Genomic DNA, 71,668 nt, shown 5'->3' on the forward strand with positions numbered 1-71,668 from the left:
TACACTCAAGGACACAGCCTGGGTAACATAGTGATGTTCTGGACCAGCATGAGCTTAGACTCTGGATCTTGTTTGTGGTAAGTTACATCTCTCTTGCGGCTCTTCTGACCTTCTCAAGGTACAGATCTACTACTTAACTTAAATTTTAATTCTGGATGAATTTAGCAAACATTCATCAAGTGAATCAGCATCCAGGAGTGCTGGCCCACTTCTAGATGGAGAGTCTAATGTGGGAAGAGATTTTCAAAATTCTGAGGCACTTGTACCATGTTCTCAAATCACATCCCTGCTGATGTGATCTCAGAGTCTGCTATAAACCAAGGGGCAGGGGATGACAACAGGGTGACTGTGTCCCCTCTGCTCTTCCATATGTAACAGAGTGTACTATTATTTATTAGTATTTCCTTTCTATTTGAGCACTGAAAACAAACACACGGGTAAATGAGTGAGGAGAGAGTTCCTAATATTAGTTCCTTGATGTGCAGCCCAGTCTTCCTCCTGGAGATCCAGCCTAGATCTCCTTCCTGTGGCTTACCCAGTGAAGTGTCCCCTATTCTTTCTTAGCAGTGTTCCTCAGCACACCATTTTGTCTATCAGATGAGCATCTCTGCCCTTCTTCCCAGTGTCTTCTGCATCTGGAAATCCTGACTAGTTATTGGCCGCTCAGCTTTTTATTAAACCAGTAACAGTGACACATCTTCACAGTGTACAAAAAGATTATTCCACAACAGAGGAGGGCACCCCAAAACATCCCCAAATGTAGAACCAGGCTTTCCATGTCTACGTCAGTGAGGAGTGATAAGACTTGCAAGGAGAAAGGGAGAACTGGGCTGGTGATGGGGAAGTGTGGGGTCTGTGGGTACAGTAACCCTGCAGTCTATACAGAGAAGAGGAGAAAGGTACTCTGTTGAGAAGATGGGAGGCGACAGCAAACCAGCTGAGGGGAAAGAGAAGGAAGGTGGTGAGGCTGGGGTTGGGGCACTACCAGGGAAGGACAGTTCAGAGGACCAGAGGGCAGTGACCCAACCCAGATTCAGAGCCTGGATGAGCCACAGGCATGGGTGTGTGACTGCAGTGGCTAATTCTGGGAATGATGAGGTCCTACTGTGGGTGGAGAGGACCCTGTGGCTATGAGAAGAAGAGGAAATGGTGAGGCTGGAGCTGGGAGGAGCCTCCCACAAGGAGGGACTCAGTAGGCATGGATGATGATTCAAGAGTGAGGAGAGAGCCCTGGGCTGAGGACCTGAGGCCCCTGAAGACCATCAGCCAAAGAGGGCCAGGGCTGACAGAAGGGGCAGAAGCCACAGAAGATGCCAAATTCAGTTTTCCAGAAACCAGACTGTGTTTGGGGGTAACACTCTCATTACAGTTGCCCACTGCCTCCTGGGCACAGGTTTGCTTCCTTTTTAGAAGGGCTGGAGTCCTCAGTGGTCCCTGAGAGGACCTGCTGGGGGCTGTGGCGCCCAGGCTTTGTACCCTTGTAGCACCACGTGGACAGGCCACTCCACTGTGGCAGCTGCATAGTCAACCTTCATTATGAAGCTACCCTGGACATTCTCAGGTCTCTCCTCCCTGGACCTGGACCGAAGGCTGTGAAAACCAGAAGAGTCTCCAAATATCTCTAAGGGTCCCCTGGATGCCAAACTTCCCCCAGGCCAAGGACCATAGAATCTAGTGAAGACTCCCCCAGGGCAAGCACAACTCAAAGACTGGAGGACCAGTAGAGAGGGTGGATAGGATTGTGTGCTCAGGGACCAGTATGTTACCTGTTCCTGGACCAGGCTAAAGGTGGGTACTTAGGGGGTAAGGTGAGACAGACTCTTTTTGGGGCCACCAGCTCACACACACACAAAAAAATGACACAGAGGCTTATTATTAATTATGAAAGTTCCACCTTAGCCTAGGCTTGTTCCTAGCTAGTTCTTATAACTTAAATCAACCCATATCTTTTAATCTACATTCTTTTTATGTGGCTCAGTTACCTTGACTCTGTACTTCCCATCCTGCTTTCTCTCTATCTGGCTGGTCACTCTGCCTTTCTTCCTCCCAGAGCTCTCTCTGTCAGGAAGTCCTGCCTATACCTCCTGCCTTGCTATTGCTTTTTGCTAAGCTGATCACAGGGACACGTCTTCACGCAGTGTAAAGGAATACTCCACAACAGTGTGGAGCTGGCCCCAGACTGCCCATGGGGCACTGTTGTTGATGCCTGCTTGCTCTCACCACAATAGCCTAACTCCATAAGAATTACTGCTGGTTCTGTCGGGAGGTGGTGGCACACACCTTTAATCCCAGCACCTGGGAGGCAGAGGCAGGCCGATCTCCGTGAGTTCGAGGCCAGCCTGGCCTACAGAGCAAGTGCCAGAGAGGCTCCAAAGCTACACAGAAAAACCCCGTTTTGAACCCCTCCCCACAAAAAAGAAGTACTGCTGGTTCTGTTATCTACAACACACATCTCCAAACCATAGCTACTACCTGTACTAAGCCACTAGTGACCCAAGTGACAGACATGGGTTCTCTATGACCTCTGGGTCCCCTTTACCAAAATGTTTTGTTCTTGTTGCAGCTAGTGTCATCATTCTACAACAGAGAAGGGATCAGTGCATGTGTGTGGCTGAGTTTCCAAGGCCTGCTCTGCATCTGCACACTGAGCCTGCATCCCTCCTGGGGTCCCTGGCCCCCTCACTTCCTCTCCCCTCTCCTTGTCCATGCTGCTCTAGATTCCTCCAAAAGGCCATTGCTCAGGATGCCCCTTCCACCAATGACACTAGGTGTTTGTGTTGCTTGTTCCTTTACTTCATTCACCCTGTGGTTAAATGTCCCTTTGCCATCATGGTCTTCCTAGCCACCCACTGAGATCTAGGTTTCTCCAACTCCTTTTCTGCCAGTCCTGCCTAGTGCTAAGGTCATCTAAGCTACACTGTGTGTCCCTGTGACATTCCCTGACTGTCTGTTTCCTGCACTTGACCCTGCTTCATATGAACAGGGACTGGCACCTAGAGGTACTTACTAAACACTTCTGGAATGAACATAATTGTCTAAGGCTCTCTGCCCTGCTGCACCCCCACTTAGGACTCACCCAGGTCACAGTTGTTCCTGCCAGACTTGAGTCAGTCTGGCCTTCAAGTGACAAGACCCTTCTAGTTCCCAGCCCCATGGGTGGCCACCCAGCCCTCCTGGCATTCCATGTCCTTGTCATCAGTCAGCTTCCTTGGCCTTTGTGTGGACTGTGCCTCTTCCCAGTAGACTGCCCTGGCATCTCCTGGAAGACGATTTCCTCTTTATATTTCCACTTAGATATCCCCTCCACTGGGAATCTTTCCTGACCACCACATCAGATCTGTCATCCTCTATGCTCACACTGCCCAGTCTTGTCATGAACATACCAAACTCTCCTTGCTGGTTTCTTTGACCTCAAGGCACAAGTGGGCAGAGGCCAGCCTCACAGCCCAGCACCCAGAGCTAAGCCAGGGGTTAAGACAGGAGAGTTGCAAGAGTCAGTGGAGGGCTGACTCTTGGGTTCCCTTCTCAGCAGCTTCACTCCTTTCGGACTCCCAAATTGCCCTTCCAGTTTTATCACTATCATTGGAAGAACAGACTCAACAATGGGCACCCCCAGCACCACCCCAAATGGACTCAGCTCAGTGTCTCCTACTTGTGGATGATGGAACTGGATGTTAAAAAGAAAAGAAGGACAAGGAGACAAGGAAGAAGGAAAAACTGGTTTTCTCTGAAGACAAAATAAGCACCTGCTGCACAAGCCTGCTGACGAGAGTCATGCCCAGAACCCTCTGGGGAAGAGGGAGACGGACTCCATACCTGACTCCCACGTCATGCTGTGGTACGTGATCATAACCAAGAAAAATTCATTAAAAACACATTATTTAGCTGGTGTTGGTGGTACACACCTTTAATCCCAGCACTCGGGAGGCAGAGGTAAACCATTCTCTGAGTTCGAGGCCAGTCTGGTCTACATAGTAAGTTCCAGGGCAGTCAGGGCTACACAAAGAAACCGTGTCTCAAAAAAACAAACCCAAACAAAACCCACACCTTTTTATTTAGTATATAAAGCATGTGTATACAGTATGTGCAACACACAAGCAATAACAGCAGAGACTGCATTGAGCACTTACTGTATGCCTGATGCTTCTGTCTTATTTATCATCTCTACAAACCGCTCTAAAAGGCAGATGTTATGATGGACCCATCTCACAGATGAAGAAACTGAGGCACAAAGAATTTAACTTGCCTATGTCACCTATATAAGTAGCAGGGGTTTTGGGCCTGCCATTTGGCTTTCAAGTTGTATCTGCTAGTCATCACACTTTCACTAGACTAGGACAAACCACCAACCTTACCAATGCTAATAGATTTCTCCCCAACAAAGAAACAAGTAATGGTGAAAAGCAGAGAAGGGAGATTCATCTGCGCAGAGGAGGAAGAAATAAAGGAGTGTCTAGTGACCCCGAGTCCATCTTTGTCTTTGGGACGCTGGCTTGAGCTTTATGTTTAAGAAGAAGAAGAGCTGGGGCAGGGCAGGAGGCTTGTGTGATTGATAGTCACCCTGGGCAGGTGGCCTGGGCAGCCATGGTCTTGGTTCTGGTCCTGCAGGATAGTCTTGTAATGAGTATTGCTGTCATCTCCCAAGGGGCACTGTGGTTCCCCTGAGATGCTCACGGCTACGCAGGTGCAGACTCTCACCATAGACAACTCCATCACCTGGGGTGGTTCTGTCTCTCCTTTGGGGTAGTTTCAGTTTCTTGATATGAGTATGTTTATAAGTCCTATTGTTCCTGGGTCCAAGGTGACTCAGGAGAGAGACTTAAGAAGAAAAATGAAGGAGTCAGACACTAAGCCAGAGACAGATGAGCTGGAGTTCCCTAGGCCAGGGACCAGAGCTGTTCTTTAGCCTGTCTCACAGAAGGTCAAGCAAGCCCCCTGCATAGACAGAACATATCTGACAGGCATCACGTGCCAGTTTTCATGTGAACATTTCCCCTGCTTGCTCATATATATATCCCCAGAGGCCACAGACATGGATCCCTACATAGCATGTGTTTCATCATACATGATTAACAGGCCAGCAGAGACACATAGGTTCACATGTCCTCATCCACATGCCTACATAAAAAACTGTAGAACCTGTCGTGACCCAGCATGTCTCAGCCTTAATTCATGAGGTTCGGCCTGAGTAGGGGTGTGTGGACCTGGAAGCTCCTAGCAACCCAGCAGTGATAAAGACCAAACACAGGCATCCTGTCATCTTCAGAGAGCTCTCAGTTCCATGTTGTAGAACTAGAGTCATTTCTTTATTAGCCATCTTTCTGGTGTTTCTTAACCATCCTGCCAATACCCGAGGGAGGGAACCATCTCTCTTTGTTCTCCCTGCTCTGGTCGCTCGCCCCTAACTCCTATAACCTTCCATCCTCATAAGTTACTCACACACCTCTCTCTCCCTGCCCAGGTGAGGGCCTATTCAGATGCTTAGGTCCACAGAGATGCAAATAAGAGGCATATTACCCTGAGGGCATAGTAAACAATAGTAGCCTTACTGGCATTAACAATACAATAGTGGGCCGGAGCTTTCCGGTGCTCCATGTTTAGTGAAACCCCAGGCTGGATCTCAAAATAGTCCATATCGGAAATATTTTGGTCCCCCACAAGAACCTCCATCCACCCAGCTCACACATGTACTAGAAAGTGGCAATGTGCAGAGGGGCATGTGTGCACATTTTTGCATAAGAACAGATATTTATGAAGCACTTACTGTGTGCCCTCTGCATACAGTGCTAGGAGCTGAGAATAAAGCAGAGGAAGAAATGGAGGTCTAGCTTGCGTCATCTTGCCTAGGAAAGGATGTACAGGCAGTGAGCCCCCACTTCCACATGTTCCCTCCACACTCAGAGCTGACTTTGCTGTGTATCGAGTGACTATGTCAACGACACCCATGTCACATACACACACATGAGAATGCACAGGCCTATCTCAGAAACCATGTAGCACAACTGGGCCCTGGGCAGGAGAGGGTGGTGGCTTGTACTATACAGAGACTAGAACCATTTTGAGCTCCCCATGTGACCCAAGGACCCTGAACCTACATCAATCCCCTAAGAGCCTATGGTGTTCCTAGGGATGAGTGCCAAGTGCATTACAGAGAGATCCATGCCCAAATGTGCACAAGTGTGTGAGCTGCTCAACATCACCCCTCTGTCCCAGGGCCTCCTCCTCTCCCTACACTCTGCCATGGTTCACAGCCACCGGGTCTACTGAGAATGGGTGCCCACAGGGAGGCGGGGATGTGATGACTCTGCTTCCAGGCAGCTGTGGTGAGTTTCGGCAGAGACTCCTTTCCTCACAGAGGCCCTGCTTTACTGAAAGCACTGGCTAACGTGGTTTCCCCACATCAAAAAGGTCAAACTCTCACAAGAATATTTACTGAGAACTGTCAGTCAATCACCAAGCCGTTCCTAATAGCTGTTTAGGGAGCAGGATGAACCAGCCCAGGCCAGGTCCTACAGAAGGTCAGTGCAACAACAGAGCTACCCAGGAGCAGAAAAGTGGCCAGGCAGCAGATGGCATGTCACCAGGAGACTGAAACAACCAAGTTCCTGGTCACAACTGTGATGTGCTGTGAGGTGGTAATTGACAAGAAAGAAGCTGACCCCATGATGTTGTTACTGACTCTTTGTCACAGTTAACATCAAGGGGAGTCAGGGGATGCAAAAGCACATGGTGGCAAAGCCAGAGCTTTGGATCCTAGGTCAGGATGGCACCCAGTTGGATGGGATGGTGGTGTGACTTGCTCTTTTAGCGAGGGAGCACCCAGATTGTGCTGGGCTCCTTCTGGGGCTGATAAAGAAACCCAGGACTCAGAAGAGAGAGCAACAGCTAACCAAGGCCCTGGAGCCTCTTGAAGGTGGTGACATTTGAGCTAAAAGGTGATGAGGTCATTCTCCCAGCCCCAGGAAGAAGCAAGTGCCCCACATGAACCATCTCCGGTTAGCAGAGTGCATGTTTGTGTCCATCCATGGGTCATGGGGCATATGCAGAAGCCAGAGACCAACTTGTGGGAGTTGGTTCTCTTCTTCCACCATGTGGGTCCCCCATTGGCAGGCTGGGCAGCAAGTGCCTTTACCCACTGGGCCACCTCACCAGCCTTAGCCAGCAAAGTTCTTAAAGGAACCCGTGCTGCTCTCAAGACTTTGCAAGCCACTCATGGAAATCCTCAGATGATCTTCTGGAGACATCATAAATACTGTTAGCTCCATGACAAAGTCACCATGCCCGAGATGCCTGCTCTGTTCTGCCTGCCCACTCCTTTGCCTTGAGGTGTCTGAAATAGGCGCAAATGCAGCCTGGGGGTGGTTTTAGTGGGTACCCAGCCATGGCAAGTAACTGTCAGTTTAGTTCTTGGTTTAATGAATTGTTCATGTGGAAAATGGTCAGTTCTGCTAAAGTCCCCTCCACTCCTCCCCGCCACAGCCCTTCATGCAATCCAAATGTTGTCTGGGTTACCAGCAATGTCAGCCAGCTAATCAACAAACATTGGTGAGATTTTTTATGTCTCAGTCTGACCCAGGGATGGGAAGCTGGAGGGGCCCTTGTTTCTATTTTATTTTTGTTTTACTGAACAACTGTGCTAGCCTGGTCCTGGGCTAGTGGCTGGAACAGAAGAAAGAATGAACATCAGCCGTGGGATCAAGGATATTACTAAGAGATGAATAGGAATCATGCTTTCTATTTGTTAAAAAAATTCCATTATTACAAGGATGAATGAGCCCGGTTTGGGGGTGCACATCTGTGAGGCTGAGCTGGGAGACTCAGAGCTCCAGGACTTTGGAGTGAACCTACTACTATTATTTTGCTCAATGGACATAGTATCAAGCTGACCTCTGAATTCATATCTCTACTGGAGCAGCTCATCAGGGACATCTCTTTTGTGTAACAGTGGACAATGGTTAATGCAAAAATTCACAATTGAGCCAAGGGCAGAGATGGTCAGTGGAGGGCTCAGCCAACAGTGGGACATCAAGGACCATTGAGAATGAGGAAGAGGAAAGATCCTAAGAGCCAGAGGCTGGAGAGAACCAGAGTCAACCACATCTTTCTGGCATGACAGGACTGCTGCTCTCATGAATCTACAGCAGCTATGGTTGCCTGCACAAGACTGCACAAGACCAGGCCAGCCAACAATCCAGAATGGAGCCGGAAGGGGTTTATAAGCCCCGTCCCTGGCTGAGGAGCTACTATGGTATCTGTCAGTTTTCTTTAAGGGAGTGGCCTCTGGTAGGTCAGCCATGCTCCAGAGGATGGCCCCACACCCACCAATGTATGGGCAGCCCAACGTGCCCCATGGGTGTGTGTGTATGTGTGTGTGTGTGTGTGTGTGTGTGTGTGTGTGTGAGAGAGAGAGAGAGAGAGAGAGAGAGAGAGAGAGAGAGACATGAAATTGAGTAGGGGTGAGGGTGTAGTACAGAGAGGAGTTAGGAGAAGGAGTTGAGGGTGAATATGATCAAATACACTGTTAGTATGCATGTATGCTAGCCCTCAAAATTAATTTGAATGTTATATTTTTTAAAAGAGCTACAGACCAGGGCTGGAGAGATGGCTCAGAGGTTAAGAGTGCTGACTGCTCTTCCAGAGGTCCTGAGTTCAATTCCCAGCAACCAATGGTGGCTCACAACCAGCCATTATAAGATCTGGTGCCCTCTTCTGGTGTGCAGATATACACGGAAGCAGAATGTTGTATACATAATAAATAAATAAAATCTAAAAAATAAAAAGAGCTACAGACCACCCTAGGCTGCACAGCAAGATCTCTTTTTTTTTTTTAGCCAAGAAGCAAAATGATTAATAAATGATAAAAGAGGGATATGCACTTAGAATATTCAGTTCTGTTTTCAAAGCCTCAGTGGGAGAAATGTTGAAGGCTGAGCCTGAAAAGATGCTTTGATTTGCTGGGTGTGGGTGAATGGTGGCGCTTCTAGCTGTTGATGGTATTGTCCTGGAGTTATACAGTGATGGAAAGTTAATGGCAAATATACTAAAGCCTGCTGGACTACACGTGTGTGCGAGTGTGTGTGTGTGTGTGTGTGTGTGTGTGTGTGTGTGTGTGTGTGTGTGTGTGTGTGAGTTCATGTGTGTTCATTCATGCATGTACGTATGCATGTGTGTTTGTGTGTGTACCTGTATGCATGTGCAAATGAAAACTTAAGGTCAGTGTTGAGTTTCTTCATTATCACTCTCCACGGTATATCTTGAGACAGATTCTCACTGAACCTGGGACTTCCCAGTTCAGCTAAACTGGCTGGCTAATAAGCAGCAGGAAGCTTTCTGTCTCTGCCTCCCCAGAGCTGGGTTTACAGATGCCTGCATGGGTGCTGGGGACAGACAGCTCTTCAGGCTGGCTCCTCCAGCCAGCACTTTACTGACTGAGCCATGTCCCCAGCCCTAGAGTATATATTTTTAATAGTTAAAATGGTACATTTCTGCTACATGCATTTGGTCTTAATGAATGAGACACTGGGTTCCATCCTGTGGTGTTTTTGTTTGTTTGTTTGTTTGTTTGTTTGCTTGTTTTTCATCCATGTGACACAAACTAGAGTTACTGGGTAAGAGGGAACCTCAACTGAGGAATTGCCTCCATCAAACTGTCCTGTGGACATGTGTGTGCAGCATTTTCTTGATTAATGATGGATGTGGGAGGGCCCAGCCTATTGTGGGTGGTACCAGCCCAGGGCAGATGGTCCTAGGTTACAAGAGAAAGCAGGTTAAGCAAGCCACCAGGAGCAAGCCAATAAAAGCATTCCTCCATAGCTTATGCTTCAGTTCCTGTCTCCAGGTTCCTGCCCCAAGCTCCTGCCCTGGCTTCCCTGGTGATGAACAGTGATGTGGAAGTATAAGCCACACAGCCTTTTCCTCTCCAAGTTACTTTTGGCCAATTGTAGGGAGAAACCCTGATAGAGGTACTGCTGACCATGCCTGCTTGGGTTTGGTCACAGGTACCACTGACTTTTTTTTTTTTTTTTTTTTTTTTATAATAACCAGTAGTTTATTGGGGGAAAGCACTCACACAAGGGAGCCAGTGACCAGGTTTGCACCTGAGCAGGACAGACCCAGTCAGCTCAGCCAGATGAAAAAGAACCGCATCTGCACCTCCCTCCTTCTTAAACCCTTGTCACGTAATTCTGACCACACCCAAGCCCAAGCTTGGTCAGTGGTACCTCTAATCAGGGTTTCTCCCTACAGCCCGTATTTTTTTTTTTTTTAATCACAGCTAACTAGCACAGATTCCTGGTACCTCATGAACCCACAAGGTGGCATATGTCCATATTCCCAGCACTCAGGAGATGAAGGCACCAGAACAGAAGTTCAAAGTTATCCTTGGCTACATAGGAAGCTTAAGGCTTCTATGTCCCCACACCCAAGAGGAAGAGAGAGAGAGAGAGGGAGGGTGGGAGAGAGAGGGGGGAGGGAGGGAGGGAGGGAGCCAATCTCTGCTTCAATCAGCGGTCTTGTGGTTGCAAAGAACAGAACTATTTTGTGTATGCATGTAGGTATATGCTGGTGTTCAAGTGTGTGTGACAGGTGCATACGTGTGTGCATATATGTCAGAAAACAGAGATAAATATCACGGGTCCTCCTCAATCACTCTCCACATTATTATTATTATTATTATTATTATTATTATTATTATTATTATTTGGCAGCATCCCTCACCAAACCTGGAGCTCATCCTTTTGGCTAGACTGACTAGCCAGTGAGCCCCAGGGATCTGACTGTCACTGGCCCCCACACCCACACCCACCCCCACGCTGAGGGGTCAGGCATGTGCTGCCATACCTGGATTACATGATTCTAGAAATCTAGGAATCATTCAGTCCTCACACTTGCTAAGCAAACTTCTGACCCGCTGTGCCACTTTCCCAGGCCCAGAACTGGCCTTTCAAGTTGAGTTGTGATGTACACCTAGAATCCTAGGACTTGGGAGGCTGAAGCAAGCGGTTACTTCCAGCAGGATCTAGGTTCCATGGCAAGACCTTGAACCAACCACCAAGATAAAATAAAGTGCATTTACTGGCTCGTTGTTTTAAAAGTTTAAGGCGTGGTTTCACACATGGCTGGGCCAATGATAAATTAATTCCTTCAGAGTGAAAGTCGTGGCTTCTGGGATGTGCTTCATTTGCACAGGTAGTTAAGTTTCATTCCATGGGAACAGAAAGTGGGGGTGGTGGGGTAATCAGAAGACTGGGCTTGTTGCCTGCAAGCCACTGAAGCCCAAACAAAGCACCTAGTTCTAGTACTAGTTCTGGGACAGCTCTCAATGGTCAGCTTTCCCCACGTGACTCTGGTGAAGGGGCTCCCTGATTGGCTGTGCCTGAGTCACATGCTGTGATGGAGGGTTGAGGGTGAGATCGGACCCACAGAAGACTGGTGACTGGGAGTCACAAGCCGATCCCCAAAGAGGCCACTCTGTCATCAAGAGAACAGACTCTGACCTGATACCGTGCGGTCCCGCACAGCCGGAGGGCTTTGGAGAAGTGGGAATGCTGGGAAGAGGGAGGTCCACCAGGGAGGCCCGGAGTCTGAAACTGCAAAATGCGGCAAGGTCACACTAGCTAAGAGTTAACAGGTTATGGAGTGGGAAGCGGTGAGCAGGGAGGCGTGGGTATGGGGAGACCTGGCTGTGGATTGCTTCCTGTGTGCATGGCCACACACTATGTTTGTGTGTCCTTGTATATGCTCACATGTGTGGGTGGGAAGGCCAGAGGTCAACACTGAGTGTCTTTCAGTGGGTCTGCACCAGGCTTTTTGAGACAGGGTCTCTCACTGAACCTGGCGCTCTGACTCTCCTAAACTGTCTGCCAGCGGCCTCAGGATCTTCCCACGGCTGCTTCCCTCCTGGGGTCTCAGGTGTTTTTCACATGGGTCCTGAGGTTCGAACTCAGGTTCTCTGGCTTGTTTAGCAAACACTTCCCACACTGAGCTGTGTCCCAACCCCCAGTTACACTTTTCCTGTTATTAGTCTCTAGATTTTTTTTAATGCTTTATTTAGCTAACTTTATTTTCAAAAGGAACCTTGTCTCCTCAAGGTGGAAAGCAGCCTTTACCATAAGCAGGAGGGAAGTGCAGATACCGAAACAGAAACCCACACTCACTGCTGGGGGTTGCCGTATTGCCCTGGTGGGCGATCAGCAGAGAAGAAAGAGAACTGAGAGAGGGCTCAGGGAGAGAAGGCCAGAGTGCTGTGGCACTGGAGAACATCTACCATACACCCAGCACTGGGTCAAAACAGTTTTGGTGAGCAACTACAATATGTCAGGCTCCGTGATTCTGAACTCAGGATGCAGCAGTATGGCCATAGTTGAAGACCTCAGCAATGCAGCCCACTTAAGGGGGTAGAAGACCCACTGAAAGAGGAAGGGGATCCATAATATGTGGTCATACGTGTGGCATGAGATAACGGCATATGCCAGCTACGCTACTGACATGGCTGAACACTAGCTGCAAAGATGCCCAACAGATGCTGCTGGTGGCTCTGGAACAGACTGGCACTGGAGAGCGGTGGCAGAGGACGTCACCGGCTCCCTTGTTCTCTTACAAGTCACAGGTGCTTTGCTGGTAGCACTGTTTCTACTAGACCAGATTTACAAAAGATTGTAATTCACTTAGTGGGGGAAGAAGGGGCAGAAGAGAAGGGAGAAAGAGGATGAAGGGAGAGGAAGAAGAAAGAAAACAAAAGAAGGAGTAGGAGGAAAAAGGAGGAGGTATGGGGAGGCTGAGATGGACATCAGCCCCCAGTGGCTGAAGGCAGGAAGGAGGCCCCTGGTTTGCCTTTGCAATTTTTATTCTGACTATATTATTCCTTGCCTCCCTGCCAGCAGAAACATGCTCATGGGTTCCAGGAACTAGGGCATGCCTGTCTTAAGTTCCCTGAACTGCTTAACCATTGCAAAAGAGGCTTTGGCTTAAACAAAAGCACACAGCCTAAAAACCGAGAGGCAGGTTTTTGATTCAAGGATGTGTTCAAGGATCTTCCCTTCTCCATTGTGCTGCATTTGCTACCGTCTCCCATCTCTACACTTGTCTCTTCATGATCACAGTATGACTGCAAAGCACCGTACGTCACATACAGAGTGGAAGGAAGGTGGCAAAGCACCGTCTCGTGCTTTCTGGTTAGGAAGAACTGTCAGTGTGACCTGTGGTCCCATGATAGCAAAGGATAACGGTGTAGAGTGACTTGAACTGAGGTGTCCAGCTGGAAATCAAGGCAGGACCATGCCAGGGTAGGCACACAATACACAGGAGTAAGTCAGAGTGGCCAGGACCAGAGTTCATCAAAGGGGACAGGCTCCAGAGACAGTTGCAATGCAGCTGTTTGCAGCCCAGATCACAAATTAACAACATTAGAGAGGGGCGTTCTATGAGGGACTTGGACTGGGTCTGCATGGCACAATCTGGGATGACAGAACTTGACCTTTGAAAAGTTGGTGCTATGCAGTGGTAGAGAGGTGTGGGATGGCTCAGCAGTGGAGTGCTTGCCTGTTGTGAGCCTCCGTGTTCATCATCCTCAGCGCGGCAAAGGAAAAACAGTGAAGAGTCACTCTGCACATACCCTATGGAGAGACAGGACCAGGACATGTGCAGACACAGGGTGGTGACAGTGGGGCACATTTTTTTCTGGACTTGACTTGTTCTGTCCTTGGTCCCAAGGATGTCATTTTCCTTGACCATGATTTACTGCCCTACCTACTCCCACACCATCCAGACACACTCAGTGGGACATCGAGAGTAAGCTTAGCGAATGCTTTATAAAGCATTAAGTGTTCGAGAACCATTCCAAGGGCTCACGAAGTGATGTATTTCCATTCTCACCACAGCCTCATGAGACAGGTACCATTTACAGATGAGGATGTGATCTGAGAGGTGTCAGACTGACCCGGTGCCACACAGCTGGGTTTAGGGTACCCTGAATGCTTGTGCTGTTCCCCAATGCAGGAGAATTTGTGGGAAAAAAAAAAGCAGAAGAAGACGATGTCGACTCAAGTAACCTGGGCTGCAACTACTTGGACTGCACTTGGGGAGCCCTGGCAGGCTGGTGCTGGGACAATGCGGGCCACCAGGGGGCAGCAGGGACCAGGGCACGGCCCTTCCCGTCGCCCTTCTTCTTTGGGCCCTCTGGACACAGGAGCTGCTGGGTGTCATTTGCTCCTTCCCCCATTTTTCTCTCTTTGTACCTCAGAGTGGTGGCCGCACCATGCCCACGGTCCTACGAACACTGACGTCGCCTGAGCTCACGTGTGACGTCATGGCAAGTCCGAGACCGCACGGGCGCTGAGAACCCACAGAGCTCAGCACACCCGTGGTAGGGCAGAAACTTGCCATGATTTGGGGAGGGTTGGCTTTTTTTCTTTCTTTCTTTCTTTCTTTTTTTTTTTCGGTTTTTATTTAATGATCTTTGTGGGAAATCCGTGTCAGAAAGGTTGAACAGGACACGCGCGTTCCGCGGCCGCCCACGAGGCTGGAACCAGAATGAGCCCAAAGCCGCATTGTCTTCCACAGTGTTTAAGGTTCAACGTGGTTCCCAGGGCAGCGGGGGCTGCTGGGAAAATCCCAGCCTACAGTACCGGGCTGGCCACGCCCACCGCCTGCAGGCACCTCCCCCCCCATGTCATACCAACCTTTCTAGCTCTTTCCCTGTCCCCTCTAGGTGGAGGCCGTCGACAAAAACATGCGGACACAAAACTTAGATGCTAGTAAACAACTGTGTTCATTTTTTAAGCGAAAATTTCAGCTCCTCAGTCGAACCAGCCACATGTCAAGGCGCCCGACTAAGCAACGGGAAGCATTTCCTGTGTGGTTTGAATGTGGTGTCGCCCCCCCCCCCCCATCAGGGAAGCTCCGCTGGAGTTGAATGCCTTTGGAGATGGACTAAAAGGGGGAAATGAGTCAGTGTGGCATTTAGAGGAGCCTTTGGTAGGAGATCAGGCTTAAGTAAACTCATTAGAGTAGGCCCTAACTGAATCATAGTGACTGAGCATGCAAACCAGACACATGCTCACGCCACACACGCGCGCGCATGTTCTTTAGCTCTCTCTCTACCTCCCTGTCTCTCTGTTTCGTCCTCCTGTGGGATGCCCTGAATGAGATTCCACCTCTTGACTTCAGAATTGTGAACTGAAATAAACATCTTTTCTTTATAACTCCCTTGGTGTGTGGTACTGGGCGATAGTACAGGAAGCGGTCTCCGTCCCCACCTCAGCACACAGCTGTGGGGTGGAGCCACTGTACACAGCCACTTGTTTACAAAGTCCCCTCTTCAGGTGAAGCCGAGCCAATGTCCTATTATTATTGGATGTAAAATGTCCTCCCACAGGCTTGTGTTTGTTTGAACACTTGGTCCCCAGCTGGTGGCGCTGTTTTGGGAGATGGCAGAGCCTTTTGGATACTGGGCCTTCCTAGCAGAAACGGGCCATCAGTGGACCTTGAAGGCGATAGCCACCTCCAGTTCCTGTCACCAAGGTGCATACAAGCCCACTGCAAGCTTTCTCCACTGCAGACAGAGTCGCTGTGGCCACCATGCCTTCCCCGCCACTGTGGGCTGAACACCCTGAACCAAGAGTCAAGACTGGCCTCTCCTTCTGTGGGCTGCTTTATGGAACTAGCACACATTTTCCTGTGTACATCCTGATTCTCTTCCTGGACACTTAAAGTAAAATTCGGATTTGTGATCATGATCTGAGAAAAATGTAACAACTGCCTGCCGGGGAGAAGTTGCCTGATAATAACAGTATGGATAATGATAGTATAAAGAACCAAGACTGGGGACAGTTGGAACTCACAAAGGGTAGGCCTTAGCTAGTTGGGCATGGGGGAGCCAGGAGGGCACAGACAGGCTGGCACCCTCTATGTTAAATGACTGCAGGTAGGAGGATCTCGTGAGTCCAGGAAACAGCTGTGTGCAGAACCCAAGTGCCAAAAGCACATACCTTCCACTCTGGCACCTAAGTTATCAGAGGACACCCTGGAATGGGAAGAGTGTGCTGATGGAGCCTGTGTAGCCACAGAGATCTGTGCAGCTTCCCAGATTTGCAAATGAGACCTGGTACAGACAGTATGTGGGGGTGGGGGCAAAGGACCAGAGCTTGAAAGCCAAGTGCCAGACCACGAGAGGCTGCTTTGAGACAGGGTCTCACCACAAAGCCTGGGTTAGTTTCAAACACTCTGGCTCCTGACTGCTGGGATTAAAGACATGCACCACCATGCCCAGCTGAAGGTAGTTTTTAAAAGAGTTACTACACAGAGGAAGTTCCAAGGGTGGGCTGGTAACAATTCCCTGGGACAGATAGCTTATCCTCGTGGGAGTCATTTCCCTGCAGGATGCAAATAAGAGCAATGGGATTTTAACATCAGACTTCTGCTATTGCCAGGTGGGAGGGAACCCCACCTGAGGTATACCTTAGGAGGCTCCATTTCCTCTCAGCTCCTGCTTAGGGGTGTGGTAAGATTATTCTGGGGAGCTGTGTATAGTAGTGCTATAATCCCAGCACTCAAGAGACAGTGATGTGAGTCGGAGGCCAGTCTGAGGCACCATGAGACCTTGTCTTTAAAAACATTGTGCCGAGATGTGAAAGACCAGGTTGGCGTCTCCTGGACCACCTCTCAGCAGGCAGAACTACAGTATCCAATTGCACACTGGCCCCCATCATGCCAGGACCCTAATCTCTGATGCTGTGACCAATCTTTTGGACATAAGCTGCCTGCTGCCTAGCATGTTCTGAGTTCTTCCTGACTTTTTGCAGGTACCATGGGCTCACCTCAAATATGGTTTTCTCTAAGCCTCATTCAGTGACCTCTCTTGTCTTTCTGTCTGAGCATCATATTCAAGTTACAGACTATGATAGTTCTCTATTGGCCTGCAAGGTCTCCACCCCACCACTCCTCTGCCTAACTTATGGGGCCTACCAATGACAATGCTATCCTATTTTCAGCAACACACAGCAGCCAGTGTCATGTCCTCTGTGTGCTAAGGAGCATCCAACATATTCTGCACTCTGCCTAAAGGTGAGAAACAGAGGAGGACCCCTGCCCCTGGAAACAGCCCCCACCAAAGACAGTGGGAGCTGGAGAAAGGTGTCTGGCTTCCCCAGCCCCCAGCAGGCACACCTGGGCACAAGCTGTGGCAGCCAGGACTGGAGGGTGAGGGATGAAGCAGCTGCAGCCCTGTCCCATTCCCAAGTCACCCCCTTAAACCAACTGCTAGAACCCTGTCCCATGCTCCCTCAGACTGTACATTTCAGCTGCTTTGCATAGGCGGCCAGGAGGCCTCAATGAGTTGCTGTAAAACTGATGTCAGCCTGGCATATGTGTGTGTGTGTTTGTGTGTGTGTAATAAAGGAGAACTGACAAGATAAAAGAGTCTTTATTGATGTAAAGCTCCATGTGGCCTGGCCTGCCCTCCTTGCAAACATATTGGGTATGCAAAGGCAAAGACATACAGACACTGCTCAACCTGGCCCCATCTTTCCAGAAAGCAGTCAGACTGTAGTCTGTTGTCTGCTACCACCTGGCCACCAACCACAACCAGTCCCATTTCTTTGTGGACTCATCTTGACTGCCAGTAGTGGTGTCCACTGGGACCCTCCACTGGGCAGCTGCGGCTGTTTTTTGGCATCTCCACCTCCACATACCAGGAGCCCTGGCTGCAGGTCACATGTGGGCAGCTGGCAGTGACTGTGGCTACTTTAGACAATCAAAACTTTCTTGTTGCTCTCCACAACTGAGTTGGCTGGGACAGTAGATTCTGCCTCCAGCCTTAACCCACAGTAGCTGTTCAATGAATGGCCACCTTGGGGCCAATAACTGCCCTCTCTGAACCTACTATTTCTACCCATTTTTAGTGCCTCCCAAGCCACTGCCAAGCCAGCTCTGAGTTTATAGGCTTAGCTTCCAGCTCAGTGAGAATGAAGCAGCTATGACAGGACTGCCCATAGCCTTGGGCAACAGATCTATTTGGTGAAAAAAAAAATGGGCCTGAGCAGGTAGGGCACCAACAACTGGGGGAGCAATGGGCTTAGGACCCTCAGCACTGTTGTTGGACACAGAATACTGAGCCCCCGAATCCCTTGTGAGGAGAGCCCAGGCCAGTGGTGGGAAGGCAGCCGAGCTCCAAGCTTCAGGGTCAGACTGAGTTCACATCTTCAATTCAGCCTTCTCTAGATTTCTGGGAAACCTGCCAGCTGGGCTGTCTCCTGGGAGGCATTTCCCTGGCTTGGATGAACTCTGGCCTCATTACTGACCTCAACAACAACAGCAAACTCACTCACCTAAGAAACTGCCACGCCCAGGGTGCCTGCAGACACCTTGCTGGTATGGCTGGAAATAGCATGATCAGCGGTCTTGCCCTCCACTGACAAGTTTGAAGGTGTCCCGTGTGCTGAGGTGAAGCTGGCTTCTGGTGGCATCTCCCCAGGGCATGTTTCCAAGGCCCCTGAGGGGCTCCCTGGGGATGGTGGTATGTCCCCACAACAGCAGCCACAGCAGGGGCTAGCAACTATGTGGATCTGGCCACCTTCCTCCTGGCTGTGGTGCTGCTTCAGGTGGCCACACAGGTGGCAGGTGAGGGAAGAGTAGACAATGCCAAAGCCTAGGTCATCTCCAAAGAGCTTGGTCACTTGATCTGCAGGAGGGACCTTTAGCCTGTCACCTCCTTTGAGTCCTACCTCCAGACCAAGGCATTCTGGGGTGCTGCTGGGTGGGACTGAGTTCAGAGAACTGGATGGCAACTCCATGTCCAGTCCGAAGGTGAATAAGGGCATGGAGCTAGGGGACTGGTTAGGAACAGGGTTCTGGAAGGGCTTGTAGCCTCCATGCCCACTGTCAGTCCCCGGTCCTGCTTGGAAGGGCTTGTAGCCTCCATGCCCACTGTCAGTCCCTGGTCCTGCTTGGAAGGGTTTGTAGCCTCCATGCCCACTGTTAGTCCCCAACCCTGCTGTGTCTGTGCAGATGGCACTGTGATTGAGCAAGCTAGAGAAAGCCTTGTAACCAGCATCTGCACTGGGCCCGAAGCAAGGCACCCTGGGGTCTTGGATGGCACCTTGCTTCACTGCCTGCACAAACTCCCGGTAGTCACTGGTAGGGGCTGAGGCACGGCCAGCTGCCCCATGCTGCAAGATACTCAGGTGAAGGATCTGTTCCCAGCTTTCCACTTGCTGCATAGGTGGGCCTGAAGAGTGAGGGTCAGCTGGGCTTGAAGGGTCCCCTTCTTCCAGGTGTGCAGCCTGCTGCTGTTCTGAGGCTAGTTCTTCAGGATGTGGGGACGGGCTGTCAAAGTCACTAAAACGACGGTAGGCAGGATTGTCTGTGATGACAAGTGGCACCTGCATGCAGGCTGGGTCAGTTGCACCATGGGTTAGGGTGCCTGAAGGAGGGTCTGGGTGTGAAGGCTGCTCTGTGGCCTCGAATGTGGCCTCCTCAGACCCCATGGGGAAGCGGGTCCAGGTCACTGAAGCTTGCCCACTTTCTGAAGGCAGAGGGGAGCACGACTCCCCCAGGCTCGACTGGCCAATGCCCCCATCTTCAGCCTTCAGCAAGTCTGAAAACAGGTTTTCAGTGAGCCGGGCCATGATGTCTGCCTGACCCTCCTGCAAACCACCTGCACTGTTCTCAGGTAACATGCTCAAGTCCCCTTTGACCATCTCCTCTTCTTCCTCCTCACTCTCTACTGGGGCCTCAAACAGCTCCATACAGCGCACCACACTGACACTGACATTCTCTGGCCAGAGGACTGTCCTGTTGACCTCCACGGAACGCCAGGCTGCCTTTTCAGGACTCTGGAGAGGCCCAGTTTTGGCAGCCTTTGGGGACTCTGCCTCCTTCTTCAAACCATGCTCGAGCAAGCAGGGCAGCAGTTTGGTCAGACAAGTCTTCCAGCGTCTGCAGAAACAAGATTTAGGGTTCAGTTTCACCACAATTGAAAAGTTCCTTTTCATCCTCTAGAACCCTGCATGGAATCACCCTGTACTAATTGATATCAGGGTGTCATAGATATGACTTCTGACTTTATTATCAATACCCAGTCTATTCTCACTGTAGAATGGGGACTTAGCCACCCATAATTGCCTCCTGCCCCCCCTTGGGGCCAGGAAGAGAAAAGGCAGCTGTGTGGGGGGCAGAGAGAGGGAATGACCCTGCCATCAGCCGAGTATCTACCACATTCTCACATTTCCCAAATCCTCAAAAGCTACAACCCAAGTTCAAGTTCAGATACATACGGGCACTTGGTTGACTCCTGGCTTCGGGTCTGCTTTTCCCAGAGAGGCACCTAAAACAGTCAATGAGAAAATGGGGTGTTGTCTGCCAGCCCAGCCTAGTTACAGAAGGCTCAGTGTCTTCGTGGACAGCAACTGTGTCTAGACGGCTGAGGTCCATGCAGGCCCCACAGAGCTCTGGGAGCCTTAGCTCTCTATGAATTGAAGTGCATTTGGAGGTGGCAAATGGCTCCAGACACTCTGGCTCCCCTGTCCCATCCTTGACTCTGACCTGGCCATAGGACTCGCTGTGACCAGCAGAATGTGGCAGAAATAATATTGGGCCCAGATGGACAGGGGTGTGGGCTTTGCAACTGTCTACTGTGTGGTTTACCACCCTTGGCTCTGGAGTCCCAGTGGTTTGCTCCTTGCCCCCACCCCACCTGTGGCTGGGAGTCCCACTATGGAACACTTGCATCCTCCTACCTGTGAGTCCTGAATGATGATGGCCACCAGGGGACTTCGTGCTGGGGTGGGAATCTGGTCCCACCACGTCTTCTTAATCCTGAGGGTAAAGGAAGTGGGTTGGTCTCTGAATGTGCAGTGGCCAAGGTGCTCTTGTGAGCATCCTGGCCAGCACTCCTCCCAGGGCACCGAGGCCACACTGACTTCATTTTGGATATGCAAAAAAAATCTTGGTCCTAACCTGCTGAGGACAACTTCATCCATCACCATGGCCATTCTGAATGGGGAGAGGGGCCCAGGGCGCATGTGATGCTGGCAGAGCAGCTTTGCACACTCACACTATGGCAGTCTCTGGGGAGGCTGCTTCTGCCCCAGCAAAGACTCAACTACACAGCAAGGATCCTGCTTCCCCAGCAGACTCTTCTTAGGAGTAGCAGTAGCTTTCTGCCATACTGGCTTTAACAGGCCCGAGCGGCCAGGAACCATGCAGAAGCAGCAGCTCCCTCTCTTCCTGGACTGGCTGGCTCCTGTGGCTGTCATTCCACCAGATTCCCACAGTATTTGCTGAGTGCTTACTATTCATCTAGCACTGTGCCAGGCCAGGGCCACAGGGACCAAGGCAGGCAAAGAGGCAGGCAAAGCCCCTGTGGGTAGTAGCCTTCAAGAGAAACAAGAAGCATAGGCAGACATGGTCACGTGGTGCTCATTCACCATGAGCAAGACCACAGCCAGGCACGGTATCGTCCCAGCCACTCAGAAGTCTGGGCAGGGAAAGTCAAAGTGCAAGGTCTTCCTTCCTGAGCTGAAGTGAGTTAGAGGCCTGCCAGGACAACTTGACAAGACCCTGTCTTGAGGTAGAAGGCTAGGGTGGAGATCGGGGATAGGGTGGGATGTGTGAGGCCATGGCTTCCAAAACAATTACAAAAATAGAAAGACAACAATGTTCAAGTGTGGATAGGAAGGTGGGAGGGAGAAGCAGGGCTGGGGGTAGAAGGGAATAGCCCAGAAAAGGTCAAGGGACAGAACTTTCAGGGTGGGGACATGGCCAAGAACATGCCATGTGGCTTTAGAACTGCAGGATGCCGGGTGCAGGGAGATAGGGTGGGGGAAGGGAAGGGCAACAAAGCACAGAGAAACCGAGGCTCAGGGCAGCAGTGCCTAGTTCAGGGTTACTTGGGCACAAAAGGTAAGCCACAGAGAGGACCTGGCATTCCCAGCAGACTCAGCCAAGTGTGGGCACTACACGGCATCAATCCTCAGTTACTGCTAATCTCATTAAACAAAGACCATGGCCTGTGGTCCAGGTTCCAAGGTAGAACTCAGCAGAAATAGACCTTCCCCATCTACCAGGCCTGCCCAGGCTCCCTGGAGGTCTTGGTCTCACAGTCACTCTGAGCCTACAGAAGAGCTCAGGTTATGGGCAGCTTGCCAGCCACCCACCAGCAAGCACTTCCGATAGGCCTCACTCATATCCTACAATATTCATACCATCTGCTCAAATCCCTCTGCTCCCACCACATAAACAACGCCCAGACCATACCATGGACACTGAGAGGGACACAGGAACAACTCCATTTGCTTTGTGCCAGAGAAAGATCCCTCCCCAGTTCCTTCCCTCCAGAGCACCCACCATCACACCCTCTTCCCACACCCCTGCTCTCTTCTCCTGAGCACAGCCACCGTGGAAAACGCTCCAGCCACTGGCTGTCCTGGCCTGAGAGGCAGACTTTGGACCAGAGACCCTGCCATCCTTGTCTCAGCCAGCACAGTGGCCATTCAGCGACTGTGTATTATGGCAGCCGGGACAGATAAGCAGGGTATCCACACCTAGCACTGCAGAAGGGCCAGCTTGAGGCACCAGCCAAAGCAGAAACTCACTTGACGATGCCGATGTAGCACGACAGGCAAAACAACAGGATGCAGAGGCAGGAGATGCCAACCCCCAGTGGGAGGCGCTGCACCAGGGGCAGCGGGAAGTCTGCAAGGTGAAGGACAGCCATGAGCTGGAAGCCCGCCCTGTGCCATGTGCAGTCTGCCTCCACTCACTCGGGGTTCCCCGGGACCCTTGGTTACTTGGCTGCAGAGAGCTCCCCATTTGTCTCCCTAATTCTCCCTCTCACACACCCAGGCTTTACCACACCCGAATCCTCACTGTCCCTGATCCAAGTCCGGATCACAACAGCTTGAAGCTGTTGCTCCTGTTTCCAGAAGTTCAGAGGTCCAGTGCACTGCCTGAGTTCAAAGCTTCCTCTGTCCAAGTCCTTGCTGAGCAGTCTGGGGCAAGTTGGTAATTCCCTTGGGTTCTCATCTGTTCAGTGGGGTTAGAGACATCTTTCTCACAGGCTGTGAGGACCATGGGATTAAAAAGGTCACACATCCAGCATGAGCACAGACGTCCCTTGTCCACTGATGAAAAGGATTTCTAATACTGTCTTCCCCACCCTCACTCTGCCTCCCCTTCCTTCCCGGCACTTCATCTGGATCGACCTGGGTTTTTTGTTTGTTTGTTTACATTTTTGGTTTTTAATCAATTTTCAATCTTTTGTTCATGATATGTGTTAGGGTCTGAGTGCAGGGGTGCACCCCATGTGTGTCAGTCCTTGCCTTTCACACTGTTTGAGATGGGTGTGTTCTCATCACTGTGTACATAGGCTAGCTGGCCACCAGCTTCTGGAGTCTCCTAATTCCCGTCAGGGTTACAAATGCATGCTCCTGTACCCGTCTTTTACATGGGTTCTAGGGATTTAAACTCAGGTTCCTGCATGGCATGGAACCATCTCCCGAACCCTGCATTTCTGTTTTTGACTACGTCAGCTCCACTGCTCCCAGACTCCCATATGCTTGCCTCACTGCAGGTACCCCAAGGTCATTTAAGCACAGCTTAAATTTGCTGAAAAAAACATGTGCCATATACTGTGCCCATTGTGTACAAGCCCCCCCCCTTCTGCAGCCCCCAGCAATACCACTGAACCAACCACACAACCTTCCCCAGCCCTGACTGTGCAGCTATGCTGTGCTGGATACAAGGACTCAGACTCGGTCTATGACACTCAGACTAACATTGTTTCACAACGGACTGAACACTGACCACCATGCAATTGTGGGCCTGTTTGCTACCACAGCCTCTGACCACTGTATCGCATCCACAGGGATATACAGTGAGAGGCATTCTGGGACTGAAAACCCTAAGGGTCAGCCAGAGGGAATTCCTGACTAGAGAGTACACACAGTTGTAGGGACCCTCACAGCCCAGGGCCCTGATACTCACGGTTGTGTATCATGATGCTGGGACTCCACTCACTCCACGTGCCTTGTAAGCTCTTGGCCAAGCCCCTCACCCGTGCCCTGTAGTGCACCCCCGACTTGAGGGTCTTGGTTGGGAGGAGCAGCTTAGGTTCCATGTAGGTCACATTATATACTATGGACTGTCAGGAGAGAATGTATGAGAGCTCAGCTGGCAGGCATGTGTGCTGGTTCCCAGCCTAGCTGCTGTCCTGAGTGGTCCCTCCATGCTGGGCATGTGGTCATTCCCACAACCCTGCCACTGCTGAGAGAATGACACAGAAGGTGTCAGCCCTCTCCTGACTCCTCCCATGCTTAGGCATGGGATATCAACTATAATCTGGACAAATTGTTTAAACTGGGTTTGAACACACTGTAAACTAAGGCAAAACTGTATGATCTTGGGTAAGTGACTTCATCAGGGAAATCCCTTGGATTCTGGAGGTCATCCCACCACTGGGAACGCTAGGAAGGTGGGGAAGGAGGATATGGATGGCAGGAAATGGCCCCCACTGCAGGGGCCCAAGCAGTTACCACAGACACCTGCCTTTGTCTATCTGATGATACCTCGCTGTGTAGCAATTTTGGGGGATTCTGTTTGTTTGTTGCTGTTGTCTGAAAGGTCTATGTAGCCCAGGCTAGTCTAGAACTTCTCATCCTTTTCCTCTGTCCCGAGGGCTGTGGTTACAGGCATGCACCACCACACCCAGCTCAACTCTACTTTTAGACCTTAATATGTGTTCAGCCAGGAGCTGTGACCCATGCACAGAACACAGGTCACCATGAATGACACACAAAAGCAAAAGTGTCCAGGAGTGTGCCCAGCCTCAAGTGACCACTCTGCCACCCATAACCTCATGCATTCCCTTCTGGGAAGCAGATGTGGCCCAAAACACTTCACTAACAGAGTTAAGACGGCAGGGATACGTCCTCTTCCTGAGGCTACAGTGTGGATCCAGAACATTCTCTAGAGTCCACACCATAGAGGCTTGGTTCCTAGAGTGGAACTGCTGTTGAGTATGAGAAGGGTGGGTCACAAAGGCATGAGGTATTAGGAGGTATTAGGACAGTGGGTGCATGCTTGTGTGTGTCCCTCTCTTTCTGTCTCTGGCCACCATGAGGTTGAGTGGCTCTGCTCTCCACTCCTGCCATGGTGCTGCAACACTAGCCCAGAGTGATGGGGCCACATGACCAAGGACTGGTCTCTAAGAAATCACACACTTAAATAAACCTTGCCTCTTACAGTTGATTATCTCAGTACTTTATCTTAGTGATGGAAAACTGGCTAACACTGCTGCGCACTGCAAATGGAGGACTAGAAAGAGGCAGGACGTGCCTGGGGCAGAGTCTGGTGAGGAGTGAGCTCTCTAGTTCACTGTCCTACCCCACACCACCTCCTAAGCTCCCTACTCCACAGATGGAGCCATCCTTCCCAGCCCTGTTCAACCACAGGGATCCATGGCACCCACTCACTTCCTCAGGGTTGTCCACTCTGGAGATGTTGACCATGTAGATGAGTTCTTTGTACAGGGTGTTCTCTGATGGGTACGGGTTGCTCCATGTCAGCAGCCATGTATTGGAGATATTGGTGTGGACTGTGAGGTTGTCTGGAGCCAGGGGTTTCACTGGGGAGGAAGGGAGCCTGAATGAGGGCCTTGAGCCTTGAAATCTATTTTGTTTTGATGCCCCAATTAACAACTTCATCTCATCTTCTTTATCAGGAGAGGCTGGCTTCGAACTCCTGACCTCCTTCCTGACTCCTGAGTGCTGGGATTACAGGAGTGTGCTACCTCACTCAGCTTCATCACTTCTTACGTAATCATATCCATGAAATCATAACTGTAGCATGTAAGGTAAAGTCAATGTGAAAATGACTTTAAACTCATTCATGGGTTAATTCTGATAACTCGTGGATCCCCAGTAGCCTGAGCAGCAGTTCTAATGATGGACAGAAAACCCTGAGATCCTGGGGAGATGTGGTCTTCAGTTCTGCCTCTGGTACTGAGAAGTTGTGTGACCTAGGGCAAGCTGCCTGCCTTCTCTGATCTACAAAATGAGGGCAAGCTGAGGAACAGATAAGTAATGTGATTTGCCCTGGTCTCCCAGCAACAAATTCTTGCTTTGGATTCCTATTGTAACTACACTGGCATGGAGATGTATAGCTCAGTGGCAGAGCATTTGCCTAGCATCTGTAAAGTCCTGGGTTCTGTCCTCAGCAATACAAATAAACGAACTATGTGGGAGCAAGCTCATGCTAGGGATTGCTGTAGGGACTCTGGGTGAGTAAGGACCTGTGCTGGAGCAAGGCCAGTCTTCCATGGTCAAGGCCACGTGGCAAGCCAGCAGCTGACCTTCAGCTAGTGCGTACCCCACCTCCCTGTGGTGGAGCAACCCACCAACCAGGCCTTACCATTGTCACTGGGCCTGAAGGAGCCCTGCCACAGCAATCGCCCCTTAGCCCTCAGGACCAGTTTGTAGATGTCTGTCTGGACCAGATCATCAGTGTTCATGTGGCACACACACACGGTGCTGGCGCTGTTCTCTGGGATGCATGTGAGGTTTCTGCAGATACAGGCTGGATTAGGAAACTTCCCATGGTCACCCATCAGCTACCCAACTGCCCAACAGGAAGACCAAAGCAGCCAGGACCAGGCAGGCACCTGACTTGGAGTTGGCCATAGCCCTGGACCACCCCATTCTGAACTCTCCTGTGTTGATCTGGTTGTAGACCTCAGTCCCAGGACTTAGCTCAAGAGCATTAAGAAATCCATGGTGCCCTAACATCCCTCAGTTCACAGTGGACTGCAATAGGCCCAGCACACTTCCCACAGGCTCCTGTCTTGTACACACCAGTGTAATCCTGCCAATGGGCCACCTAGACAGGCCAACTAGATCTCACGGGCCAGGGGCCAAAACTCATTTTCTGTAAAAGGCTAGACATGACATTGAAGGCTTTTGAAGACAATATAGTTTCTGTCACAACAACAAACTGCTAATGTAGCCCTAAAGCAGCCACAGACAAGATGCAAATCAATGAGATGGTGCTTGCTACTAAAACTTTATTCATAAAAACAGTGGTCTGCCTGCTGTAGGAGCACATGCCTTTAATTCCAGCACAGGCAGAGGCAGGCAGATCTCTGTGAGTCGGAGCCCAGGATGGTCTACATAGCCAGTTCCAGGACAGCCAGATACATACAGAGATCCTGTCTTAAAAAACAAACAAACAAAAGCCAAAAAACAAGTAGTAGCCAATTGACCCGAGGTCCACAGTTTGCCAGTGTCTGGTCAATGTGCAAAATTACAGTTCGCTTGCCTTAAGGCAATAGGAGGATGGAAGCTCACCCCGAAGGCATTAGAGCCATGTCTCTGTGTGTGTCTGGAGCACTGGGAGTGTGGACTTGGTTTTGTCCTAGGCACAATGCTCACAGAACACTTGGGTACCTGGGAATATCACAGTGTAAGCCCTGGACACCATGCCTGCCACCCATCTACACAACAAACTGCACACAGTCTTGTCCCATGGCTAAGCGTGCTCAGGGGTCCATCAGTCAAACTTCCACTGTTCTCTCCACCTAACATGCAGATCCTGGAGATTAAACTGAGCCATCTTGCCAACCTTATTTGTGATTTTTTTTTTTTTTTTTGAGACAAGATCTAATTCTAGGACTTGCTAACGTTAGGTGCAAGAGAAGTTAGAGAAGTGCTGATCTAGTTGGCTATTCCAGCCACATGAGTACAGTGACAGTGAGTGGGTCCAGAGTCCTACAGTGTCCTCTGTACCTTGTGGGGGTGGGGTGAGGTGCTGACAACTGAACTCAAGGTTATCCGCCAAAAAGTACTCTACCACTGAGCTACATCCTCAGCCCTTTCCCTTGTTTAATTTTGCAACAGGATCTCACTAAGTTGCCCAGGTGGGCCTACCTCAGCTTTCCAAGTTGCTAGGTCTGCACCACCAAGCTCCAGGCTCGGCTCAACTGTAGTATCACACAGGATACCTCACCCCAGACCTGGCTTCACTTCAAACACCACCCAATAAGCTGCCACAGCTACACAGCACAACATATCCTGGTGTCTACTGGGAGCAGCAAAGATTTGGATAGACCTCTGGGCACTGTGTCCCTATCCTACTTACTCATAGAACTCGAAGTCCAGCCAGTAAGACAGGTGGAGCTGAGATCTGCAGTCGACAGTGCCATCCAGGTACCACTCACAAGTGGAACTGCTGATGTAGTCAGAGAAGCACATGGGCTCACCCAGGACCTTAATGCTCCCTGCAGAGACAAGATGACCCGAGCATGGGAATCATGGCAAGAGTCTCCCACCACCAAGGTAAGAGGGAGGCTAGTGCAAACAGGACGAAGAACACACGTATACGAGCACACACACACACACACACACACACACACACACACACACACTCAGAGGTTCCACTCCATCCCGGTAGCACCCACCCTAAAGCACAGGAGAAGAGGTGGAGCCCTGTAGAGTTGCCCACTCCCTACATCTGTTTCCCTCATCCCCTTATCCACTGAGGCAAGAAGCTGACCCTGCTCTGTACTTCTCAGGCTCTTGGTCCTCTAGTGTTCAAGAGGCTTAGCTAACAGAAGAGAGGGAAGGAGGGGAAAAACACTCACATGCCAGCTCCCTGCCAACAATTCAGAGACCAGGCGCTGTGGTACAGCCAGTGACTGTGGGGGTTTGCTAACTGTTGGGTGCTCTGACTACTATTTGGGGCTCTCAGGAGCTTTCTGACACAAGCCCTGCATGGCCACGTTCCAGACAAAGTTACAAAACACATGCCAATGGGTGTGGCCCCCCATGCAGTTAAGTGTTCACACAGCAAACAAAAGTCTGACCTCCTGACCCCACTCCTCCAACACCTGCTCTGGTCTTTCCTGTCACACAGAACAGTCTGCCCTTGTCTGGGCTTGGGGCAGAATTTATGGGTCCATTTTTTTTTTTTTAAACAGTGTCTCCATAGTTAAGTCAGGCTGGCCTTGGACTTTTTATGTAGCCCAAGATGGCCTCAAACTCACAATCCTCCTGCCTCAGTCTCCTGAGTGCTGAGCTGACAGGTATAAGCCACACCTGGCCACATGGATGAGAAACCTTGAAGTCAATTCCCATGTGTCCTCACTATGACCTTCTAGGTTGATCCAGAAACTTCTTTTCTTCCCAGACCTTCACTCCACCCTGGTCTTCACTTGATCGCCAGGTCCTCAGTTCAGACTCTCCAAGGTCCTCTGACTCAGTGGCCCTGTGACATGTGTGTCACACTCTGCCCCCGGATGCCAGGTGGGCTCTGCCTGGGGGCCTCACCGAGAACATACCTTCAGACACTGGCACGCCCTCCCTTGCTTTCCTTCAAGTTGAACCCACTGTCCCTTGAGAGAACATCCTTGAGCACCCACTTTATTTAACCTACAATTCCCCCCTCTCCACACCATCCCTACTCAGCTCTGACCTGAGTTTCCCACCATCTTTTGATAGCTTCTGTATATAACTCAAAGTATTTTCTACTCATTTTTCAGGACAATCTCAATTTTCATTTTGAATTAGTATCAATGCAAATTAACTATTTGGGACATTTGTTATCAGCTGGCCCCTTCCGACACCACACAATCTCTACAAGGGCTTTGTCATGTTCATTGACGAACCTCAGGACTCTGACATGTCATTAACCGTTAATGACATGAGAGGTGGTGACTTACCAGAGCCAGCCACCCACAGCAAAATCAGGAAACTCACAGAGCTCAGGAACTTGGTGCGAAGCCACCCCATTGGGGATGTAAAGGTGCCTGCAAAAGAAAAGAATGGGTGAGTGCTGACCTGGGTGCAGTGGGGCTCATTTCACTTGTGACATGGCCTCTGTCCTTCATGTCTCATGTCCTCTCCACACAGAGCCAGAGACTATGCCACTGTTCAACTGTCCAAGAAGAGCAGTAGCATACTTGGACAAAACTTTCTAAAGTTCAAACCCTGGCTCCCTCCCAAACCAGCTGTGAACCTGAGCAAACTACACTCAGTGCCTCAGCATCCTTATCTGCTAAGTGGCCATCTACAGACAGCCCCATCTTAGGGGCTGCTGGAGGCTGAAAGGGACAGACAAAACCAGCAGGGCCCACACTGCAGCTGGAACAGTCTGGAAGTGCTCCAACTGGCTCAGTGATAAAGACAACTCAGGCTGGAGGGAGGGGGGTCACAGGGAGGAAAAGGACATGAAGATCTCAGGTCCAGGAGTGCTCAGGGGCTAGGGGCAGCTTAGTGCTTGCCTAGCAAGCGCCAGGCCTTGGGTCCCACCTCCAGCATAGTGGGGGTACATTTTGCCCCTGAGCAGCTATGAGCCTGCAGCAGGTTCTTCAGCCTCTGGGTTCTGCCTTCTTCTGCTGCATGGACCTGGCAGGCTGGGCCTGGCAGAGCCATACAGAGGAAGCAAGTCACATGGTAGACACCCAGCCACATACACATCCAGTTCCAGCCACCATAGGCTTATGCCACCAATGACCCAGCCAAGCACTGTCTTGGTGGTGCAATGAACACTCGAGGCACAGATGTCTACACTGTCACCAAGTGTGAATTCCTAACGTCACTGTGCTCAACGTCCTTGCACCAGCAGCACTCAGGATGCGACACTGCCTGCAATCAATGCTACACTGTGACACCATGACAGCTACCATGTCCCTGGGCATAGACTTCTTCAGCTCCACTACAACCCTAGGGACTGTACTCTCACACCAGTCCATCATAACCTAACTTATCATTTGATGGGAGTCTGCAGTTCCACACCGAGGGACCTGGAGCTCCAGAGAGAAATGGACAATTTCAGGAAGGATAACAACAGATGAGCTTAAGGGAGTGGTCAAAGAATGAGTGGACAGGGCAAGACACAGGAAGCCCAGCCTGGAGAACCCAAGATGCCAGCATCGAGCAAGCCGAAGCAGGAGGATCATGTCTTCAAGGCCAACCTGGGCAACCAGGCCTCAGAACCCAAAGGAGACAGATCCAAACCAGAAGCCAGGTCCGTCTGCTTCAAACTCCAAGTATAGCCTGAACCTAACAATGAGCCAAGAAAATTGACCCTCACACTTGTCAGCTTCAAATGTGAGCAGCCTTGGAGGAGGACTGAAGCCTGGCTTAGCTGTGGAAAGGCCAAGGGCTTCACAACTGGACCTAAACAGCAGCTGTTTAGGAACCAAAGTCTTCATGGGTCCCTATTAATAGAGTCTGGCACACAGGGACAAGGTAGATGACAGCATCCAAGTGAGCCTGTGCATGTCTTGGAGAGGAACACTATGATGACCTGATGTCCTGAAGGACCTGCGGAAGGAAGCTCTGCCCTCCTGTAGTCTCTGTACTCACTTAAGCAGCTGTTTGCTCCAGGCTGTTTTCTTCTACACCTCCCCCCTTTTCTCTCCCACTGAAAACAGCCTGATCAAGAAGGTGCTATCAGTTCTCTCATCTTCAGATGAAGGAGCAAAGGCACAGGGAGGTTGAGTGACTTGCCTAAGGTCAAACAGCTGTAGAAGTCCTGGGATTTGAATTTGCCTCTCATGGTGAAGGCACTGCTATTAGCCACTTTCTAGAAGTCCAAGTCCTGGTTTGAGAGGTTACTGACTAATGTGAGCATGGGTGCAAACCATACTCAAGGTACATACGCTTTTCATTCCATTTTAGGGGCTCCTGGAGCCCCAAGTATGGACTCAGTAGCAAAGGCAACACCTCTAGATGATGACATCCATCAAGGGTCTTTGATAGGTGGGGTTTTGAAAACTCATTCTGGAGCTGCAAGATGTCTGGAGCAGTTAGTTGGCTGTTGATGTGGATGGGGTTGCCCTCCACACATTGGCTGGAGTCATTCCTAAATGAGGAACAAGCCAAGGACGGCTACTCCCCTCAACAGCCCAGACCTGCCCAGCTCCATCTGGGTCACAGACCACAGGGTCCTCAGAGCAGCCTGCCTAAGTAAGAGTCAAGTCCAGGAGGGTGACAGGAGACCCGTACACACCACTCTTGAAATTGCATAATTAGGAGTGGGTGCTTGGGCCATAAGGGTTGTTGGCAGGGGGCCCAAAACTACTGGTGAAGGAGTCAATGTGGGCTCCTGTGCTGATTGATGTCCTGGGTCTCCACTGTGGCCCATATGTCTGTGTGATAGTCACACAGCCTAAATGTGAGTAAGTACCTAAGGACATGGTGATGCTAGGAGTAGCTCTAGGAACCAAAGGGGCCAGTGCTCAGGCTATGACTCCGTATGTAGATGTGTAAGAAAGCAACACAGGGAGGAGCTGAGGGGATGGCTCAGGGGGGAAAGGCACTTGCTGCACAGTTATAGGGACCAGGTCTCCAGAACCCATGTAAGATTGATCTAACAGTGTGTCTCTGTAACCCTGGTTCTCAGGGAAAGGAGACAGCTCCTCCCTGGAGCTCACTGGCAACAGTCTAGCTTAATGTGTGAGCTCCAGGCTATTACTATTGATATAAACCCTGTCTCAGAAAAATGATGGGCTGCAAGGGGTGGTGGCACATGCCTTTAGTCCTAGCACTTGGGAGGCAGAGGCAGGCAGATATCTGAGTTCAAGGCCAGTCTGTTCCAGAACAGAGAAACCCTGTCTTGAAAAAGAAAGGAGGGGGTGGGTGCTCTCAGCATCTAAGAGCACAGAGAACTTGGGTGTGCTTCTCAGCATCCACATGTTGTCTTACAACCTTTTGTGACTCTGGTTTCAAGGAACTCAGTGCCCTCATTGGCATCCAAGGACACCAGCATGTGTGACATACACAGACATACAGTCAGGCAATATAACCATACACATAAATAGATCATTAAAAGTAAGATGAAAGTGATACAGGAAGACACTCAACATCAATCTTTTGCCTCCATACACACTTGTGTAAACAACTCAGGCACGCACACACGCACACACTCATGCATTCGTGCTTTCGAGATCAACACGGGGAAATTGAGGGCTTAGGGGCCCTCGGTGTTTCTCTGTTATTTTTAAAACTGCATTAAATCTTCAATTATCTGAAAATAAAGTTTAAATTTAAGAAAGTAGAAAAAACAAACAAACTCCAAGTCTCTCGTGACATGACTTCAAATACTCCACTCACTCTCCCCACAAACCTCTAGGGTCCTCTCTGGGCAGTGACCACAAGCTCCCTTCTCATTGACAGGCCCAGAACCACTCCTGTGAGCCTCATTTGGCCCTTCCCCTGTGCTGAGGGCTCTCCCTGCTCTGTCACCACAGAGCAACCACCCCTGCCTCAGGCAGGCACAACCTCCACCCTGACGAGGAAGGCTAAGCAAAAATGTCTCTGGCCCCAGCACAGGGATGGTGGAGAGATCGGACTGGAAAAAGAAGAAGGGTACTGAGGATGTGGCTTGGTGGTAAAGCTCATGCTGAAGTCCACAGCCATGCAAAAGGAAAAACAAAAACAAGAAAAAGACAAGAGGAAGCAACATACAAAGAGTTAATGACTTTAATATACAAAGATCCTACAAGCAAGTGTGACATTTCGTTGAGAAATCTGGCAAAGCATACAAAAGGTTTACCAAAAAAGCTGGGGCAGTAGGGAGACGTGGAACCCCCTTAGGATGCTCCTGGTTTGAGAAGTATATGGGGCAACCTGTGGCCAGGCATGGCAACAAGTGCCCGTAATCCCAGCATCTGGGAGGCAGAGGGGGATTCTAAATTCAAGGCCAGCCAGTACAACACAGTGAGACTCTCAATCCCTCCTAAAGAAAGGAAACTGGTCATTTAAATCATGTATTTGTCACCAGAGCTACTATGTGCCTGTCTATTAGCTATTAGCATCTCATTCCACAGGCAAGGACGCTAAAACAGATGCCTGTTGTGGTCTCAGAGCCAGAATGGGGCCCAGGCAGACCACCTAGCTGCCTCTTGAAATGCAGTGCAAATGTGGGGCGATGGCACTATGACAAGCTGCACATACAGAGGAAGCAAGCTCAAGGGGCTGCAGTGGCTTCTGAAGCGACTGACCCAAGATTCCAGTCTAAATAGGCCTGTAGCTTCCTCCCGACTTCAAGACGGCTGGGCTGGGCTGGCTGGGAGCCAAGGACACACTGCTCCCAGGCAGCAGCCACTGGGGTTCCCAGAAATGGTGGCCACGTCAGCAGCCCCACCTCAGTCAGGGAGGCAGTACAGGCAAGGGCTTCTATCTGTTCTGGCTCAGTCCAGAGAGGGGCTGGCACAGCCTGCTCCTGCTGTCATTGAATTGAGAAGCAGCTAGAAAGCTCATAGATGCCACCTGCCTCCCTGTGTACCCTTTCTGGTCGCAAGTACTTCAAAGCATCTACTGTGTACCACTTCCTGCAGTTGTAGATATCACTGCTCAACTCCTTTATTGCTCTTTCTTGGTACGGGGGACTGAACCCAAGGTCCAATGCATGCTGAGCTAATGCCCAGGTGTGTGTGTGTGTGTGTGTGTGTGTGTGTGTGTATTATTTTGAGACACGGCCTTACTACATGACTGAATCTGGCTTTCAAGTTTATTCTGTAGCCCGGGAAGGTTTTGAACTTGTGATCCTTGTCTCTGCCTCTTGAGCAGCTGAAGGCATGCACCACCAGCTGGCCTCACTCTTTTCTTCTTTTAACAATACCAGAGTGCCATGAGAAGATACTCAAGAGTTTTAAGCAAACATGAGATTTAGGAATGATCCTGTGGCTGGTGGTGTGCAGGACCTAGGGTGGAGGGCCACTGCATCAGTGCCATCGAGAGGTCCCAAGGCTCTCACCGGGGCGGAAGGGATGATGGCAGAAGGACTGAAGACCTCACCATCATGAATTGCTAACACAAAGGTCAGGTGTGGTGGCACATGCCCTTAATCCCAGCATTGGAAGGCAGAAGCAGGCAGATGTGAGCCAATAGTCAGCTTTCAAAGCTCCCGGTGAGGGCAGAACAATTCCTAAGCCCATTACACAGATTCTGAAGATTCCCAAATTGGCCTGGAGGAAAGGAAGGTGACTAACCCACCCGGTACTAGTGAGGGACTGAACTTCCTGCCTGCAGCCGAGCTCTTGGCTGGAGTGAGTTGCAGGTGTGGTCAGCAATAACGGAGAGGCTGGCAGCACTGTCTACCAGGCCGGAGAGACTAGGACTATCTGGGGGCAATGCCACTGAGGACTCTAAAGAAGTAAGAGAAGCAGGAGCTGGAGAAAGGGCAGGGCTAGTGACACCTGATGACTGGTGCAGAAGGAGTGTGCTTGTGCACTCTGCCGTGGAGAAGCCTACAGGAATAGCATGAACTGTGGACACTGGTCCCACGGGAAGAATGTTGTAGTGGTTTGGAGACAGCTGGAGAATCCCGAGGAGATAGGTGCTAAAGTCCAGGAGGGTACATAATGACTGCAGCCTCCACCAGAAGGGACTGGGGTGGCTGGGCATCCTGGGCTCCCTTTGTGGACCATGGCTGTAATCCCTTGCAAAGGGGAACTATTATATTCATCAAATGCTAAGTGTTATTTGACAGTTGTAAACACACAAGGTCAACAGTGTCCTTGGGGAGGCCTTCAGGCAACTCTACCCAGGATCTCTGAAGCCCATCTTATGGAAAATTCTGGAAGCCCAAGAGAGCACCTGTCCTTTCAACATCCACTCAGGTTGACTCTTCCTGTGCAGCCCTTTCCTCAAGAACTCCGGTGGCAGCTCGGTGCCATGCTGCATGGCAGCTCCACAGCAGCCAGGGCTGCGCTGCATCTCCAATACCCTGTTAGGACATCTGGAGTTGATATGGAGGGCTTCCATGGAGACATGTTGACGCATGATGCCCCTCCTCTGCTAGAATTTTCCATCTCTGGGCTGTGGCCAGCGAGTTGTGATCGAACTCCACTGGGGTCATTACTTACTGCCACAGAAACAGGATGCCCGGCTACTGAACACTAAACTCTGTCTAGTGCAGTCTGGCCTCCACTAGGCTGCTGCCAGAGATCTGCAGAAGCCAGCATCATCGCCCCTGCAGTTTCCCTCCCTCTCAGGGACCCACTGAACCCTCATACCAACTGAGAAGACTGTCAATCCAGGTGTATCAGCCCCATTTAAGAGATGGAGCAACCTGGGCCCAGAGAGGTTTTGAAACTGCCTAAGGTGCATAGTTGGTGACTACTGTGGCCAGGATTTGAACCCAGGCCCCTGACTGTGTAATTCTTGGTCCAGGCTCTGCCATTGTTTTCATAGCCTTCAACAAAAAACTTGGCTAGTGGTGACTGGGACTTTGTGCCCACAGCAGGAGAAATACTGGGCACAGGTAAATCCTCTGTGTGTCAGCTGCAGACAGGTGTGGTGAGGGCAAGGGGCACTTGTCTGCATTCTTCCTGCTGTCTCAACCCTGTCTGTGTTGTTCTGAGCCCTGGCACAGAGGGCCTCCCACATGGGCAGGGACCCCAGAGCACCTATATATAGGTCAAGGCTCTGGAACAAAGTACAACTCCTCCCTGACCGCCCAAGACCTACAGGTTGAGGTCAGAATGCAGTCTCCTCCCCTGGGAAGTAGGAACAGGTTCACTTGCCTTAGTGGGCAGGTTCAAGGAAGCAGAGACGGTGGCCATGGCCTGGGACAGGGTTTACAGGGAAGAGGGAAAGGCTTACCTCTACCCACTGAGAAAAGCCTGATACCATTATGGCAGGGGTTAGTTTCACAGCCACAAGCTTCCATCCTGCTGTGGAATACAGGCTCAGAAGCACAAGACCTCCAGTTCCATGGCACACAGCATGGGGGTGGGGATGGGGGACATGACGGACAGACACGGATCTCAGGGTGAGAAAGTCGGGACCACATCCTCAGGAAATGGTGTGACTGGAGTGGCAGCAGAGGATCTGCTGTGGAGGTGCAGGCTATGCTACTAGCCAGAGCTTTGTTTGCAGGGAACTGACAGAAAGACCATGAGGGGTGCCCTGCAGCCTGCCATGAGGACAGCCTAAGACAGGAGTTCAAGGCCAGCCTGATCTGGTAAGAATTATCTCACAGAAATGGGCAAAGTGAAGAAAAAAAGAGGAGTCTCTAGGGTCAATCTACCGTGGAATCAACAAAGACCATGGCTTGTGGGGTCCTTAGGACCCTTTAGTGTTGTCTAGGTCCCTCAACAGGTCTCTCACACTCCACAGTCATCCCACTGTGCCTGAGAACCCCTACACAGACCTAAGAACCTGGGGAAAACAGTAATAAGCTCTCTGCACATGCAAACAGAGCACTGCCTACCCAGTGCCTGGCCCTGTGTCCAACAATAATTAAATAACTACTAAATAACTAAATTAAGTTTGTGGTCCCCATGTGGCCACCATCATTACCTGGTGTTCAGTGGGTAGGAGCTGACCCGAGAAGCTAGGAGACCCCAGCAAGAGGAAAAGAATGGCAATGAGGGACCCCATGCCCACTCCAGAACTGGCACCAGTGAAAGTCCACCCTTTCTGTCCCTGTGACCACTCCTGTGTCCCAATACTGGGCACCATGGGAAGAGAGGTGGGTTGAAGATGCCTCCTCACTTGCTCATCAAGGTGTTAGAGAAGATTCTAGAACTTCTAGAGACCCCACTACCATCTTCCTTTTAAGTCCACACACACTCCTGCCACCTAGGTCCCCAAGTATGCCTCGGGCAATCTCACTCGATAGGTCACCTACATGGTCTCCTTCACTTCCCCCTCCTTCCCCAGCACTGCCCTCCTCACCACACCTTCACCACCCTGGACAAGCCTACTCCTTCCTCAGTTTACCTTTCACTGTCCAACCATCCCCTTCCTTTCCATTCTCTGAGCTCTGCCAGCTCTTGCCAATTCTCAACTGAAAGTCCCTCAAGGTCCAAGTCTCATATTCATGAAAGAGGAGGCGGCCAGACTGGAGTCATGTCTGTCTCACAACACTCACCCTGGCCAGGTGCTTTCCCACTATAGGGCCTTTGCCTGTGCCAGCCTTGCTGCCTGCAATACCAGCCAAGGAGCTTGTGCCTGAGGGCGAAGACATACATGATGGGCCTGCAATGCCTGACTTCTTCAGTACATTTAATTTCCTACGATGCTAGGCTCTAGGGATGGAAGCTTGGCCCATAAGCACACATTTGAGGCAAGTGTTCTACCACGCACAGAGTTACACCCCCACCACAGACAGGCAGGGCAGGCCTATTCCACTCTATGAACGGGAAAGCAATATGCTCAGAATCCTGGCTTCTGAGCAGACTAGAGTGCTAATCTAGTCCCCTAGAAGCAAACTGATGCAAAGGCACCAGAGTTAGGGTGACAGGCACAGAATGACTGTTAGGGAATAGGACACTTCAAATGTGGCAGTGAAGAGCTCGGGTTGATTCGCCTGGAGGAAGAGAAGGTGACATCCAAAGTCTGTTGTGCCTGCTTGATGTGCATCTGACTACACTTCAAAACCTAGGCCAAGACCAACAGAAACTGAAGGAGAACACCGGGTTGGGGAGCAGAGTCCATATAAACAGCTGGCATGGTTAGTGGGCTCACACTGACAGATGAGTTTTCTAGGAATTCCCTCTCAATATAAAACATACACCATTAAAAATTACACACACACACACACACACACACACACACACACACACACACACACTATGGTTACTTGCTAGGTAATCCAGGTTGGCCTTGAATTCAGGATCCTCCTGACTCAGCCAACCAAGTGCTGAGATTACAGGTGTATGTGGTGGACTTCACACACGTCTGTCATTAGGGGTGGAGAGGTAGCTCAGTGTTTAAAGGGCTTGTCGTGCAAATATGAAGACCAGAGTTTGGATCCTCAGAACCCATGTAAATGCGGGGTGGGTATAGCGACCCACTGATACTCCCAATACTGGGAAAGTGGAGACAAGGTATCCCCAAGTCAAGCTGGCTAGGGAGATAAACACCACCGGCGAACTCTGGGGGATTAACCCAGCTGTGCATACAAGGTGGACAGCGATCCAGAAAGACACCAGACTTCATGTACCTGCATATATGCACATATACACATATATAAATCCTTTCAAGCACATCAGAACATCCAGAAAAAAAAATGGTCAGAAGAAAAATCCCTTTTAAAAGACCAACAAATTCCCCACCATTGAGACAGAAGCCACATGAGTCTACCCCAGCAGCCTGAAGAACCACAAATCCAGCAGCAGAGATAACAGAAAACTCCACCTGTCACAAAACACTCCAAAAGCACACACCGCTTCCAAACAGCTCCCTTGGCAGAAACAAGCAATTAGCACCTCTCCGGAAGTGACAGACAGACGGACAGCATAAACATGTTTAGCCAGAAGCATACTGGAAAACAAGAAAGACTGAAAACAACTGTAGTTGCAAACAGTACATTTCAGGTGGGAAGAAACACTGAAGAGACAGACGGAGGATTCAACAATTACAAACTCAGTCCAACAATTACAAACTCCAAGGGAACTGCAGGCTCCCGTAAACTATGACCACAGACAGCATGAGATAGGACGCACTCAAGATACAAAGAGGTGATGGTCTCCCTCAGCTCTGACTACAAAGGCTTTAACATAGGACTCCAATCAAGTCAAGTCCTATGAACTCAAAAGTCACCAAAGGTCTTAGAAGGAACACCTAGAATAACTGTAGCTGAACAGACTGTACTAGAGGAACCCTGGGCTGGAGAGGGGCAATGGTCAGTAACTCCAAGGGAGCTGAACCAGGGCCAGGAACTTGAGGTTTCCAGAAAGTTGATCTCAGTGGTCATCCCCAGAGCAATGCGGTAGGACCTTGCTGTCCCAGACGCAAGTGGACAGGAGATTGTGACTGATGGTTGGAAGGACACCCAGCCCATGGCTATGGCCACAGCTCTCCTCCCCGGGTTTCACTTCCTCATTTGAAAAGGCGGAACACCCCCTCTGGGTGCCCTAAGAAACCTCAGGCTGCCCAAGTTCTCCAAAATGGACTGTAAACGATGCTTCCTGGATCCAACCAAGACAATCTTGTTCTTTTAAATTCTCCTCTGTCAGGGGATCTTAAAAAGAGGTTAAGCATGCCGGCTTGTGGGTCACAGTGTCACCTGCCAGGTCTCTAAACCAGTCTGTTTTCTTCCTTGGGGATAGGGTCTCAACCCAACATACACTTATGTACGCCCCCCTCCACCCTTCCTCACTCTCTGGGACTGAAGGGAAGGGGCTCATCTAACAATAATCTGAAAACTGATTGGGTGGAGGCCTGGCAGCATTCACAAGATTAATGGGCACAGCTAAGTAAAAGGCTGACCTTAGCTGCAAGGGGGCAGGGGGGCTGTTCATCTTGTGAACCTAGTTTTCATTGTTTATAACCAGTGCTGAAGATGGGAGGCTTGCTGTGTGACCCTAAATAAGTTACTCAATTTCTCTGTCACTTCATCAGGAAAACTTGAATGTCTTACAGCCCCTTGCCTCCCAGGGCTTAAACAAACTGAGTAAGATAACACAGGTGTTCTGTCTGGCTCCTCCCACCTCCCCTGACTTCTACTCCCGTTCCTCCCTATTCCCTCAATCCCATCCAATCCCAAGGAATCCAAGGTGATTCCTTGCTGTGGGCAAAACTCAAGGAGCCTGCTCACTGCCCAGAGCCTTTGCACTTGCTCTTTTCTACTTGGGATGTCAACTCCAAAGCTAACTCCTTAGAGTCTCCCTTCTCCTCAGGACTGTCAGTTTTCTGGGGACCTCTACTGCTGGATCACTTGGGGCTTTGACCCTGGCCTATTGATTGACACCCAACACACATGACCTTCGTTCTGTAACTACTTCTGAGGCTCTCAGTCCCAGAGCATCCCCCCAATCTTCCCACCAACCCCATGAAACCCACACTTCTTCCCTTTCCAATGCCCACACATCTAGGAGTCCCTCATCTGGGGCCCCCACTTGAAGCTTCACTGCCTCCAAGAGGCTGTGGGCCCCAGAGCATGAGTCAGTGGTGGCAGCACCTGGAACTGCTTGACATCAGCACTTCTTAGAAAGGCATGCTGTGCCCAAGAGATTGAACTGCACCCGTAGCCCACAGGCTACAAGAAGCCCCATGTCAACACTCAAGAGACTCCAACTGACCTCTGTTCCTCCCATCATTCTGCTGGACACCTGCCTGGGCCTGTCACTGACTGGTGGTGCCTGTGAAACCCCAGGAGCTTAGACACACCATCTCTCCTCATTGTATGAGCTGCCACTCATGACCCAACAGGGTTGGCATCACCCCTCAATCGGTTGCAAGCTCGGTGCTACGGAGTGATCCTGATGACTCTTCAGAACAGTGAAGCAGGGGTGTGAGTCTGGTGTGAGAGTCTGTTCCTCTCAGGGAGTCTAAACTGCAAGGACTTTGCCAAGCACCCCTTTGTCCTGAAACAGCACCTAGCACACCTGGTCCCTCAGAGCAAAGAAGTACCGGGGCAGCTTCGAAAAGCAATGTCATACTAAGTGGGAGAAGACAGTCACCTGCCTTGCTCTCCCGTGAGCGATGGTTTAGAAACGCCATTTCATGCCCATTCTCATCCCAGATACTCTTGACAAATGGGAGGTGCAGAGAGGAGGAGTGATTCTCTTGAGCTCACACAGCTAAGAGCAGCAAGATCAGATCTGAAGCTGGGCCCCTGTCCTTATTTTTACCCCCACCCTTGGCCTCAGGCTCGGAGAACCAGAATATCGGACTCCAAGATGCCTTGAGCCATACTGGATGTCTGAACCTGGGTCAGGTGGGTCTGAGTCCACCCAAGCAAGCCTCATGTCGATACAGCAGTCCAGAATGTAAATCCAGGCTGTACCAGACTGACCTGAGAGGCTCAACTGAGGAACACTCAAGAGTGTCCAGTCAGAGCAGACACAGACACAGTGCAGTGCCAGGTGGGGAGGAAAGGAGCCTCCAGACCCTGCCTCTGTCACTCTCCGATGTGGGACCCCAGCAAAGTCACTAAACACATAACTGGATGCCAGTGGTCTCACTTTGCCAAATGAATCCCTGTGGATAACAATTGTTCACTTAACCCTGAGCGCCTGCTGCCCCTAGGTGCACTTTTGAATGGGGCATAAATGACTTCATATATCCTTACCACAATGCCATACTGTCCTCAGAACTTCACACCAGAGACTGAGCTTGAGGCACACAAGAGACAAATCAAGCCTTTGCCGTGTCAGGAGCTCTGGCTTTAAACCTCCAAGCCTCAGTTCCCAAGCAGACCTCCGGTGCCATGGGGACGATGACAAGCTTCTTACTATACATGCCAAGTGTGAAGCCAAGTGTGAACGTGTACCCCAGCTGAGTCCCTGCCCCAGGTCCCAGTAGGGTGCAGCATGGAAGAGGACAAGCATTCTCTTCAACCGTCCCCAAGTGTAGCAGCAAGCCATTGTGCCTGCCTCAGGGACAGCCACCCTGGTCTCCTGGCCTTCCTCAGTCTGAAAGGCATTGTAGAAGACCTCAGCACTTCACAGCACAGCACAGATACTGAAAACCATCAGATGATCACAACCCTGCCCAATTACCAGTGTGTGGTCATTTGGGCAACTCACCCGGGTTTTCCCATCCCTGCTCTGAAGATCCAAGAGCAGGGCTAGGCCCAGCAATCTGCCCCTGTGACTTACCCAAACTCTCCAGCAGGCCACCCAGCACTGTCTACCTTTCCACATATCTGGCTTTTCTACATTAGCTAGGTGGCACAATGAGCTTTCCTACCTTCTAGCCTTCGTGCACACGCTGTACCCACAGCTCAGCATGCCTTCTCTTGCCTCTGAGTCTCAACCTGCCAAAGTACTCTCCCACACCCCAAACTGGCTCAGGGATTGCACTTCCCTAGGAAGAGGTGTCTTGCCCATTATACTCTAACCCTCTGTCTTGTGTGTTCTTCCCTCAGTCAGCCAGCACAGCCTAAAACAGCAAGCAGAGCTCGGGTGAGCTGGAGAACAAACAGAAGGCATACTGGTCACCTCCTATCTCTGCCTCAGTGTCTCCCAGTACGGTCATGACTCCTCTGGCTAACTCCTAAGAGTTAGGACTATGGAATCTCTTTATTCTCTTCTGGGCACACATATCCCCAAGCCTCAGTTTCCCCATCAGACTTTAAGATAGAACTAATGTCCCATCAAAAGCCCCCAGACTCCCAAAATCCACCTGTAGGGGGAAGGCTACAGTGGGGCCCCGCACCTCCCAGAGGGCTGGGGAAAGGCAGGGACTAGGAGTGCTGGTTTGGAGACAAGATCTGAATCACATATTGGCTGGCTTATACAACGTCCAGTTTGCCACAATAAACACTCAGGTTCCTGGGTTACTGAACCGGAACCTGGGAGGAGCCTGGCAGTTTCAACTTCTAGAAGATCCCCTTTGCGTCCCGGTGGGGACCGCCAAGGCTGCCTGGGTTCCAGCGGGCGGGAGGGCAGGCGGGCGGTCCACCTGCTTCCGACTCGCGCCCGACGGCAGGCGACCCTGGCCGGGAAGGGAGCCCATCAGTCCCACGCCCACCCGAGGATCCGCTGACCCTGGTCCCAGCCCTGCTCCGTTCCGCGGCCACCTCTGGCGGGTCCTGAGTCTTCCCCACCGTCCATTCCTACCTGTGCGCTCAGGCTCCACGCGCCGCACGGGGCTTTCCTGCGCGCTGGACCTCGCCCCGCTTCCTACGCCACCCGGGCCCCTTATTTACATGCAATGCCCCGCCCCGTGGACGGTCATTTACATGTCCCGCCCCGCCGTCCTCTCATTTTCACTCGCGGTACGCGGGCCTCTCTTTGTCGCCGGATCATTTACATGTCCCACCTCACGCGTCCGCAGCCGTCTGGTGCTGTGGCTTTCGAGTCCCAGGATTTCAGGATTCGAATCTTTGCCTTAGCCCAACAAACCAGCCCGGCTTGTGGTCGCAGCTGTTTGTTCATTCTTCCAATGTTTACCCTGCGCCTGCTCCAGAGAAATTAGAAAGCAAAACAGCTCATCAATCAGGAGCTAGTGCCTCCTGTCAGGTCCCGGTACTCTATGCTGCCACTACTGAGTCATAAGCAACCATCCTTTTCAGATGGAGAAACAGAGGCATGGAGCTGTTAAGAAACTCGCTCAGGGGCCCGTGATATGGCCTGCAAGTCTGAGGACATGAATTCTATCCCCAGAATCCATGCAAAAGTGAAAAACGGCAGAACTGCCTCCACAAAGTTGTCCTCTCACCCCACAACAGTACAACTGTGGCCAGCCAGAGCCTTTGCCAATTGAGCCAACCCACCGGCTTGCCATCCTGTTTTTTGAATTCTGGTTTGGTTTTGCTTAGTTTTGGGGTTTTTGAGACAAGATCTTGCTATGTAGGTTGGGCTCTCATACTGTAGCCCACTCTGAACTTGAACTCAAAGCAATCCTGTCTCACCTTCCCAAATTAGGATTGCAGGCATGAGCCACTACACTTTGCTGTCTTCTGAGCTGTAAACCACATTTTGATCCCTCCTGGGCCACCTGTCTGTTCTCCAGCTCTGCATTATGCTGACAGGATGCCTCAGGGCAGGCTGGATTATCCTTGCCACACTCCGTGACACTGGCCTGGAAAGAGGGACCATGTGAGATGCACCTACATGTGGCAGAAATAGTCTGGCTTGTGATGGTACTTGGAACCATCTCTGCTTGGTTTATTTACTCCGAGAAGCTCTGTAGAACTAGGCCAAGTAAGCAGCTGGGCCAGAGCCTGCATGCCTGGTTGTGAAATCAGAATCTAGACAGTGTGGACAGACCGGAAGGCCAGTGCACATGCGGTCAGGGCAGGCATTGGGAAACTGCAGGGGCACAGTGGCGAGGGTTCTTAGCACTCCTCTTGCAACCTTTCTATGAATCTGAGCTGATGTCAAAACAGAGACAAGGAAGCTAGCTGGCCAAGAAGACAGACCACAGCAGGAAGTTTACCTTCCCATCACAGTCCCAGACTTCTTGAGTGACCATTCTGCTTGACCTGAGAGTGGGCTGGGAGCCCCAGATAATCCAGGCTCATATCTCAGTGCAGGGGCTTTCTAAGCTTGCCTCATTACAAGCACGGATCTCATTCCAGCACTTTAGATAGAGTAGCCTCAGAGTTTGCTTCTGTTTTTAATAGACTGTTTTTGTTTTTGTCTTTACAACAGTGGCAGCGTGATAGAATAATTGAACCAAACATAGGGCTGGGGAGAAAGCTCAGTTTGATTCCCTCAGTAGATCCAAGTTTGAACCCCCAGCATCCATGTAAAAAGCTGTGGGTGGAGCTGGAGAGACTGTGCAGTGGACGAGAGCCCTCATTGTACCAGCATGAGGGTCCGAGCTAGGCTCCCAGCATTGGAGTGAAAAGTTGGGTTTCCCTGTAATTCTGCACTGTGGGAAGTAGACACAGGAGGTTGGTGGGGGTTTTCTGGATGCCAGCGTCGCCTAGGCTCAGTGAGATACTCTTTCCCAAGGGAATAAAGTGGAGAGTGATAGATCAGGACACCACGTGCACATGCATCCCCCACACAAGTCAAGCATAGTGGCATGCACTTGTAATCCCAGGAATGGGGAGGCAGAGGTGGATCCCTGAGGCCTTCTAGCTAGCTAATCCATACTGATCAGTGAGGCCTAGATCCCTGTCTCACTCCAAGATGAGGGAGGGGATGTAGTTCAGTTGGTACAGTACCTGCCTAGCATGAGTGAGACCTCCAGCACCACATGACATCAGTGTGGTGACACATGCATGTGATCTCAGCTCAGGATTACACATGGAGGGGAAATGGAGGCAGATGAGGGTCAAGGCCATCATAGCAAGTCTGAAGTCAGCATGTGCTACCTGAGATCCTGTCTCAAAGACAAACACAAACAACAAGGTGAGGGCTGGGGCTATAGCTTGATGGTAGAGCAATTGCCTAGCATGCATGAGGACCCAGGTTGAATGCCCAGTACCAATCAAACAGACAAACAAACAAAAACCAACAACAAAGCAAAACAAATAAACAAACAAAAAAGCAGACAGTTCATGAGGAACACCACCCAAAGTTGACTTTTGCCCTCCACAGGAATGTGTCACATACCTGCATAGACAGGCACCTGAATATATATGTACATATGCAAGAGAAACAAAGAATTGAGCATGTACTACTGCAATGGTCGGCATGTCCTCAAAGGACTTGTGTGCTGCAGTTTAGTCTCCAGCCTGTGGACACAGTCATTGAGAGGTGACCAGATCCTAAGGCCTCTGACATAATTCCCTGGAGTGACCGACCAATGGGTTCATTGTCTGATGGCACAACAGGGAGGTGCTGGACTCCAGGAGACAGGGCCTGGACAGAGGAAGTATGTCACCAGGGATGCACCTTGGAAGAGTAGATTTGTCCCTGGCTCCTTCCTGTTGCTCTCTGTGCTTCCTGGCTGCCCAGAGGCACACAGCTTTCCTCCACCTTGCCCTTTCACCATCATATGCAGAGGTACTGAGACTGATCTTACCAGCTCAGCTAGACAAGCCCAAAAGCAATGGAGTAAGCCAAAACTTGGACAGAAATGTCTGGAACTATAAACCAAAACAAACCTTTCCTTAAGTTATGCCAGATCCTTTGTCACAGTGATGACGAGATAACAACTGACTAACTCAGATATAGACTTCACACACTCTCCCTGGTTATCAATATCAACATTCTGCATAGAGTGGAGCATTTTGCAAAGTCAATGTCTAGACTCAGCGTTAATGCTCATTCTCCTCTTGTGTGATTTTTTTTAAATTTTATTAATTCAAATTAGGAACAAGCTTGCTTCAGATGTCAATCCCTTCTCCCTCTCCCTCTCCCTCTCCCTCCCCACCCCCCCAACATCCCACCTGCCCCTAGCCATCCCCCCTCCACTCCCCAGGCAGGGTAAGGCCCTCAAAAGTACTCTGCATTGTGTGGTATTTTTTTAACCTTTATTTTATTTGTTATTGTTGGAGGGAAGTACATGTGTGCCATCGCAGGCATGTGAAAGCCAGAGAATTACTTCACGGAGTTGGTTCACTCCTTCCATCTTTACATAGGTTCATACGTCATGCATTTATCAAAACCCACAGAACAGGACTGGTAGGATGGCTCATCTGGTAAAGATACTTATTGCCAAGTTTGAGGACCTGAGTTCAATCCCTGGCATCATTGGAAGGAGAGAGCCAGTTCCTTCAAGTTGTCCTCTGACCCACAAGCATGTGTTGTGGCGTGCATCCTTTCCCTGAGAATAAATAAATACGTGTAATAAAATGTATTATTTGGTGATTTTATGCATGTCTATTCTCTAATAGCCTCTCTGAGCCCCCCCCATCCCCACCATTGAACCCTCTCACCTTCCTAGTTTCATGTCTCTTTTTGTGAGGTCAATGAAGGCTCTTGCATAAGTATAGTTGGGAAGAATTTACCAGGGCATGGACAGCTAACTACTGGCTATACCACTGAATAAATAACCCATCCCCTGTGGTAGCCATTAACTGCCAGTGGCTCCTCAGAGACAACTGGGTCTCCCAGGATCTACTTGTTTCTGTCATGGAGAGTTTGAAGGGTCCAGTCTTGTTCAAGTCAACCACTGCTGCTGTAATTTCATGAGTGTAATGGCCATGTTGTGTCCATAAAACAGTGTCTCACAGAACCCATCTCCAGCCTCCTGCTCTTACATTCTTTTCTCCCCCTGTTCTACAGTGTTCTCTGAGCCTTGGGCACGGTGACAGAGATGACCTGTTTAGGGCTGAGGACTCAATAGTCATTCATTCTTGCACTTGGACCAGTTATGAGCCTGTTAACTGCTGCCCACTGCAAAAAAAAAGAGCTTGTCTGAGAAAGGCTGAGAGCAGCCCTAACACATGGATACAAACATAGGTTTTTTTTTTTTAGAAAGCAGTTAGACAACAAATCCATTTGGTTGTGCTTCATCTGTTCTGGCATTTGGTGTTGTTGAGTTTTGGATTTTAGCCACTCTTTTCATATGCTCTTTCTTTTAAATTGTCATTTGTATATTTGCAGTCTTATTTGAAGTCTGCCAGTAACTTTCCTCCCTCCTTCCTTCCCTTAATTCCTTGATACAAGGTCTTGCTATGCTGTTCAGGATATCCTGAATCTCATTATATGGCCCCAGGCTGGCCTCTCAAATGCATGTCAGTCTTCCTTTCTCATTCTCCCAAGTTCTGGTATGCTGGTGTGAAGCACAATGCTTTCCTGGTACAAATGTGACTAGCTTTGTGTGTTTAATTTCAAGCCCAACTTTTCCTGCCAGGCCTATAGGAAAGCAGTTGACTTCTTATTTATTAATCTTATATCTTGCATCTCTGCCTCAAACAACCACTACTTCCAGGAGCTTATTGTTATTGACTTTTTAGGATGGAAAAAAAGATTTGCTGTGATGGTGGTGCACACTTTGATCCCAGCATTCGGGACACAGAGGCAGGCAGATCTCTGTGAGTTCCAGGACAGCCAGGGATACACAGAGAAACCCTGTCTTGAAACACGCTCCCCCCCAATTATTTATTTTAATGTGTTTAAATGTTTTGTTGTGTGTGTGAATGTATGTGATCAGAAGCTTTGCTCTGTCTCTCCTGGTCCTTCTGGACTGGTTTCTCTCCCACCCACCAGTTCCCGAATAACCACTCTGAGGCTTAATATTAATTATAAACTGTTTGACCTATTAGCTCAGGCCTATCATTAAATAGCTGTTACAACTTAAATTAACCCATTTTTATTAATCTGATATTACCACGAGGCCCTTGGCTTACCTGTGACGCTCAGGTATCTTTTTCCTTTGGCAGTTTGATGGCAACTCCCAGACCCCACCCTTCTTTCTCCTATAACTCTGCTTGGATTTCCTGCCTGGCTCTATTCTGCCTGGCTATTGGCCAAATCAGTTTCTCTATTAACCAATATTCACAGAAGAACATCCCACATCAAATGCATGTACACCACACGAGTGCAGTGCTCATGGAGATCAGATGATGGTGTCAGATCCCCCCAGAGCTGGAGTTACAGATGGTTGTGATCCATCGTGTGGGTACTGGGAATTGAATCCAGGCCCTCTGGAAGGGCAGCCAGTGCACTTAACCACTGAGACATCTCTTAAGTCCCCAGATTTAAAAAATATATATAAATAATATTATTAATTTCTTTCTTCTCAAACTGTCTTTCTTTTGTTTCTTTTTATTTTGTTTGTTTTGTTATTGCTGTTTGTTTGCTTGCTTGAACAGGGTCTCCTTGGTGGCAATTCTCTATCTAGAGCAGGCTGGCCTCAACCTCACAGAGAAATGCTTTCTGCTGCCTCCCAGTTGGGGGGATTTAAGACATATACTACCACGCCTGGCCTCCTTTGTGTTTTTGCATCAGGCAGAATTCCTGGTATGATGCTGAGGTAGGAGAAGGGACAGTATTGCCTTGTTCCTAATCTGGGTGTGGAGGGGCATCTAGAATCTCACCAGTGAGTGACATGCTAGCTGTGGGGCTTTCTGTGGATGTTCCTCATCAAGCTGATCTGTTTTTAGTCATCATTGTCTTCATCTTCGTCGTCTTCTTCCTCCTCCTCATTCTCCTCATTCCCTTTCACTCATTCAATTCCTAGTTTTCCGAAAGATTTTAGTTACCCCCTTTTTTTTCTTATCACAAAGATTGGATTTTTGTAAAATGCCCTTTCTGACATAGTGGGCATGATAAGATGATTTCTTCATCAGTCTGTGGATATGAAAGATGGCATTACTTCACGTTCAACTGTTGAATCAGCCTTACACAGCTGGGATAAATCCTACTTGATGGCAGCTTATGATTCTTCCCATATGTAATTGGATCTGACTTGATCATTCTGCTGAAGACTTCTGTGTCAATGCTTATGAGACATACTGATCTGCAGTGTTCATTTCTTATAATATCATTTTTGGTTCGGGTGTTAGAGTAACACCAGTCACACAGAATCACTTAGGAAGAACTCTTTCTACTGCTATTTTCTGCAAAGTGTCATAGATAATTGGCATCATTTTTCCTTAAATGTTTATTAGGATTCACCATTGCAGCCATCTGTATCTTTAACAATTTTTTAAATCACACTTATTCATTTTGTGCATGCATTCAGGAACAACTTTTGGGAATCAGTTCTCCCCTTCTGTCTCCTCCCAGGGAACGAATTCAAGCCATCAGGCTGGGAGGCAAGCACCTTCACCCACTGAACCATCTTGCCAGCCCCAACCTTGCTGCTTTCTTTTATGATATTATTCATTATTGATTCCATTGGTATAGTAGATAGCAAGTAAATTAAGATAGTTATTTTTCCATCTTGCATTGTAAGTGCTAGGACTTAAACCTGGCTCCTCTGCAAGAGTAGCCAGTGCTGTAAATCACTGAGCCATATCTCCAGAACCCCCTCCTTTATATAATTATCCTGTCATCTTTCTTTCTCTTAACTAGTCTAGATACTAATTTTCCAGTTTCATTGATCTTTTCAAAGTGGTGCCTTTTCCTTTCATCATTTTATTTCCAGTTGATTTTCCATTTCTAATTTCATTGATATCTGCTCTATGTTTTTGTTTCTTTCTTCTGATTTTTGGATGATATACTGAATTTCTTTGGTTATTCATTTTGGAACTTCCTTCCAAATATGTATGTTTAGTGTTATACATTTTCTTTAAGCAATGTATTCACTGTGTCTTATAAAATTGGTATACTACATTTAATACTTTTCTTTAGTGAGAAAATGTGTATGTGTGTGTGTGTGTATGTGTGTAGGCCATGACGACGTTCTCCTTAATCACTCTCCACTTTAATTTTGAGGGGGTTTCAGGTTGAACCTGAAGCCCACTGTCTCACTAGACTGGCTGGCCAAGGAGCCCCTGGGATCCACTTGTCTCTGCTCCCCCCAGGGCTGGGTTATAGAAGCCAACTTTTACATGGGTGTTGGAGGAACTTTACCCACTAAGATAATTTCCCAGTCTGAAAAATGGTTAAGACAGTATAGTGCACACACTTGTAATCTAAGATTTGGGTGGCTGAGCACGAGAATCATGAGTTTGTGGCCAGATTTTCATATATAGTAAAATCTCTTTTTAAAAAAGTTTTAAAATTTTTCTTGTGATTTCTCCTCCAACCTGAATGTTATTAAAAAAAAATACCATCTTTAGACAGGCGTGGTGGCACATGCCTTTAATCCCCAGTACTTGGGATGAAGAGGCAGGTAGATCTCTGTGTTCGAGGCCAACCTGGTTTACACAGAGAGTTTCAGAACAGCCAAAGCTACACAGAGAAACCCTGTCTTGAGAAACCAAAAATAAAATAAAATGCCATCTTTAATCTTCAAGCAGTTTGGATTTTCTAGCCATCATCCTGCCATTGGCTTCTGGTTTAATCCCATCGTACCCTAAAATATCCTTTGAATGACATTGTGTTCATGTCTATAATCCCACCACTGGAAAAGCTAAGGCAGGGGGATTGCCCTGATTCAAGCTCCAGATACAGTATATAGGAAGCACCAGCCCAGGCTGGCTATTGTATGAGATCCTGTCTTGAAGCAACTAAAACAAAATCAAATAATGATGATGATGATCCAGTGCTTGTGTGATTTAATTTTTATCAGTCATTCAGCAGGTAAATGCCACAGTGAATCACTGATACAGTTCATTCAGAAAGGGACTGCTGAAGTAACTGGGATTATCTTAACCATCCTGAAAGCAAATGCTTGTGAGCTGGGTTGATGATGGTGTAACTAGGCATTGAGAAACCATCTCAGTGGGGTTTGTATACCCTTTCCAAAGCTCATTGCTCATGCCACTGTACTAATACCAACTGTCCAGAAAGTGACTGATCGCATCACAGGGCTAATATCAACCAAAAGGGTGACTGTTTTGTATAACCCTGCTAATAACAAGCATCCAGAAATAACTGTTGGTGCAACTAACACAAGAGCCTGTGGGCACATTTCAGACTTGAACCATAACACAAAGGGTTCGTTTCCAAGCCCCCTTTTGTGATGGAAGACATGTCTCCCAGGTTTGTTGCTGTTTTGAAAGGTATCTCAAAGATCTCAGGCTGGCCTGGAGCTCGCTTTGTAGCTGACATCATTTATATTGATTGTCAGCCTGATGGGGACCAATCTCTGTGCTTGTCTGTAAAGGGTTCTCTTGACTAGGTAACAAAGGTGTCCGTCCTCACCGTGTGCAGTGCCATTCCCTGGGATGAGGGGAGGTGTCCGTCCTCACCGTGTGCAGTACCATTCCCTGGGATGAGTTTCTAAGCTATATAAAAAGCAAAAAAGCAAGCCGAGTACCAGTACTCACTGCTCTTTGCTTCCTGACAATGGACTGACTACCTCAAGTTCCTACTGCTGTGATGGACTGTACCCAGGAAGTCTTCATTCATTCATTCATTCATTCATTCACTCACTCATTCATTCATTGTCCGTTCACTTTTCTAGTGCATTTGTGTGCATGCATATGTAACCACAGCACTTGTGTGAAGGTCATATAACAACCTTGGAAAGACAGTTCTCTCCTTCTACCATGTGAGTCCTAGGGATTGAACTCAGGTTGTCAGGCTTGAAGGCAAGCGCCTTTACCTGCCGAACCATCTGTTTGGCATAAGACTCCTGGAACTTTGAATAAAAATAAGCTCCACCTTCCTTGAGATGATTGTCAGACTTTTTGAGGCAGCATCAAGAAAAGTAACTGCTCTAGTAGCCAAGGATGACCTTGCATTCTGTCCCTCCTGCCCCAGCCTCCTGAGTGCTGGGATTATAGGCATTCTGGAGTTACAGGCATGCAATGTCACTACTGCCTTATGCAGCCCTGGAAATCAAACACAGGGCATCCTGTATGTTAGACAAACACTCTACCCACCCACCGAGCTGCATCCCTCACCGTCAGAAAGAGGCTTTAGAACACTTTCACCACCCACTTTATTGTTTATCCAACATAATGCTTTACTGCCCATTCATTATATTTCCTGCTGTCGGTGACAGCCATGTTCCAAACATCCCACTGTTAAAATATTTCCCATCCTTCATGGCTTCTCTCATTAAAAAAAAAAAAATGTCTAATTTCTCCCTTCTTCGCAGCTACAATCAGTGACTCTTCAATGGATAGAATGTGCTGGAAATGATGCTGCTGTGCCTTCTAAAGCTGAGCTGAGTGTAAGATATAGTTTTGCAGATATAGACCTGCGCACAGGTTGTTTGTGGCCGCCCCTCACTCTGTAGCCAGGTCTGGTCTTATACCTGCAGACCTCCTGCCTCCCCTTCCTCTGGCTCCCAGGCATGTGCCATCATGCCCAGTTCTCCACATGTCTTGAGGTCCTTGAGTGACATGTGAGCAGCTAGTCCACCGGCCTGGAGACACCATGCTGTGAAGAGCACCGTGGAGGGCCCATGTACAGTGGGGACTGAAGTTTGGAACTGCTCAGATAGTACTGAGACTTGAGCAAGTCTTCAAGTGACTCCCACTGCCAGCCTTGAGTCATCCCAGCTGACACCAAGTGAAACGGAGATAATGGAGCCCACTGAACTCTGACCTAGTGGTTGAATCATCAGTAAAGTGAATGTGGCTGTTGTTTTAACCCCACACCAGAAAGAGCAGAGACAGCTGCCGGCTTCCAGCCCTGACAGACTGCAGCTCCATTCGGAATAAATAATAAATAAATTTACTCCTTCTGGGAATGCAGCCAGGTCTGCCTCCCATCCCTTTACTTGGACTTTTGGGTTATTTCCTTAGGCCACTTGGTTGAATTTTTCATCTTATCTGCCACAGAGCTGTTATGGGTTGGTCCCTAGGAAAGGAAGCATGAAGACCCTGAAGCTGAGCAGTGAGCAGGGCAGCACCCCACCATCTGGCTATTTTATAAGAGGATAGGAAGGCAGTACCAGGTTTTCTGAAAAGGGACATGGTGGGTCCCCCTTACAGGGTGGCTGCCCTGCTCCAGGCTGCTCTTGGGTCCTCTCTCTGTCTGTAAGCAGCATCTGTGCTGCTCATTTTTGATGATGTCCCTCACTGTCCCTTTAGGGCCACCCGTGTCCTCACACTTGACTCAGCTCTCTCACGCAGTGTCTTCTCCCTTCTCCTTGTCTTGGAGCATCTAGACATCCTTCTCAGACTTCTCAGCCCTGCAGCTCTCAGTTCTTGAAATTTCCCACGTGCCGGCCATCATATAATCAAACTGCTCACTGGAGCCCAGTTAGTCTCCTCAGAACCTATGGAATGCCATGGGGCCCAGAGATTTAAAACAAACAAACAAACAAACAAACAAACAAAAACATTGTCCACATCTCTCTGGCCAGAACTGGCAAAGCAGAGACCAGCCTACACACCCCCCACCTCCTCAGTGTGCTGAAACCACTGGGCCACACTTCCTCTTTGGGATTTCTGTCCAGAGGCTCCACCTCTGGCTTCCTTGCCTGGAGGGCAGTGTGAAAGCTGCTATACTTCTTCTTGATTATCAGTCTGGTTGGTTCAAGAGATGCTTACCAAATTATGAAAGCATGTGTCTGGGTGTGTCTGTGAGGCATTCCCAAAGAGGATTAACCGAAGGGACACCTGCCCTGCCTGTGGGCTGTCAGGCACCCTGGCTGGCACAGTTACTCCCTCTGTGTTTCCTGGCTGCTGTGATGAGAACCGTTCTGCTCCATTTACACACACACACACACACACACACACACACACACACACACACACACAATGGTGGACTGAACCTTCTGAATCAGCAAGCCAAAACAGATGATTTTCTACTTTTCTCTTTATACAGTCCAGGATCCTAGCCCAGGGAATGGTGCCCCTAAAGCTTGAGAATTGTTTCTGTCAGATGTTTGTCGCAGGGTTAGAACAACTCACAGAATGGAATAAGCCAGTGTCGAATGAGTTGGTGCATCTGTGTCCCCAGCACTGGCCATTATCAGCTTCTTGCTGGAAGCATGTATGATTCTCTGTCTGAGCCACAGGAACCTGCTCAACCTACACCAAGGCAGGCCACAATGGCCATTGAAGTATTGTCCCCAGGAACAGCCCTCAACCAACTGTAAATGGAAATGGTAGACACGTGTCTCCAGTTATTTACATCCCAGGGAATTTCGGCGTGTGTGTGTGTGTGTGTGTGTGTGTGTGTGTGTGTGTGTGTGTGTGTGTGTACACGCTACTTCCTCTAGCATGACCCTACTCATAATGCTCACTGAACTGGATTTCTCACCTCTCTGCTTACTTCCTACCTCCTCCCTAGTGCCCCCTGTGGTAACCCCCAAGGTGAACCACTTTCACCACAGTGTATGCCTCAGGCCAGCTGCTGGGGATGGCTAACCTAAGTCGGATACCTGCTATGACACACATCATTAACATGCTTGCAGTAAACCATTCCCCTCAGTTCTCATCTATACAGAATTTATTCCCCCCTCAGCAGAGTGGGCAAGTAATGCCAGGGTGGCCAATCAGAGCAATAGGTGATTCTGGGGTAGCCAATGAGAACAAGGGATGGTGCCATGGAGGCCCTCTGAGGTTTGTTGGGATGCTGAGATAAAGTCACTGTCCTTTCTGCAGGTGTTTGTCACTTGTACCACATAGTGGAGGCGGGTGGAAGATTAGATGGCCATCCTGCTTCTTCGGACATTCCTGCTTTTGATGACCAAAGAAGCATGCATGCCTGCACTGATGGCCACAGTTCTTACCCCTTCCTCCATCCAGGTCCCTCACCATCAGACTGATGAGTGCCCACTCTCTCTTTGGCTCTGAGCTCAGCTGTAGGGCTTCTTTTGGCCAATGGATGTTAGCAGCTGACAAGTGGCCAAGAGCCTGCTCAGTCCTATGACTGGATATACTTGCACTTCTGCTTTGCAAGGAGAAGGTCTCAGGGATGGGCTTTCTCATGAAGAAAAGAGACATGGAGAGCAAGGTTGCCCTAATGGTCCAAATAAAGCCAATCTGAAACAGCCAGCCCAGGTAGGTACTCAGCCCAGCTCAGCAGAGTCACCTGACATCTACTGCTAATGAAGCCACAGACATGCCACATGCCACTGAGGCTCTCAAAGCATGACATCAGCCAAGATGCTGCAATCTTCAATTAGAAAGTTGAAGTTATGCAGAAAAGTACAGAAATGCAACTGGAAGTCATGTGAAATATCAGAAGTCCCTACTGGTGATGTTTTGATAACTACCTCTCTACGTGTGCACATGAATAATTCCCACAAAAAGCTTACATAAACATGTCACACCAAGTGAATGAAGTGCTCACCAACAACTGGTTATTTCCCCCTGTCAACAAACTGTAGTCCAATGCCCAATCTGCTCTACTGCTTGTTTTTAAATGAGAAAAAAAAATGGTCTTGGTGTTTTGAATCTAAAAATAATTGAGTATGAATAAAGCTTTATTGGTAAACAGCCATACCCATTCATTTACACATCTCACACAATTGCCTTAGAACAACCATACTAGGTTTGACTACAGGCAACAGAGACTGTGTGTCCCAGGAAGCTCATTCTGTACTCATCACACTAGAGAAGGTTTGCTACTCACCACAGACAGCCATCCACCATTGCTGGCAGCGTGCAGTCCTTTTGTCTAGGCGCTGGCATTTGGATCTGGATTGGCCCCAAAGGCCCATGTTAAATACCTGCTCTGCAGTGCTTTGGGGAGATGGCAGAGCTGTCTTAGCTATTTTTCTTATTGCTGTGAGAGTATATCCTATAAGAGTGACTAAGGGAGGAAGAATAGCTTTTGGTTCACAAAGACATTAAGCCAGCAGGAGCATGAAGCAGTTGGTCACACTGCATCTCAGGAAGGAGAGAGAGGTAAACTTGTGCTCAGGTCACTTTTTCTTCTTAGAGTCCAGGATTCTAGCCTAGGAAATGGTGACACCCACAGCAACCAACCTAATCAAGATAATCGGACCGGCACACCCAGAGGCTTACCTCCCAGGTGACTCTAGATCTCATTGGGTTGACAATTCAAGCTGACCATCACTTTCAAGAGGCAGGGCCTATGGGTTTTAGGTCAGGGAAGTGTTCTGGTTTCAGTATGAGACATCTTCCACAGGGTCCTGTGTTAAGTGTTTGGTCCCCAGCCAGTGGCACTATTTGGGGAGGTGGCAGGAATTTCAAAAGACAGGGGAAAGCCAGAGGAAGTAAATCACAGGGGATGCTCCTTTGAAGGTTCTACCTGGTCCACGGACCCCTCCTCTCTACTGTTTCCTGAATTACACAGCCTCTGCCATGTGCCTTCCTGTGATGATGCTCTGGCTCTGAGACCATGAGCAAAATGAAATCTTTCCTTTTTGTAAATTGTAGATTTTCCTCTTTGTGAATTCTCTTGTGCATTTGGGTCACATCTCTAAAAACACAAATAAAGCAAAACAAAACAAAAAACCTTCCCTTGGAGGGTACTGTTGGGCCTTAGTCTCTTCTTTCCCTCCCATGTCTAGGTAAAGCTTTGCTTGCCGTGACTCTGTCCATGCTCTACAGGCCAGGGCCAATGGAGCTACGGACTCTTCTCCAATGTGATTCAGAAGAAACCATCCATCTTCTTGAGTTGACTAGCCCAGCTGTTGTTGCACTCATGGGAAGCTGACTAACATGATGGATATTTAACCAACCTCTTACTGGTAGAGACTTAGGTTGTTTCCTGTCTTTCCCTCACTCTAAACCACACTGTGGTGTCTGTTAGAGTACACTTGCCTATACAGGGAAAACACTGAGGATTGAACTTGCTGAACTGAAGGGCATGGAAACACAAACACGTCCTCCCTTTGCTGACCCTAGCATTTACTCTTTAAACCCATTTGCCTTGGGGCTAGTGGCATGGCTGAGGGGGCAAGGTGGATGGAGAGAACTTAGTTACTTTCCTATTGTTGTGAAGACGCCATGACCAAGGCAACTTAAAGAAGAAAGAGTTTACTGGGTCCTTAGAGTTGCAGAGGGTGAATCCATGACCATCATGATGGGAAGCATGGCAGTAGGCAAGGTGCTGCGGCAGCAGCTGAGAGCATACCATTATGAAACAGAGAGAGACAGAGATAGAAAGATAGATGATAGATAGAAAGATAGCTGATAGACAAATAGATAGGTTGATAGATAACTGGGAATGTCATGGGCTTTTGAAGACTCAAAGCCCACTCCTGGTGGCACACCTCATCCAAGAAGGTTATACCTCCTCAATCCTTCCCAAGCACTCTACCAACTGGGGACCAAGTATTCAAACACGAGACTATGGGGACCATTCTCATTCAAATCACCACAAGAACCAATGCCAGAGACTTGTCCTCTGACCTTCACACATGTGCTGTGGCATGTATGCCTCCCCCCATGCATGCACACACATGCACACAGTTGTAATAGTTGTCAAGCATATGTGACCTTCTGGAAAGAGAAGGCAGGATTTGGAAGAGTGCAGATAAAGAGTTTGTAGCTTAGTGTTTGCAATGCTATGAATGCATCCCCCATATAGATGTGTGCATAGGCCCTCACACCTCCAAGTTCTGTGGACACAGAACTAAGGCAAGACGGGGGCAGCTCAAGGACAAAGGTCATAAATATGAAGGCACAGTGTCACCTTCTAATAACAAATAACAGCTGTTGACCCTTATGTGGCTAGAGGAAGAGCCAATGAGAACAGTACTGCTACTGGGGTGGACAGAGGAGAACTGGAGGAGCTTGTGGGACACTGATGCTGATGTTCCAGAGAGATTCAGGACAATAAAACAAAAAGGAACAGAATTAGGCTGATGCATTACAACCCTGCCACCCAGAATCCTGGGGGTAACTGGTTATTCAGTCAGCATTTTATCAATGCCCATGACATGCCAACACCTGTAGCAGCTAGGGACTGCAGAAGTGAACAAACCATGCCCTGTCCCTACAAAGCCTGTGATCAGCTGGAGGAGAGTGACAAGGAACTTGAATATTTATAGTGCTGGTTTAGAGAGAGAAGCCTAGGAGCAAGGAAGGATTTTTTAGAAGGAGGACTGGTCAAGAGGGCATCTGATGGGTGAGCAGGAGTTCTCTAGCTCTAGGGCCAGGGTAGAAGTGAAAAGAGCAGCCCAAGGGAAGGAACAAAAAGTAGCCAATAGGGACTGAGCAGGCAAGTGGCAAGAAAGATAGGAAGAGTCACAAATCCTGACACATGGGAACTTTGAATGAGTTAAGTTCCTTCTCCTTCCAACCACCCCTCCCCCTTTTTAAACTCAAGGACAATCTGATCAGAGCTAAGAGAAAAAAACACAGAAGAAGCCAGCTGTAATCTCAGCAGTTTCTGGGAGAAGACAAATGGAGATGTCTCCTACTTGAGTTAGAGTCTAGGACAGCCAGTATGTTCAGTCATGGAGGTCAGCAAACAGCTGCATAGTAGAAAGGGAAGGGGCCTTCAGAGAAGCAGTGAGAAAGCCCAGTGTCAGGGAAAGCATGCACAGGCTTGGCCAGAACCTGTGGGGGTCCCTGCAGGTGTCATGGCAGATGCAGGGAGGAGAGGATCTGTGAAGAGCTAAGAAAGAAAACTGGGTTTAGCCTGACTTAGACAGGCTGGATCAATCCTTGGGAGTCTGAGGCCAGGCCATTTATTGCCAACATTTAAATGCAGTACAATTTGGAAAAAAAAAAATCCTGGTGTAATGCAATAGCCAGAACACAAAGAGACATAATCACATTGGAACTCAACTCAAAGTATGTGTCATTTCTTCCAAGAAGATGGGCTCTGGAGATAGGCTATCTGAGGCGTCTGTCATGGTCTCGGTCATACAGATAGTGTAGAGGTCTTTTGAGCTATTAGAACCTCCAGTTCTGGCTGTAGAAGCTTGATATGGCCTGGCCCAATAGATAACACATCACCAGGCTATTAATCACCCCTAAACCCCAGCTTTCTGGCTGGAAAACCAGGTTTTACATCTTTTCCTTTGAGAAGACAGTCCTGTGTGCTTAACATTCCTAGTTTCCTTGGAGATCTTGGGTGCAAGGATCTTTGTGCTCCCAACAGGAATCCAGATGAAAAAGAGAAAGAAGGGGAACGACTTACTGTTCTTTGTGTTGTAGTGTTGCAAGAGATTGAGTCCCAGCCTGGAACATGCTTGGCACAAAGTCTACTACTGAGCTGCAACCCCAAATCAATCGGTTGCTTTTAAGTCATTTTGTTTCTAATCCACAGTAAGAGACAAGTTTTCAGGGCTGAGATATATATAGTTCAGTGGGTAGAGTGTTTGCCTAACATGCACAAAGCCCTGGGTTCAATTCCTAGCACTGCATACAGCATTCCAGAGGTTCAAGGTTGTCCTTGGCTACCTAAGGAGTTTGAGGCCGGCCTGGTCTACATGAGACATGTTTTCTATTTTGTCCCAGGCTAGTAAGTCACTCAATCTTCCCCTCCTTTTCCCTCCCCGTTCCTTTCCTTCTCCCCTTTCCTTCCCCTCCCTCTCCTTTCTTTTCTCCTCTCCTTCCCCCTCCTCATCTTCCTCCTTCCCCCCTCCCTCTCCATCTATCCACCCCTCCTCTCTCTCACACACATCCCAAACCCTATCTCCTTAACACTTTATTCTGAATATTTATGTTCTAAAATGAAGATTGTCAGAGCAGAATTGCACACACAACTCTCTATCCATTTTCTGTTTCGTCAGGAATGAAATAAGCTGGACACAAAAATAGTGCCTATCATCTGTTTTCATTTATGGGAAATTCCATATGGGGTAAATAAAACTCATCTACAGTGTTGAGATGAGATGGGGGCAATCTGGATATTGACAGAGTGGGCCAGGCTTCACTGGAAGAGGAGAAAGAGAAGCTCTTAGGAGATGGAAATGCCTTGTGCCTTGACTCAGACAGTGCTTGCTCAGGTACAAGCGTTCTTCAAAATTAAATATGTAAAAATAAGGAACTTTTGAGGAGTTGTGAGGGAACTAGAGCCTGGGGCGCAGAGCGGGCGGGGGGGGGGTTGCCTTGTGCAGATGAATCCATTCATTCTGTCAACATGCGTCAGCAAGAGGTGTGTGTGTGGGGTGGGGGTGGGGGGGGGTGGCCAGGGCATGGTGTGGCAAGCCTTTAGTCACAGCACTTGGGAGGCAGAGGCAGACAGCTCTCTAAGTACCAGGGTAGAGCCAGGGCTACACAGAGAAACCCTGTCTCAAAAAAGAAAGGAAGGAAGGAAGGAGGGAGGGTAGGAAGGAAAGAAGGAAAAGAAATCTGTGTGTTTTACTGTGAACTTTGTACTGAAAAGAATAAACTTGTCTGATGCTTTTAACAATGTGCCAGTAGAAACTGGGCTAAGATAGTTCAGCAGGTAAAGGCACTTGCCACCACCCCTGATGACCTGAGTTCCATTCACTGCAATCCAAACATCCAGAAATGGGCTCAATCTGGACTATAGGAGGATTTCTGGAGGTTAGATAAAAGCCAGCATTCCTCTGGAACTTGTGTAGTCATTCCCCTCTATCAAAAGAAGTCATTTCCCTCATTACTGGCAGAAGGGATAAATGGCCACCTGTGGTACCTATTAGCATACCAAAGCCCATGCTGGCTTTCTGCTCACTCAGTATCACAAGTTAAACATTTCAGAGTCCTTAGCCCTTTTCACCTCCTCCCCCGCCCTAAACTCCCTTCCTTTCAGCTCATGGGCTTCCCTCCCCCAGGTACTCATTCTCCTTATAGCCCTGCTATTTAATTCTCTCTCTCTCTCTCTCTCTCTCTCTCTCTCTCTCTCTCTCTCTCACACACACACACACACACACACACACATGCTCTTTCACTCTTTGCTCTGTCCTTGCTTCTCTCCTGGCCATGTCCAGTCTCCTCTTTTCTCTGTCTGCTCTGGACTCTTTCGGACGTCTCTGGTGCTTCTCTCTCATATCTACAATAAAACCCTTCCCCCTAACCATGGAGCAGTCATGTCATCAGTTTATGCAGGCACCATCTCTTGAATGTAGATGTATTTCCAAATAAGAACATTAAAATAACATTGAACCACTTTTAAGGCTTCACTATGGACTTGCTATTCCCAGAGGTCAACTTGCAATATTGTGGGACTCTCAAGAAAAAAATCTGCATACTGTAAAAACATATTTGAACTCCCTATGCATTGCTTGTGTGAGCAAGAGTTCCTGGAAAGAGGCCCTGTCTAAAAGATGGGTTAATGGATTAAAATTCCAATGAGCCGGGCATTGGTGGCACATGCCTTTAATCCCAGCACTCCGGAGGCAGAGACAGGCAGCTCTCTGAGTTCGAGGCCAGCCTGGCCTCCAGAGCGAGTGCCAGGATAGACTCCAAAGCTACTTTATTGGCTTACCCAGGAAGACATATAAGAGAAATTCATCACCCCGGTGTCTTGAGCACCCTTCATGTATGCACAAATGTGCAAGATAATCCAGAGACCCAGTGGGAGAAGATGGCTTCAGGGTGAAAGCTGAGAAAATTACACCCAAAAACAGCATACAAAAGTGACTCCAATCACATATTTTCTAGATAGTACAGATAGGCACTCTTTTAGGAGAACACACACACACACACACACACACACACACACACACACACACGGTTTCCACATAGGAAATGTTTGGAGATAAATTGTCACATGATATTCTATTCTAGCTGGCTTTATGTGAGATAATTACTGACTAGCTTGCCAGTATTTGGGAAAATGGGGATATCTAAATGAATATTTATTACCTTTGAAAGGGCTTAACAAAATTCTAGGCAAGAATATTTTTCCTTTTCTTTTTCCTTTCTTATTTCTTTTCTTTTTTAAATTACAAATAGGCAGCCCACTTTAATTAAAATGTAAAATGATCTATAAAAACCAATAAATTGGTAATTGGTAATAATAAAGAGCTCTAAAAAATGACATGTGAGTTAAATTAGATGGTAAAATTTTAAATTAATTTAAAAACTTGTTTAGAGTTTGTATTAAAAATAAAGACAAATAAATAAATAAAATAAAAACTAAAGGTATACTAAAATAGCTCCCACTCGTCTCCTCTGACCTCACCCCTTTATCGCCTACTTATCTTACAGTTTTTCTTGAGCAGCTTTTTAAGCTCTCAGGTTTTCAGTAAAGTGTCTTTATTATAGAAACTGAAAGACTTAAAAATTAGCAAAGAAATATAGCCCAGAAAATGACCAAGGCTACTACTATGACTTAGTGCCTGGAATTTACCAGCCACCAGCAATTACTCCCTTACAAGGCCATACCATAACTGGGTACCAAGAATTCCCAGATGGCCACCCTCCCCGAGGGGCTCATGAAGGAAACAGATTGCCCCACCGGCCGATGTGTCAATAATTAACAATTAAGGGTCCCTATGAAACAAAGAGATAGCTACTATTCGTTAGCACATCCTGAGGTCTGCAGGTTTTATAACTGGTGGGGTCAGGAGGCTATCTGATTCCCAGGCCTCCCCTCAAGACAAAGGGCCTCCTAGGAACCCATGACTCTGGTCACATATTCAACGGACAGAGAGTCGAGGCCCCTCCCTAAGCTTATGGTTTTGCCTTTAAAAACTCCTGTGCCTGGGAGCTGCTCTCTAGCCTGCATGCTGAGAGATCCTGTTTGTACAAATGTCCACCCTTCATTAAAGCCTCTTGCTGTTTGCATCAAGTTTCTGCCTCCTCATGGTGATTGGGGTGGCTGCAGTCCTGGGAAAAGATACTGGAGGCCTGAGCTTGGGGGGGGGGGCAGGGGTGTCTTACAAAACCATTCCTAAAATTGCTTTCAGCCTGAAACCAAAACTCTCAAAGTTTGACTTCACTATCAAACATAACCAAATGAAGCTATGTCTGTGTCTGTCTCCATCCCCCCAACAACATTCCTGGGGGTTTATCTTTAAGGATCTTGGTGAGTTTCCCTGTCTGTCATTTGGCTGACCCATCCCATTAAACACAGGTTCTGTGTTCCTTTGTTTCTGTTTTTCTAACCAGAAACCAACTAAATGCTTGAGTGCCACTGACACCAGAAATAGATATGTCCTAAACCCATTCATACTTTGCTCCTGGGTCATATGTAGTAATATCTGGCTTTTCAGGAGAATATCTTCATAAAACCCAATTCCCCATGTAACTAGTTTGGTAGAATGAAACATATTCTAAAAGGACACTGTATCTTTCAGACTATCAGACTACTGAAATATTGGTGTCTTAGTTAGGGTTTCTATTGCTGTGAGGAAAACACCATGACCAAAAAGCATGTTGGAGAGGAGAGGGTTTATTTGGTTTATACTTCCATACTGTAGTCTATCAGTGAAGGAAGTCAGGACAGAAACTCAAACAAGGCAGGCTCCTGGAGGCAGAGGCCAAGGACAGATGCTGCTTACTGGCTTGCTCCTCATGGCTTGCTCAAACTGCTTTCTTATAGAACCCATGACCACTAGCTAAGGGATGGCACCACCCACAGAGGGCTGAGCCCTCCCATATCAATCACAAATTCAGAAAATGCTTTACAGCTGGATCTTATGGAGGCATTTCCTCAAATTTCCCTCCTTTCAGGTAACTCTAGTTTGTGTGCCAAGTTAACTTGATGTAAGACTTGCCCGAAAAATTGGACCCCCAAATATGGGAATTTCCCAAAAGCCCCATGCTGGAACTAGGAAAAAACAGCATCTGGGGGAAACTTGTCTGCCTGAAAGATATCTCACACACATGTCCAACCACCTTATATGATGAGACTGAAATCCAGTTCAGGATGAGTCAATGGGGGGCAGGGGTATGACAGAGACTGCCTAGATGTGCATATTCTTGGACCTCTGAAGATGGACCTGAGGGCTTTGTTGGACCTCTTTGTCACTCGCTCTTCTCAATATGGCCACTGCTTTTATAAGACCCCCCCAGAAGTTCAGACCTCCAGAATCTTTTCCCAGGACTGCGGCCACCCCACTCACCATGAGGAGGCAGAAATTTGATTCAAACAGCAAGAGGCTTTAATGAAAGGTGGACGTTTGTACAAACAGGATCTCTCAGCATGCAGGCTAGAGAGCAGTCCTGTCTCCCAGGCACAGGAGTTTTTAAAGGCAAAACCATAAGCTTAGGGAGGGGCCTCGACTCTATGTCCGTTGAATAAATGACCAGAGTCTTGGGTTCCTAGGAAGCCCTTTGTCTTGAGGGAAGGCCTGGAATCAGATAGCCTCCTGACCCCACCAGTTGTAAAATCTGCAGACCTCAGGATGTGCTTGTTAGACCCCCGGAAAACTCAGGTATCTGGGGTCCCAGGCCACGACCGAGGTCACCCCAATCACCAGGCAGATTCGAGAGCTTGCTGCAAACTGCATGAGGCTTTATTGTTTTTTTTAACAAGCTAACCCCATGTTAGCTCGGGTCTTTCACCCATCCGCCATGGCGGATGGCTAGCAAAGACCACTCCTAGCGGCTCCCGAGAGATCTTGTAGGGCAGCATAAGGGGAGTGTCTAGGGGTACGTACAGACTCACGATTGGTGTGCCTCCAGGCTTGGAAGGCTTGCCCTGTGTTGATTGGTCAACTGGTTGTTATGGCCCATAGGCCCTCCCAAGGTGGTTGCTATGCTCTGTGCGTCATTGCTGTGTGCAATGTCCGTAAAGTACACCCAGGGTCGTAAAGCATAGCGCCACCAGCTAACTTCTGATTGGTTCCTTGTCACGAGGCAGGCGTCTGACTTTCTAGTGTCTAGGACAAGGTCAGACAAGCACGTGTTCCGCTGTTATGGCTGCTGAAAGGGGAGCTGGTCCCTTCATGCTAACTATGGTAGCTATCTCTTTGTTTCATAGGGACCCTTAATTGTTAATTATTGACACATTGGCCGGTGGGGCAATCTGTTTCCTTCATGAGCCCCTCGGGGAGGGTGGCCATCTGGGAATTCTTGGTACCCAGTTATCGTATGGCCTTGTAAGGGAGTAATTGCTGGTGGCTGGTAAATTCCAGGCACTAAGTCATAGTAGTAGCCTTGGTCAGTTTCTGGGCTATATTTCTTTGCTAATTTTTAAGTCTTTCACTTTCTACCTTTAGTTTGGCTCCTTTTGTTGGCCTTATTGAGGAAAAGGTGGCCCAACCTGACTTAGGGCACAAACAGTGACCTCCAAGTTTAATAACATCTACACATCCCAAGCTAATTTCTTACCTCCTAGGAATCAGCCTGGAACACACTAAAACATGACTTCCCCCTCAGCTGTGAGGGGTTCCTCAAACACTTTAAGTCTGTAAGACATACCTCACCTTTTGATCTTTTGTTATGAAGCCTTTCTCACAGCTTAAAGAAATTTTCTACTAAACGGGGTGAACCTAATCTCATCTAATTGTGTCATATATGTCATAATTATTTACAAATGTTTTTGGTTGCTGTCTTATGTTGTTTGTGTCAGACATAAACTGTGTCTTTTTTAACAAGGCATGGCCACTTCGGTTCTCTCTTTTTAAAAAGTCATTTTTATTATGTACTAAAAATTGTTGTTTTGCATTTTTGCAAATTTGTCATTGCCCGGCATGTCTCAGCCCCAAACCACGGAAGCCACGAGGTTCGGCCTGAGTGGGGGAGTGTGGACTTGGAAATTCCTAGCAACCCAACGGTGATAAAGACCAGACACAGGCATCTTGCCATCTTTAGAGAGCTCTCAGGTCCATGCTGCAAAACTGGAGTCTCTCCTTTATTCAGCATCTTCCTGGCTGCTTTCTAACCATTTTCCCCTGACCTTGAGACCGGTCCTCTTCCATCTCCCTAGACCCTATCAGTAGATCTCTCAACTCTCTCTCCTCCTCTAGACCTCCTTACCCTCTCCTTGCTGTCAGCTGTCACTGTAGATCTAGCCCTCTGCCTTGGTGCAGGCTTATTCAAATGCTTAGTCCTGTTGAGATGCAAAACAAGGGGACATTGTCCACTGAGGCTATGCCATTCAACAGCAAATCAGCTAGCATCTGCAATACAATGCAGACCAGAGCTCGAGGTTTGGACCCCAAGAAATCCTCTAATAGCACAATATTTGGCTCCCAACACCCAATTAAAATACATGTGCAGATTCACAAATTTAAATATTGTGATCAAGGCCTGATAAATACATACTACTTTATAAATGTTGGTTTTCTAAACATCTTAAAACCTATTAAAATGATATATTTGGGTATATTAAATGTTTCATAAAACTAAAAATGCTAATTGTTTACATAAAACATTTATTAGAGTCATTAAATTTCATTGAACTATAAAATTTAATGATAAGGGCTGCTTTCCAAAATAGATTCTAAATATATACATTTTTATCTCACTTATATAATGAGTATCATAAAATTCACATGAGTTCTTCAAAATATACTTAATATAAAGCTGTTAAATATGTTTTTTACTAATGCTGGAGTTCATAAATTTATATATATAATGAAAATGAGAATATGACTGCTCCGAGGTATGGTTAAGGTGGATGGTGGATGGTGGTGGTGGTAGGGGATGGTGGAGTGGCAGGGCGGGAGGGAGGGGTGGGGACGGGTTATAGGGCAGAAAAGGGAATAGAAGATTCCCTTTGGGGCTAGAAGAGTGCACCTGTAGATATGTTTTTCTGCAGTCTCCGAGTTGTAAATACGGATGGAGGTTGCTCTGTTGGCCTCATGAGGAGTTTCCCAGCTCTTAGCTGCCTGCAGATGTTGTCAGTCCTGCCCAGCGCTTCAGTTCACCTGAGGCTTCTAGGTCATTAACCTTCCATTCCAGACCCTGAGGACAGACAAAAGGATGGGGGAAAGGTGTCCCTCTTTAATTTGGACTGCTGCCACTGCCAAAGAATTGAGTTGATCCTAAAGGATATTGAGCTGTTCTGAAATTCTTTCAGCGTTTTCTGAAAGCTGACTAGACAGAGAGGTTAACTGATGCAGATGCCCTCTGTCCAGCAGTTTCAGTTGTAAGTCCTCCCCAAAATGCCCAGAGTGGCAACAAGAGGGATGAGTTGGATGGCTCATTTGTCCCTTTTAGATGTTATCTGAACTGCTAGTAGGGGTTTTAGGGTGCTTCAAGCTGGAAGTAGGTATGATGTAGAAAGGACAGCAGTTGAGAGTGCCTCAGAGGGTCCATCTACCATCTAAGGGGCCATAAAACTTAACAGATGCTAAGATCCAGAACATAAGACAGTTGTTTGGTGATGATATATCTTTTTGGAGTGTGCTATATGAGGGAGATGGTATCTGTGACACAAAAATGAGATGATTAGTACTATTTTAATTCTTACTGAGAGTGTAGTTAAAATATTTGGGGGGTAGTTTTACCCTTATTGGAGGAAAAGAACAGGCAAGAAAAACATCTAAAGGACCTCAGTGGGCTTTGTCATAGGTTTTAGCAAGACTGATGATTTTTGTCATTGTTGTCTATTACAAGATGTAAGGCCATTAGTTTGATGGAAGAGCTTGAAACAATTTTTTTTTGTTGGCCAGCATAAGTTCAGAATTGGCCATTGAGTCTCCTTTATTAAACCTGTGGGGAAAACTAAGATATACAATTAACAAGCAAATGATTAACATAAGTAACATACATTTTTGTTTAGTAAAATAAAATGTAACTGTACAACTGGCTGGACCAGAGCCCTGTAGAGGGGTAAGGTAACTGTCATCAGCTGTTTGTTACACCAGAATAAGGAAAAGCACCTTCATAGAAGTCAGTTAAAGTCAACATCTAGTCGACAATTTAAAAGAGGCAGAATCCTGTTGGGATATTTTTATAGGATTGTCTAGCAAGGTCCTATGCACCCACTTGGATATCCTGAATAATTCCCCAAATCTTCGAGTTTACTGAAAGAGTATTTAACAGCCTTCTTTAATCAGGTAACATGGGTGCTTAGGGTGCAGAAGGCCATAGTACAGCTGTGGGAAGAACTCTTCAGTGTTCCATAGTTGGTAGACACAGGTTTTAGATTTGGTCTCAGTACTTAAGAAGATAGGCACATTTTTCTCAACTGTGGAAAGACAGCTAGATAAGGCACCAAGATCTTACCTTAACACCTCATATGGCTAACTATAATGTCTCAAGACTGAACTCCCTTGAATTTTCAAAGAAGCATGCTGATCATTTTAATCTTGTTTGTATTTCCTGCCTGGTGACTAAGACCACATAAGAAGCCAAAATCAAATATATATATATATATATACTATATATATATATATATATATATATTATTTTTTTTTTTGCAAAGACAGTTGATCTTGTCCTGAGGGGGTCACTTGGGTGTGGGAGGAACTCCTCCAGTCTTTCTTTTACCAGTTGTCCAACTATGTGAGGGTGAGCCAGAGGTCTTGCTTGACAACTGTGATTATAGATGTGGATGAAATTTCTCCTGTGTTGACCCTCCTCTTGGTAGATTGGACACTGGCTAAAATGCACCGATAGGGTCTCCATGGCTTCCTTGAAGAAGAGAACAGGTGAGTCCTCATGGGTACAGAACATTTCAAGAGATGTTTCACAGTCCCCTGGGACCTAGTTGACCTTAGGAGGCAAGGGGGAAATATACTCCTTTTCATTTCTCTGACCACATTAGCATGGGCCTCTGGGGTGGTTTGAGTGAGAATGGCTTCCATAGGGTCTTATGTTTGAATGCTTGGTCCCCAGTTAGTGGGAATGTTTGGAAAAGATAAGGAGGTGTGGTCTTGTTGAAGGAGGTGTATCACTGGGTATAGACTTTGAGGTTTAAGAAGTTCATACCAGGCTCATATATCTCTTTCTCTTTCTACTGCCTGTAGATCAGGATGTAAAGCTCTCTGTAGTTGGATTTTTGTTTTGTTTTGTTTGTTTTTTATGCTTTGGATGCTCACCATCCAGCTCCCAAATAAACACACAGAGATTTATTCTTACAAATGCCTGGCCTTAGCTTGACTTTTTTTCCAGCCAGATCTTTTCTTTTTCTTTTGGTTTTTTGAGACAGGGTTTCTCTGTAACTTTGGAGCCTGTCCTGGAACTCACTCTGTAGGTCAGGCTGGCCTCAGACCTACAGAGATCTGCCTGCCTTTGCCTCCCAAGTGCTGGGACTAAAGGCGTGAGCTACCACCACCTGGCTTAGACAGCTTTTCTTAATTTAAATTATCCCATCTATGTTTTGCCTCTGGGCTTTTACCTTTCTCTATTTCTGTATATCTTTTCTTTCCTTCTTATTCCGTGCCTGGCCCCCAGCATCCTTCTCTCTTGCTCCTCTTTCTCTACTCTTCTATTTATTCTCTCTGCCTACCAGCCCTGCCCATACTTTCTCCTGCCTTGATATTGGCCATTCAGCTCTTAATTAGACCAATCAGGTATTTTAGGCAGGCAAAGCAACACAGCTTCCCAGAGTTAAACAAATACAACATAAAAGAATGCAACACACACACAAATAATGCAACACATCTTTGCATCATTAAACAAATATTCCACAGCATAAATGAATGTAAACAACTTCAACCAATATTGAACAGCAGTTCTCAGCTATTGCTGTGGTGCTGTGCATGTCTTCTTCCCTCCATGATGATAATGGACTAATCTGAAACTGTATGCAAGCCCTGTTAAATGATATGTATGTATGTATGTATGTATGTATGTATGTATATATATGTATACATATATATATATATATATATATATATATTTGCCTTTGTCACAGTGTCTCTTCACAGCAATAGAACAGTGACTGAGATAGCCTCCAGATATAGTTACTGAGCACCCAGAAGGTCATTTATACAAATCTGGTGTTTTTAACTACTGTCTATTATTTTAAAAGTCATACTCTTTTAAATAAACTTCATAACTTGCAAAACCTTTTTAGTTTTCTTCTGCATTCTGAAAATATCCAGCCATCTTAATCTTTGTATGGGACTTATTCAGGGTCTCTGTTGTTGTGCTGAAACACCATGACCAAAACACAAGTTGGGGAAGAAAGGGTTTTACACTTCTACATTGTAGTCCATCACTGAAGGAAGCCAAATGGGGCAGGATCCTGGAGGAGGCAGGAGCTATTACAGAGGCTGTGGAGGGGTACTTATTCCTGGCTTGTTCCTCGTGGCTTGCGCAGTCTTTCTTTCTTTCTTTCTTTCTTTCTTTCTTTCTTTCTTTCTTTCTTTCTTTCTTTCTTTCTTCCCTCCCTTCTTCCTCTCTTCCTTTCTTTCTTCCTTCTTCCCTCCCTCCCTTATTACTTCCCTCCCTCCTTCTTTATTAATTAAAATTTTTTCTCATACATTATCTCTGACTACAGTTTCCCAACCCTCCACTTCTCCCAGTTCTTCCCCCACATCCCTCTCCCCCAAATCCACTCCTCCTCCACCCCCTCCCCCCCAAAAAAGAGCAGGCCTCCCAGGGATATAACCCAGGACCACCTGCCCAAGAACAGCTCACAACAGGCGGAGCCCCCCTCCCCCGTCAATTACTAATTAAGAAAATGCCTTAGAGCTTTGCCTACAACCCTGACCTTATGGAGGCATTTTCTTAATTTAGGTTCCCTCCTCTTAGATGATTTTCACTTTTGTCAAGCTGATGTAAAACTATTCAGCACAGTATGTATAAATCTTTATTAAAACAATTTTCATCTTTACATCCTTCTAATATTTTCTTTTATTTCTTAATACCATGAGACCTAAAAGCATTAACAATGAATTTACTATCTGTTGAGAGAATTTTCCCCTTAAGGGAAGGGAAGACTAAGCAATGACTATCCCCTCCTCATAAGGTCCCCATGACAACCAAAGTTGGATTTCATCAATCGCAGCCTAGGGTTACTTACAGAGCATTGGTAAGAGGTTAGTGATGGGAATGCAGGTAACCCAGTAGCAGTCACTTTAAACCACAAACCATGGCAGTGGTTTAAATTAGAAGACAGGACAGAAGCCATGTTTTCTAAGAGATGGATACTAGTTAATTTTTGTTTGTTTTTTAACATATGCCT

At 48.2% G+C, this 71,668-nt stretch overlaps 1 protein-coding gene across 2 annotated transcripts; it reads right to left on the reverse strand.

The window, feature by feature from the left end:
• Positions 1-17,400: 17,400 nt before the first annotated feature.
• On the reverse strand, positions 17,401-43,650 carry Il4r (interleukin 4 receptor). Of its 2 annotated transcripts, XM_027404707.2 has the most exons (10): positions 43,508-43,650; positions 29,705-29,791; positions 28,126-28,264; positions 26,404-26,555; positions 25,467-25,618; positions 23,980-24,136; positions 22,590-22,689; positions 20,733-20,811; positions 20,271-20,320; positions 17,401-19,932 (listed from the first exon to the last, which is right to left on the reverse strand). In XM_027404707.2, the coding sequence occupies exons 2-10, from the start codon at positions 29,772-29,774 to the stop codon at positions 18,324-18,326; spliced, it is 2,508 nt and encodes an 835-aa protein (XP_027260508.1). In that variant the 5' UTR covers positions 29,775-29,791; positions 43,508-43,650; the 3' UTR covers positions 17,401-18,323. The 2 variants fall into 2 exon arrangements, with proteins under 2 accessions (XP_027260508.1, XP_035298125.1); XM_035442234.1 differs by lacking the exons at positions 25,467-25,618; positions 28,126-28,264; positions 29,705-29,791; positions 43,508-43,650 and having other exon boundaries at positions 26,404-26,542.
• Between the last annotated feature and the right edge of the window lie 28,018 nt (positions 43,651-71,668).

This window comes from Cricetulus griseus, chromosome 3, assembly GCF_003668045.3.
Source record: "Cricetulus griseus strain 17A/GY chromosome 3, alternate assembly CriGri-PICRH-1.0, whole genome shotgun sequence".
Lineage (NCBI taxonomy): Eukaryota > Metazoa > Chordata > Mammalia > Rodentia > Cricetidae > Cricetulus > Cricetulus griseus.

Bases quoted from the DNA above. Each gene is read 5' to 3' on its own strand.
- Il4r (XM_027404707.2), bottom strand. From the start codon at position 29,774: ATGGGGTGGCTTCGCACCAAGTTCCTGAGCTCTGTGAGTTTCCTGATT. The intron at 28,265-29,704 runs GTAAGTCACCAC...TTGTCTCTGCAG, and splicing joins GCTGTGGGTGGCTGGCTCTG to GGAGCATTAAGGTCCTGGGT. The intron at 20,812-22,589 runs GTGAGTTTCTGC...CTTTACCCTCAG, and splicing joins TGCTACATCGGCATCGTCAA to GATTAAGAAGACGTGGTGGG.